Below are 72089 nucleotides of genomic sequence, written 5' to 3'. Positions count from 1 at the left end.
GAGTTAATAAAATGAAATCAGAGCTCTGGAATAAAAGGTATAACAGTTCTTTCATCCAGTCTCCACAGTATGACAAGTTTAAGTAAGTCCCTTCTACTATTCTTTTGCAGGTCACCCATTGTTAAGTGTGGCAACAGCCATCACTTCTATTAGAAGACTGGGTTCCAAATGCTAGCCATTCGTGTTTACTCTTGTATCTCTTTATGAATTCTGCTGATCATAGATAGAACTAAGAAAGCAAATCACACAACAATCTTGACTAGATTATTTTTTCAGCTAAGCTATTTCCTAGCTGCCAAGTCTGCCCTGTGCTATCTATTATATCCCAAAGGGAAAGGTTTCTCCTACAGTTACTGGGCTTCCCACATTACCTTTAGCCAAAAAGTAATACTAGTCTGTAAGTCTGAAGGGAACTAAAGGTTTCTAAAGAACGAATGAACATGAATATACAGTACACTGATAGAGCTTCTGATCAAGTAAAGCCCTTACAAACATTTCCATAGTGCTTCCTCATTGAGAGGAAAAACTAAAACTTCATCTTTCACCTACTCCTGACATCCACACAAATGGATTGCGGCTCTGCTGGCTGGAGCTAACAATAAGCAATTGTTCATCAAAGTCTTCTCAGCCAATACGGTTACAGGCATTACTTTAAAAATTACACCCTTGTTTTCTGAAAATAAAGCAGCTGTGTGTGTGTGTGTGTGTCTGTGTGCATGCATACACAAGTACATATATGAGTACCCAAATAGATGTGTGTGTGCTGTGTATGAGATCTATATCTATATATAAACATTACAAGCATTTACTCATGCAATGTACTATATTCCATCCAGTTGGCATTAAGACAGCACAAGGACCTGTGTACCAATTATGACTTGTGCACTGGGACCATGGGCAAAACAGCTTCCCAAAGGTGTTTACACGTTCCCCTGATCTCCAGGAGGACCCATGAGAAGTCACATTAACACAGAGCCAGTCAGCCACACAGCTGGTGTGGAGGGCTGTGGCCACTATCGCAGCACATAGACTGAAAGAGCTGCCACAGTGGGGCAGCCCTGTGCCTTGGCATTAGTTTGGAGGAGATGGATCTAACCTCCTAACTTGTCCCACATCCATCAAGGCAGCACCTTATTGCTCAGGCTTTATGTGGGTTGAGCAGATTTTGCCCTGGTTGAATATTCAGCAGTGAAGAGTGTAAGAACGACACTTTTTATGAGGAATACATAATTTACACAAGCTGCTGTGAAGGCTGAGTGGTGAGGGAGTTGTGAAAGGGCTGTGCTGCACACAGAAACAAGGAACAGACAGAAGCATGCATGGTGGCAATAGAGGTAAGTGATTTATTAATGATGACCTAGAGATGGGTGAACATTACCACTGAGTATAGTGAGACACAGATTTAGGGTGACCAGATGTCCCGATTTTATAGGGACAGTCCTGATATGTGGGGCTTTTTTTTATATGGGCTCCTATTACCCCTCAACCCCATCCCGATTTTTCACATTTGCTATCTGGTCACCCTACACAGATTAAACCCTCAAAGTACAAGTTGTGCCAAATTAAAGTTTCATGGTCTTAGCTAGGCTTTGGGACACATTATGATCCTAGCTTTCAGGCATTCATAACTACTGTCAGTGTTCCCAGAGAGCAGCACTTAATACATCTTGAGAGACAATCTATCATTAGACAATTGGAAGGCATCATATCTAGCCTCCAATTACCTAGCCCCCATATACCTGGATTTCTCTAAGTCTAGCTGAGTGTGAAGGTATTTGTCTCCCCTAAGTAGTGAAGAACATAAGAATAGCCAAACTGGGTCAGATCAATGGTTCATCTAGCCCAGTATCCTATCTTCTGACAGTGGCCAGTGCCAGATGCTTCAGAGGGAATGAACAAAACAGGGCAATTTATCAAGTGATCCATCCCCTGTTGTCCAGTCCCAGCTTCTGGGAGTCTGAGGCTTAGGGAAACCCAGAGCATAGTAATGTGTCCCTGGTCATCTTGGCTAACAGCCATTGATAGACCTATCTTCCAGGAATGGATCTAATTCTTTTTTGAACCCAGTTATAGTTTTGGCAACGAGTTCCACAAGTTGACTGTGCATTGAGTAAAGAAGTACTACTTATATTTGTTTTAAACCTGCTGCTATTAATTTCTTTGGGTGACCGCAGGTTCTTATGTTATGTGAATGGGTAAATAACACTTCCTTAGTCACTTTCTCCGCACCATTCATGATTTTATAGACCTCTATCAGATCCCCAACTTAGTCATCTCTTGTGTAAGCTGAGCAGTTCCAGTCTTTTTAAACTCTCCTCAGATGGAAGCTGTTCCATACCCCAATCATTTTTTGTTGCCCTTGTCTGTACTCTTTCCAAGTCTAATATTTTTTTTGAGATGGGGCAACCACAACTGCACTCAGTATTCAAGGTGTGGACGTACCATGGATTTAAATAGTGGCATTATATTTTCTGTCTTATCATCTATCCCTTAGCTAACGATTCCCAACATTCTGACCACCACTGCACATTGAGCAGATGTTTTCATAGAAGTATCCACATTGACCCCAAGATCTCTTTCTTGAGTGGTAACAGCTAATTTAGACCCCATCATTTTGTATGTATAGTTGGGATTATGTTTTCCAGTGTGCATTACTTTGCATTTCTTTTCCATAACTCACAAATTAAGTCCTTGTCTCATTCATTCATATGTGACATTCACCTTGAGAAGTCCACAAAGCAAGAGTTATTCTGCTGTAAACCTCACCCAGATGGAGCTGGGGTCTGTCGGTGAGCTCTTTCCTGTTACATAATGGCCAAGTCTATTTACACAGATATCAAAAATGTGTAGTTCTATTTTTAATTCAAACTCCCTGAATACTGAGTGAAACCCAAACTGGCTTTGAGGCTTTTGATTTCACTGGGGTTTTTCTTTTCTACCTAGCACAGGAAATGCACATGAACTTTCATGGTCAGATTGCTCTCCTACTTACTCAGACGTGTTTTACACTGACATTCTTTCCTAGCTGCCTTTACCTATTTACCTACATTATTCCTCTCCCTCTTTATCCTAGGAGTCCCTTCTGCTTTTTGAGGTCCACATGAAGATAACAGTCAAACACATGGCGATTCTGTCTCCTACATTTAAAATATGGTTAGTGAACTTCTTCTTTCCCTGATTATGTTTCTTTGGAATCTGAGAGGGGTGGGGGGTGCCCCTCTCTGCTAGGTTGCTCCAAACACTTACAAACTTTGGAGAGGCAGACGGTCACCAAGGAATCACTCCAGCACACAGGTGCATCACAGAGCCTTTCTTAGCATGTACAGAATCCCAGTGATCTTCCTTGCAAAGGGCAGTAATTGGGAGTAGGACACAAATAGAGTCATAGCACCTAAAGCCAGAAGGGGCCACCGGATCATGTAGTCTGACCTCCTGTGTACCACAGGGCACCAACACCCGCCATCAATTACAAACAGTCCCAATTATCCCGCCAGGCTTGGCTCTTTAGTCCCAGATTAAGGCACCTCCTTCCCTTGGGGGCAGTGGCTGATACTTACGTGCAGTACAAGATCACAGGCCACATGCTCAGGCTGATCCCTGGGCCTGTCTCCCAGCCCCAGCTCAGACTCTTGGCCTGCGAGGTCCCTGTAGCAGGAGCACATGCCCCATCCTGCAGCGTGTGCAGTAGTCCCTTCTCAAATCACATCTCCCATCTCCAATCAGAGGAGAGTTGGCAGCAGGAAGTAGGGGTGGGATTTCCTGCCAGCTCTCTAGCCAGCTTGGGCTCTGTGAGGGTGGAGAGGCCAGGTGGAGACGGTGGTCTCCCCAGCCTGCCCATCCCCAAGCAGTCAGGGTTCCGCCGCAGACCCAGCCTTCACAGCGTTGCTGCTGACCTGGGGAGTGGTGACTGTACAGAATCATTTCCTACAATCTTCAGGAGATATGCCAAAGAAATCAGACCACGCAAATGCACTCGATTTTATTATTTTAAGGTGGATATTTTATGAAATCTGTACACTGCCTCATCCCTTAGTGACTTGATTCATGCCATCACAACTTCTGTGTAAAGGTCTAAGTTCCCGAAAGTCAACGTGCTTAGTTGGATTCCTATGAAATTTGGTGTGCCAGAGGAGGGTGCAGGGCAGGGATAGTGAGCCAGTTTGGGGGTCATGTGAGCCAGGGGTTCTGGAGATATAAGCCCTGGAAAAAATTGCCATTTGTCAACAAATGTCTAGGTGGGGTTGTTTTTGTGCAGAGCTAGAGATCAAACTATTGATGAGCTGTGGGTCAAAATGGTCCCAGTCTGTCGGGTTTTACCCAAGATAGTGCACAACACACATTAACTGCTCATGTCTTCACTTGTGTAGCTGTGCAGTCTGGAAGGATTGCAGTGTGCATGTGCCAATAAAGGGAAAAAAGCATGAGAGGATTTCTCTGCAGCCATTTGATGCCTGGGTAGTTTGAAGGTATGTGTTGATGCCATTAACCTTGGTGGCCACCCCACCACTGATGATTCTAGTCTGAACCTCTGTACACCTGTGCAATAAAGATTTTAAAAATGCATGTTGCTTGCTACAAGTTGTCTCTGTTATGATGTAACATGTTTTTTATGTTATGGAGATGTTTCCTGTGAACACAGCGGAACAGTCAGCAGCCAGTCTAACCAACATTCTTGTTATGCCAGGTGGAGATGAGCCGGAGACAGAGAACTGGGGGAGGTGGAGGGAGACAGGGCCAGGGGTTGCTGCCAACCCCACAGTACAAGCTCTTCCCTTCCTTTTTCAGCCTTCACTCTCACCCACAGGAGTCCATCTAGCACTATTAAAGGAGAAAAGTGGGGATGGAGGAGAAAAAAGGTTTCCTGAATTTTCAAAATACTGTAAATTCCTTTACGTTGATTATTAGCTAAGGTACCCTGTAGATTCCCACAAACAAAGCTCTTATAGCAAGTGGCCTGGTTGGAAGATGGGCCATCAGTTCTGTGTGATCTTTCCAAGATGAAGGCAGGGTCTTATAAAGTATTTGAGTGGTCTGTGACTTTCACTTGAGTTCAAAGCTACCTACAGTACTTGCTTTCAGAAACATTGTTATCAACACACAAAAACTAGAGCGATCCATCAAAGCAAGGGGTTGTCTGAGAGATTTTTTATGTTTTTAATATCACACAATCTAATTTGAAACACCTAGGGCCTACTTTCCTGTCACTTACATGAGTCATACATTGATGTCACTACGATAGGCCTGATTCTGCTCCCAAACTAGTGCAAATCAGGAGTAAATTCACTAATATTAGTGCAGATGCACTAGAGTAAAATTAGGCCCAGTGAGTTACTCCTGATTTACACCAGGCTCTATTTTTGCTGCTTTACTTTTTGTCATTAAAAAAGTTCTGAAATATTTTGCCACTTTCTATTCCTTCAGCATTTTCTGAGGGAGCCAAAAGAGCTGAAATGATAGTAAAAAGGGGCTCTGTCCTTTAACAAGACTCAAACTTCATAAACTTTGTTATTCTTAGAAAACATTGAATCTAGAATCCACAAGTACATTTCGGTTTTCCAAAACTTGTTTACCCTTAAGTTATAGTTAAATGTACAACAGTGATTAAACCGAATAAAGTCATGGAAAGTGTCATTCTTACATGGCACTGTGTATTCACTGTGCATTGTTTAATGTATTTTTCCTAGATCAGTTCAAGATGGCAGTAATATATTTCATATCAGTGTGATAATCTTACAGACAAAGGTAATGGAGGGTTTGGTGGGGGAAGTAATGCAAAGTGATGAAGTAATCCCCCAGTTCTTAAAAACTGCAGAGGAGTGGTGTCTGACATTCTTATAAAACAATTCTACAGTTTACCACACTCAAAGTCTCAGTTTGACAAGATACAGATTATGCTGTTTTTCAGTGTAAATCCCAGAACTGTGTATGCACAAGGGGGAATACTAAAGAGTCATTTCCATAAACCACGGATTAGTATTTATTTATTGTTTAGATTGTGGCAGTGCTCACTATATGCTATGCAGTTTCCAGACACAGAGGAAAGAGAGAAAGGGTAAGTAACTTAAAAGCCTAAATACCATTTTTCAAAAGTGACTTAGGCTGCCTAGGTCTCACTGGGATTTAGGCTGCAAAGGGCCAGCTTTTCAAAGGTCTTTAGGTGCCAAAAGATCCAGCTGGGAACCTACTGGGATTTTTAGAAGTGCCTAAACATCTAACTCCTATTGCTTTTCCCATCTGCTTATGCATTTTTGAAAATCGCAGTAGACATCTATTTGCATCTTAAAGTATCTAAATACCTATGAAAAGCTGGCCCTAAGAGCCTAAGTTGCTTTTGGAAATGGCACTTAGGCTCCTAAATCACTTACACACTTTTGAAACTGTTACCCGGAGTCCCTGTCCCCAGGAATGTGCAATCTAACGTATTCAACACAAGCTCCATTTCTGCCCCATAATTTCTATATGGTTTTAAATGTAATCTCCATGCTCTGTCCAGATGTTACAGCTGAGAAGCCTGATATAATTACGGAATACTGCTCCCTTTATCGCACACGAGAAGTTCACTCATTCCTATAGTGAGTTGAATTTTTTTTTAAATGAAAAAAATCAGCATTAACTGTTGAATCAAAGCAGTAGAGTTTTTAGACTACCTCTCCATTCATATATACATAAGCCCAACTACACGTACAAGATGATGGCATCTAAATTCATTGTTACTACTCAAGAAAGAGTCATTGCGAATAGTTCTCTGAAAATGTCTGCTCAATATGCAGCAGTGGTGGGGAAAAAAGCTAACAGAATGTTAGGAACCATTAGGAGAGGGATAGATAATAAAACAGAAAATATTATAATGCTACTATATAAATCCATGGTAGGCTCACACCTTGAATACTGCGTGCAGTTCTGATCGCCCCATCTCAAAAAAAGATATATTAGACTTGGAAAAAGTAAAGAGAAGGGCAACAAAAATGACTAGAAGTATGGAATAGCTTCCATAGGAGGAGAGATTAAATAGACTGGGACTGACTGGCTTAGAAAAGAGACAACAAAGGGGGAATACCCAATAGACAGCTATAAAATCACGAATGGTGTGGAGACAGTGACTAAAGAAGTGTTGTTTACCGCTTCACATAACATAAGAACAAGGGGTCACCCAATGAAATTAATAGGTCTAAAACAAACATAACTTGTTGCCAGAAGTATAACTGGGTTAAAAAAAGAATTAGATAAGTTCCTCAAGGATATGTCCATCTATGACTATTAACCAAGATGATCAGGGATACAACCCCAGGCTCTGGGTGTCCCTAAGCCTCTGACCACCAGAAGCTGGGACTGGATAACAGGGGATGGATCACTCGATAAATTGTCCTGTTCTATTAATTCCCTCTGAAGTATCTGGCACTGGCCACTGTCAGGAGGCAGAATACTTGCCTAGATGGACCATTGGTGTGACACAGTATGGTCAGTCTTATGTTCTTATGCTTATGGAAATAGAAGCCAAAAGTAGCTGAGTCCTCATACTGAGTTCTTCAGATCATGTATGTCAATTTAATTGGCCCCTTATGATACCAATGAAGAGAAAAACCATTTCTAAGACATCTGATACAGTGGAGACCATTGAAAGCTGTTGCCCTGCACTAAGGGATTCTGCAGGAAATCAAAGGATTCCCCATTGAACTCCACCACTTACTACCATCCTGTTATAAAAGCCATAGCTGAGGGACTGAGAGCCAAGGAAATTTCCCTGCAATGCTCTCTCAAGCAGGAGGTCTGGGGGAACAAAAGAAGAAGGAGAGAAAATGGCTTTGAGTCCCTAAAGTGTGATATATTAAAAACTGTTAAAATTGTGATCTATCACTTTAAGTTCCATGGGGTTTTCCAGAACCTGCTTCCGTAGGGAAGTGTGTGATCAGAATCAGTTCTGGAGAGAGCCAGCCTAGAGAAAGGTGTGGTGAGTTGTGCCTCTGTTTTAGGGAGCAGCCTGCTTTGTCCTTCTCTGTTTTTGAGTTCTTGTGTGTTATTGTTCTGAATTCTAAGAATTAAAATAGTGTTATGCTGCAACCTTCCAGCAAGAGTATTTGAATGTTTTTGTCTGATTCTCTGTTTGCATGCCATGCAACATAGCAGAAAGAACCAGGGAACTTGTGGGCTAAGAAAGCTGCAGCCCCATGTGCGCCATCCTCTCTGTGACAATGACTGCTCCCCTATCCCCATGGCAGTTCTGAGTTAGGTTGCTGTAGGAGGAACACCCAAAGCACAGAGGGGTGGGGACATTGTGGGGCTGCTGCTTCCTTTCCCAGCAGAAAGGACCTGTGCTACTTGCTCTGCTTTATTTATCTCCCAACCCGCCTCTCTGAGCAGAGTGCAGGCACATGGTGGCGATTAATGCTGCTTGGAGCCCACTTGAATATCCTCTGGATCCTGCAAAATGTCCCCCTCGTGTGCCTTCCCAACTCAAACAGCCCTGGCCCCACTGACCTATGGCATGCTGTGAGCTGTGACTTTTCAGCTCCCCACAACCCTGCCCCTGTTCTTTGGTTTTGCTGAATTTACTGGGCTAGCAGAGAGATGTTGGTGAGAATAATTTTTTTCCCTATCGGGAATTTTTTTAAATCTAACATTGTTGCAGAACTTCTACAACTTACTAAGAAAAGAGCAAAGCTCCCCACATTCTCCCATTCTCAGAAAGGGCCTGTCCCTGCAAACAGTTATGCTGAGTCCAATGTTTCCTATTGTTCGTAATCCTCAATGGGACTCCTTGATGTTGCAAGCAATATGCTTGGTAGTAAGTGCTGGCAGGGCTGGACTCAAAACCTCAACTATCTGGTCTGGCAAGCACACAGTAAACACATTTGCATCTCTGCCTCTTCACTTGTTCCTGATCTCATCCTCAGTTGACAACCTGGTGGTTTAGCCCAGTGGATTTTGCGCTATGATATTCCACCAAGATGCCAGCAATCCTGACAACAAGGAAAATCTGTTGTTATAACTCTTGGTAAAGTCCCAGCTCACCTTCTTTCCTCCCACCCCTGCAGCTTCCTAAGCTCAACATTTGAAACCCTCTCTTAGGCTAGGTCTACACTACGGGGGGGTGTTGACCTAAGATACGCAACTTCAGCTACGTGAATAGCGTAGCTGAAGTTGCGTATTTTAGGTCGACTTACCTGGCTGTGAGGACGGCGGCGAGTTGACCGCTGCCGCGCCACCGTCGACTCCGCTTCCGCCTCTTGCCGCGGTGGATTTCCAGAGTCGATGGCAGAGCCATCGGGGATCGATTTTATCGCGTCTTCACTAGACACGATAAGTCGATCCCCAATAGATCGATTGCTACCCGCCGATCCGGCGGGTAGTGAAGACGTGCCCTTATTTTTCATTTGGCCTGGATGCTATTTTTGAATTTGCTTCTCTCCCTCTCTCTCTCTCTCTCTCTCTCTCTCTCTGCTGCTTGGATTTAGCACTATATTTATACCTTGAATTGTGATTCTTATAGGTCAGCAAGTAACCATCATAAGCAGAAGTATCCAAATTAAATACAGGCGTGTTTCAACAAGGGAACACAATCTGATTCCAAAGGTGAAAGATCAGCTTTATTAACTAAGCCACCCACCTCCCCAGGAATATTACATGAATTAAAACCAGACTTCCTGGTGTTAGAAATGCGATTCCTGTCAGCAGTATAAATTATGCTTGAAAAGATTTTACTTGCTTTTCTGCAAAATCTGAAATCGTTAAATTCTTCTAACCTTCTTATGCATTAAACAGTCACAGAAAGCTTTCTAATTAATGTGGACAATGTCCCGTCTTCTACATGTGGCCCTAATCAGTTTCAGTTGAACTGTCCCTTACGGACATACAGGGGATATTCAAGGATTTGCTGTATTTGATGATGAAAGTGAATACATCATTTTAAAAAAATGAGTGAGCCTCCTTTACATTTGCCCATAGCAATGGGAAGATACAGCCATCTCTGAAAATTACTGCTACTATAAAGATTTTATTTGGAAGAGTAAAAACATGAATTGCTGGTTCCTTTAAAGCTTAGAGGGGTCTTATATCCCAGATGGTTTACACTGCATTCATCCAATCATCATGTGCTGATAGTCAAAACCAACAGCAGACCTCTGTCATAAATAGCCGGCAGACAATGCAAGGCTGTAAAAGCTGATGGCTAATTTACAGAAAAAAAAGAGGAATAACCATATTTTACTTGACAGACCAAGTTTGAGGAATGACTTTGAGTAGGAAGGAAGAACTGGCCCCCTCCTGAAAGTGCTATAGTCTTGATTTTGTATAGAGGTAGCACTTTAGAAGAATTTTGTTGAGTGGGTTTGGACAGTATAGACCTCATCTGACTCCGGAGTAAATCAGAAGTAACTCCATATCACTCAGTGAAGTTAAACTTGTATAAATGAATCCCTAATTATGTTTTCTCTATTGCTAAACAGCCCCACATGAGCTTTTTACACTACAACCCTTAGTTGTGTACATCTAATTTGTACTTATAACAACAGGTATAACAGTAAAGATAAAGAAACTCCATGAATTAATGTTGCTAAGATATACAAAGGCTTGGCAGAATTCAATTTTTTTAATACTTTCAACAGAAATTATCAATGTTTATTTTTAAACACTTCTTTAGATATTTTTCCAATTTAAATTTTCAGATGCAGGAAATTATGGTGGGAGGTGTCAGGCAATGCAAAGGTTAAACAATAATTATTTACTGACAGTAGATGTTGAGATTCAACATTTTAAAACTTTATAACCATTAAAACACAAATTGTCATCACATGTCAAAACATACAAATATCCTTAAATCAAAGTATTTCCATTTGATGATCATCAATGGAAATACTTTTTCATCAGGTTGTGTGGGTATGGTGAAATTGACATTTACCAACATTTACCAATCAAACTCTAATCCTTCCAACCCTACATATATACACAACTGAAGGTTTGAATTGCTCTTGTATCATAAGTGGAGCCTATAAATTGGGTGGGTGCAGGGACAGTGTCTGGTGTCTGATAGTACTCTGCAATCTAAGGAGAACAGGCCAGTGCTTAATTTGTGCCAGGGCTTGCCAGGGCTGAGCCCTGGCACCTCTAGGCTTGGCAGTTCATAGCCCTGGCACCGCCAGGCTTGCTGTGTCAGTTATGAATGTAAAAAAATTGCTTGAGCCCCAACATGTCTTTCATTAAAATTAAGCACTGTCTGGGACAGTCTGAATTCCTTAAGTGTTCATTTCCGGTTACTCTAATATTAGGGGGGTTTAAAGATCTAGAATTAGACTCATAGACTCATAGACTCATAGACTTTAAGGTCAGAAGGGACCAATATGGTCATCTAGTCTGACCTCCCGCATGATGCAGGCCACAAAAGCCGACCCACCCACAACAGAATCTTCCAGCCTGCGACCCCTGCCCTATGCTGCGGAGGAAGGCGAAAAACCTCCAGGGCCTCTGCCAATCTACCCTGGAGGAAAATTCCTTCCCGACCCCAAATATGGCGATCAGCAGTACCCCGAGCATACAGGCAAGATTCTACAGCCGGACCCTCATTTTACCCACGATGGCACGTTAATGCCTAATTGACTAAAACCACGTTATCCCTTCAAACCATTCCCTCCATAAACTTATCAAGCCTAATCTTGAAGCCAGAAAGGTCTTTCGCCCCCACCGTTTCCCTTGGAAGGCTGTTCCAAAATTTCACCCCTCTGACGGTTAGAAACCTTCTTCTAATTTCAAGCCTAAACTTCCCCACTGCCAGTTTATATCCATTCGTTCTCGTGTCCACATTACTACTGAGCTGAAATAATTCCTCTCCCTCCTTGGTATTAATCCCTTTGATATATTTAAAGAGAGCAATCATATCCCCCCTCAGCCTTCTTTTGGTTAGGCTAAACAAACCGAGCTCCTCGAGTCTCCTTTCATAGGAAAGGTTTTCCATTCCTCGGATCATCCTAGTGGCCCTTCTCTGTACCCGTTCCAGTTTGAGTTCATCCTTTTTAAACATAGGAGACCAGAACTGCACACAGTACTCCAAATGAGGTCTCACCAGCGCCTTGTATAACGGAAGCAGCACCTCCCTGTCCCTACTAGAAATACCTCGCCTAACGCATCCCAAAATCGCATTAGCTTTTTTCACAGCCACGTCACATTGCCGACTCATAGTCATCCTGCGATCAACCAGGACTCCGAGGTCCTTCTCCTCCTCCGTCACTTCCAACCTATGCGTCCCTAACTTATAACTAAAATTCTTATTAGTCATCCCTAAATGCATCACCTTACACTTCTCACTATTAAATCTCATCCTATTATTTTTACTCCAATTTACAAGGTCATCCAAGTCTCCCTGCAGAATATCCCGATCCTTCTCCGAATTGGCAATACCTCCCAACTTTGTGTCATCCGCAAACTTTATCAGCCCACTCCTACATTCGGTTCCGAGGTCAGTAACGAATAGATTGAATAAAATCGGACCCAAAACCGAACCTTGAGGAACCCCACTGGTGACCTCCCTCCAACCCGACAGTTCACCTTTCAGTACTACCCGCTGCAGTCTCCCCTTTAACCAGTTCATTATCCACCTCTGGAATTTCATATCGATCCCCATCTTTTCCAATTTAACCAATAATTCCTCGTGCGGCACAGTATCAAACGCTTTACTAAAATCGAGGTAAATTAGATCCACCGCATTTCCTTTATCTAGAAGGTCTGTTACTTTCTCAAAGAAGGAGATCAAGTTGGTTTGGCACGATCTGCCTTTCGTAAACCCATGTTGTAATTTGTCCCAATTGCCATTCACCTCAAGGTCCTTAACTACTTTTTCCTTCAAAATTTTTTCCAAGACCTTGCATACTACAGAAGTTAAACTAACAGGTCTGTAGTTACCCGGGTCACTTTTTTTCCCCTTCTTAAAAATAGGAACCACATTAGCTATTTTCCAGTCCATCGGTACCACCCCCGAGTTTACAGATTTATTAAAAATTATCGCCAAGGGGCTTGCAATTTCTCGCGCCAGCTCCTTCAATATTCTAGGATGGAGATCATCCGGTCCGCCCGATTTAGTCCCATTTAGCTGGTCAAGTTTGGCTTCCACCTCTGATACTGTAATGTCAATCGCCCCTCCTTTATTCCCCTCTGTCCCGCTCCCTCTATTCCTAAGCCCTTCATTAGCCTTATTAAACACCGACGCAAAATATTCATTTAGATATTGTGCCATGCCTAGATTATCCTTAATCTCCACTCCATTTACATGCTTCAGCGGTCCCACTTCCTCTTTCTTTGTTTTCTTCCTATTTATATGGCTATAAAACCTCTTACTATTGGATTTAATTCCCCTCGCGAGGTCCAACTCTACACGGCTTTTGGCCTTTCTCACCGCATCCCTACATGCTCTGACCTCAATAAGGTAGGTTTCCTTGTCGATCTGCCCCCTTTTCCATTCTTTGTACGCTTTCTGTTTTTTCTTAATCGCCCCTTTGAGACGCCCGCTCATCCAGCTAGGTCTAATTCTCCTGCCTACTAACCATTTCCCCTTTCTTGGGATACAGGCCTCGGACAGCTCGTGCAACTTCAGCTTGAAATAATCCCAGGCCTCATCTGCCTTTAGCTCTCTAAGTATGTTAGCCCAATCCACTTCCCTAAGTAGTTGCCTTAATTTATTAAAGTTGGCCTTTTTGAAATCGTAAACCTTAGTCACAGTTTTATTTCTGTTAATCCTTCCATTTAGTTTAAACCGAATTAGCTCATGGTCACTCGAGCCAAGGTTGTCCCCTACTACCATTTCCTCAACTAGGTCCTCACTACTCACCAGCACCAAATCTAAAATGGCATCCCCCCTCGTTGGTTCAGCTACTACTTGCTGAAGGAATTCATCTGCTAGCACGTCTAGGAACATCTGAGCCCTATTATTGTTACTAGCATTTGTTCCCCAATCTATGTCTGGGAAGTTAAAGTCCCCCATGATCACACAGCTCTTATTAGTTTTTACTTCCTTAAAAACATTAAATAGTTCTCTGTCCGCATCCAGGCTAGATCCCGGCGGTCTATAGCACACCCCAAGCAGTATCTCAGGGGAGGCTCTAGTAGTTCTTTTACCCAGTGTAATCATTGCCCAGACAGACTCTGTCTTATCCATTCCATCACTTATTATTTCTTTACATTTTAGTTCATTATTCACATACAGTGCCACACCCCCACCTTTACCTTTTTTCCGGTCATTCCTAAACAGCACATACCCTTCGATACCTGTACTCCAGTCATGACTACAGTTCCACCATGTTTCAGTTATTCCTACGATATCAGGTTTTATTTCTTGGACCAGGAGCTCCAGTTCCTCCATTTTGTTACCTAGGCTTCTCGCATTGGTGTATAAACATCTTACCGTATGCTGTCTATCCTTTCTCCCATTAGTTATGCACTTTGGTACGGACCCCCTAGTGTCCATCCGCCCCCTCCTTCTAATGTCCAATTCCCTACCCCTATCTATATCTGTGCTTATCTCTTCGCCCTCATTTTCAGTGTTGGAATCTGGCGTGGAGATCAACTGGACATCTCCCAACCGTCTCCCCCAAGTTCCTAGTTTAAAGGCCTTTTGATGAGATGAGCCAGCCTCCCTCCCAGAAGTCTATTTCCTTCCCTACTCAGGTGAAGTCCATCCCGCGAGAACAGCTGTCTGTCCCCGAACGCCTCCCAGTGGCCATACATCCCAAAGCCCTCCTTATAGCACCACTCCCTCAGCCAGCTATTTATCCTCACAATTCTGTCTGCCCTTTGCTGTCCTTCTCTAGGAACAGGCAGAATCCCACTGAAGATAATCTGAGCCTCAACTTCCTTAAGCGTCTTCCCCAGCCTGGCATAATCTCCCTTGATTCTCTCTAGCGAGAACCTAGCCGTGTCATTCGTTCCTACGTGAAGGACGATCAAGGGGTTCTTACCTGCTCCCTTTAGGATCCTTTTCAACCGCAGGTCCACATCCCGTATCTTAGCGCCCGGCAGACAGCACACCCTTCTGTTTTCTGGGTCCGCCCTGGTCACAGGCCTGTCTAACCTCCTCAGTAAGGAGTCCCCAATCACATAAACCTGCCTTTGCCTAGGGGCAGCGCAACCTACCAATCTATCCCCTGTTCCCTGCGGCCGTAACTCCTGTCTGTCTCCATTTTCCCTTATAGTCCCCCTATTGCCATCCTGTATCCTCCCGGGGCCGAGTATTGATGCTGTCTCCATCAACTCCTCCCCCCTGTCTATTGGACTAGCTGCCCTTCTTTTCTTCCTCTGCCTCCCACCATCAGTTACCACCTGCTGCGTCCCCTCCTCGTTAGCCAAACACCCAAATCTGTTCCTGAGTTCTATTTCCCCCTCACTAGCCCTCCTTTTCCTTGGCCTGCTTCTCACGGTCACATGCTTCCACTGCTCTTGTTCTCCCCCCGACATTCCCCCCTCACAGACCATAGCCCCCGCTTCCACCTGCACCCCTGAGCATTCCCCTTCAGTTACCCCTTGCCTTTGCTCCATTAGCTGTTCAAACCCCCTTCTAAACTCTACCAGGGTCTCTACCTGCATCTCCAACCCCCGAACCTTTTCCTCTAACAGAGCAAGTAGGCGGCATTTCATACAAACATACCTCTGAGCAGTTGCACCTGCTAGGACTATATACATACCGCAGCTGCTACATGCTTTCATCTGCATTGTGTCCCCTGCTGCTTGGCTCATGGCTGCCATGGTCTCTGCCTGCAGCCTCTGATGGAACAAAGCACACCGACCACCGCGCCCTCCTGCCTCCCCTTCCAAACTCCCACTTAAACTCCCCTGTTTGCCGACCGCTGCTCGCTGCTAGCTGCTCGCTGCTTGGCTGGGAGGCCTCTTTTATAGGTCCCCTAATCAGCCAAGCTCCGCCCCCTAATCAGGGCTCGGGGCTCAGCACACTGCCCCTACAGGCCTCTACACATACAAGCACCACAAAGACAGACGCAAGTACAGATACCTTCTCCTCCAATGAGACTCACTCCCACTTAAACTCCCCTGTTAGCCGCCCTGTTTGCCGACCGCTGCTCGCTGCTTGGCTGGGAGGCCTCTTTTATAGGTCCCCTAATCAGCCAAGCTCCGCCCCCTAATCAGGGCTCGGGGCTCAGCACACTGCCCCTACAGGCCTCTACACATACAAGCACCACAAAGACAGACGCAAGGTACAGATACCTTCTCCTCCAATGAGACTCACTCCCACTTAAACTCCCCTGTTAGCCGCCCTGTTTGCCGACCGCTGCTCGCTGAATATGTAAATATTGCTGTGGGTGTAAACTGGGCTCCATAGAAACACACTTTCAACCTTAGCTCTTTATTTTAAAAGTGCTTGGTTTGCAAGCACATACTAAAGATGGACCCCAGCCATCCCCATCTGAACTTTCCCTACATTTTGGTGTTTTCAGATTCCATGTTCTAGTCTGGCACCACCTCTAGTGTGCATAATCACACCCTCCCCCCCCCACCCGCCCATATATATGGGCATAGGAATGTCTAACATGGCTGTATCCATGTCATTTGGGGTTATGTTTTCTGTACTGGATTTGAGCAGTGTAGACCAGGACACTGTATTCTCATTACTGGATATAAAAATGAGATTTCATGGGGCCGCACCAAAAAGACAATTTTCAAGGTCACAGTACAAACAAGAAATGCTGACATTACTAGATGTTTGGAGCACTATGTAAAATCTTTGTCAGTGCAAACAAAAGGAAACTGTTATGAAAAGTACAGCACTGCGTCCCAGCCAAAGCTCCAAGAGTTTGTTTATGGTATGGCTAATGGCTCCATCCCACCCACACAACTCATGCTGGCACCACTGGAGAAGAATATACTAGTTTTTTAATGAGAAATTCAGAGAGTTCTCTGATAAGAGAGCAATTATCTGAAGACAATATCATCATTTGTGGGAAGGCTTCCATCCTCCTTTATACCAGCGATACGAACATGTTTTACTCTAGCCTAACGTTCTCCTTTCATCTAGACTATAGCTGGCTTTCACAATTGTTTCATTTAAAATGCTGCCACAACAATACCTTTTATTTGATTTCCCAAGAACTATATTTTTTAAGTTTGTGTCGGGTCAGTAACTGGTGCCTGGAACATGCTTTTAGCCACATGCCATGAACTGGACCAAGTTAAAGGCTTGAATTACTGACAATGTTCCCCTCTTGCCATTGCCACAGAATGTACCCTATCAGAGTGTATCAGTACTTTGCACTGGGTACAAAATATAAGGACTGTATGAGTGTGGCTGTAGTAGCTGTGGGGTCTCCTTCACTCTCATAGTATTTCACTATCTTCTTTACTTCCCTTATTCGTTTGCAGAACATTTTGTACCTCGTTCTCCCAGGTCCAGAGGCAATACGATCATTATTAAGTCTGCAAGTTTGTCATGGAGATCACGGAAGTCACGGATTCTGTGACTTTCTGGGACCTCCGGGACTTCTGCAACAGCCGGTGTGACTGGCCCGGGGCCACCTGAGCAGCTCAGGCAGCCACACCGGCCACAGCTGGGGCAGTCTTGGGCCACCACACCCCTCTCCCGCAGCAGGAGTTTGGGTGTGGGAGGGGGCTCAGGGCTGGGGGTTGGGGTGCAGAGGGGGTGAGGGCAGCACTTACCTCAGAGGGCTCCCCAGAAGTGGCGACATATCTCTCCCTCAGCTCCTAGGCGGAGGCATGGCAAGGCGGCTCTGCGCACTGCTTCCAGCTGCAGACACCACCCCCCCACAGCTCCCACAGGCTGCGGTTCCCAGCCAATGGGAGCTGCAGAGCTGGCGCTCGGGGTGGAGGCAGCGTGCAGAGCCATCTGGCCACACCTCCACCTAGGAGCTGAGGGAGGGACATGTCACAACTTCCGGGGAGCCACACGGAATCAGGTAGGGAGCCTGCCAGTCACACCAAACCCCCCCCCATTACCAGCAGGGGTACCAGGCTGCTCTCCCCAGAGCATCTGCAGTGCCCCCTAGACTGCCCCCCCAAGCACCTGTGGCACCCCCGGGCTGCCACCCCCCAAGATTTAGTCAGGGGTATATAGTACAAGTCATGTGGATTTTTGTTTATTGCCCATGACCTGTCCATGACTTTTACTAAAAATACCCTTGACTAAAACGATGCCTTTATCATTATTCATGCAGCCACCCTGCTGTCTTAGTGCCTGATTACTGTGCTATGGTCCAAACTGGGGATCTGAGTTAGGATTCCCTCCTCATTTATGTGCCTCACTCTCAGCAGGGATATGGAAAATACTATAGAAAAATGCCCAGCCTTCGAGGTGACAGACTAACCTCCTGTGACCAGTGCAAGGAGTGGCACTGAAAAGCTCAGGAAGGCTCCACCTCCAGCCCTCTTCACACAGAGGAAGGGTTCCTATGACATGGGGCCTCCGCGGCTAGAGAAAGCAGAAGGATCTTTGGGTTCTGAGAAGATGTTACTAAAATCCTGCTCTCCAGTGGTGGAAATGCTCACCATCCAGAATTTTATTGCTGCCTCTTCGCCTTTTGTGTTTGACCTTAACCAGTAAACTCTTCAGAGCAGGAATAATCCTTATTTCTCTTTGGAAAGTGTTGGCGCACCAGAAACAACGGCCTGTGTTTGTTATCTGCTATGTCCTGCTCGTGTTGTGATGATGAACTCAGTATGTATCCTGTTGACTGAGGTTGATTTTAACAACTGTCGTTTCATTCTGTGAGATTGGTAGTCTCTTTAACTGTGTCCTTTAGGCCTCAGTCCTCCAAAGAGGACCAGGTGGGGAAACCTCTAAGTCCCACTGAAATCAATGGGTCTATTCTCATGTTTAAATTGAGCATGTGCTTAAATGCTTTGCCGGATCGAGGCCAGAGTGCATAGGACTGGGCCCACACCAAGTATAGTCCTGCTGCAATGGAAACTTTCAGTCTATTTATTATGGTGAGGTAGTGCCATTCTTTTCCTATTTCAAATTATACAGAGCATAATCTTTTAATGGTCCAGTCTCATTCTGTTCAATTTAATTGTAGCTTTTGCCAGCCTTCAGCATAGCAGGATGGGGCCGCACACAGCCCCCAAATAACCCTGTTTATATTTATTTGCTGCTTCTTAACAAAAATCCCCACTATCAGAGCTTAATCTCTTCCAACGCTAAACAAAAACAGATTTCCCTGTATTTCTTCTCTTTTCCCTGTTTCCTAGATGCAACTGCCAAGTTCCATGTCACTATTTACAACAGACTATCCCACTATAGTCATTACTGTCCTTTTAAAAATAATTACTAGGAGGGTTTTAGAAAAGCAGGGGGAGGAAAGGAGAGAGGACTGTTGCTGTTTTGCAAAAGGGCAGAGTTAACATGAAGAACAAAAACAATGATATCAGGGTGAACAGTAATGATTAAAAAGGCTTTCAAAGCCACAGAATCAAAAGGCATGTGTAGCTGGAAAGCCTCTAGCTCCTCAAAGGCCTGGGATCAGTCCAAGAGAATGGCAAACCAGTGAGAAGTTACATGAGTTTTGCCATCAGTCTTCATTGTAAAAGACAACGGGGAAGTTCCTATTCTAATGGCACTTTTAGCAGGGAGTCAGAATGTGGCCTGAACAAAGATGGTCAGACTCAGGAGCAGGCTGGCAAGGCACTTGACAAATATGTGTAAATTAAGCCTCACCAAAGCCATTGGAGGTAGGTTTGATCTCTCTTTTCCTGGTAGGGAAAGTTCAGCACAGAGAATGACTTAGCTAACACTGCTGTAATTCCATTGGCTTCTGATTTACATGAGAGTGCATAAGAGGAGAATCAGGCCCAACAAATTCAGGGCAGAACAGGGAACAGACCCACAACCGCCTTACTTGTGTTCCTGTTCTTTAGCCACACACCATGCATCCGCTGTTTCATACAGGAGATAGGCCTGATTCTGATGTGACATCAGACTCAGTCAATTGAGTAACCCCTGCTTGAGTTACACCAGCATCATGAGATGAGGATCAGGCCCACACTGTACAAATACACTCGAAAACCAACAGTTCCTGAGGAGTGGAAAGTTGATCACAATGTGGTGCCTATTTTTAAAAAAGGAGCCAAGGGAAACTGTGGGAATGAGAGACTGCTGAGCCTCCCTTCAGTTCCTGAGAAACTGACTGAGAGTCTCCCTGACTGAGAGAAAAGAATAGTACAGCACTGGGATATACATAGCCCAACAGGGTCAGACCGGCACACAGCTTCTGGGTGAGAAAATCACTTATGCCTTTCTAACCTGCTAGGCTTCTTTGAAGAAATTACTAGCACAGAGGGAGCTGCGTGACTGGAGAGACAGCGAGCAGGCACGTTGCTGCTGTTCTACACCTACCTGCTCCTGGCTGGGACATTTATAAGCTTCCCTGCTGTTACTAGTATATAAACTGACTATAAAGATTAAGGGTCAGATCCTCAGCTGGTGTAAACTGGTGTAGCTTCACATGCCAACCCATGCCAGCTGAGGCTCAAACCCTAAATCTTTTTATGGTCCATCTACCGCAGAGGCACAGGTTGATTGGAGCAACCTGGTGCTGGTGATGCTGTTCTGTTTGGGTTGTACCCTCTGCACTGTATCCGGAGAGTAATCCTAACAATGTATCCTGTCAAAGAGGGGCCTTTCACATTACAACCTGCTTTTAGAAAGGGAATATTTATACTACAGCTGGGTGGAACACGCAAAAAAGAGGATTTGCAATGAATTTGCTTCAGCCTTGTCGGCTCCCTTTTGGAGTTCACTTTTTGCAAGTCGTCGGACAAGCCAGCTGACTGGCCCAAATGTTTGTAGAAAGCAAATCACAAAATGAAATTCAGGGTCCAAATCAGAAAAGTTTCAATGCTCTTACACATCTCTATAGTTCTCATTATTTAATTATGCCAGAAATCAGTGCAGCTAAGTTCACAAGCACTAAACAAATGTTCATTATTGCACCCAAACCAATAAATCACGGTAAAAAGCTTTGTGTGCCCACCCAAAAAGCTCTAGGTCCAACTCTGCCAGGCATTTACTGTGTTTTCTTTACCATGATTTTAAATATTTTGGGTGAGATATGTTGTTCTAATAAGTGCATACTAGAACTCACAGCACAGGGGGAGGGGATTAACATAGCTTTAAGCCACCTTTGTACCCTCCTGATCTTGGATTCCTCCAGGGGCTGAAGGGGCCCCCTGGATAAGTTAGACAGTCCTAAGGGGTCTGTCTACATTACAGCAGCCTTCCCAGGCTGCTCTCTAGGCCACAGCACTGGCCAATGTCCCAACAGCATTGCATACTGTGGCACCCTCCCTGACATACCTCTCCTGGTCTCAGCCCCACCTTGACACATGGCTTGCAGGGGAGTCCTCGGAGGTCAGCCTTATTGTTGTCCCCAACAATACTTGAACCAGGGGGAAATCCTTCCCTGGATTGATACCGAGGTTTTTCAGGGCCCCTTTATACCACTCCAGACACTTTACCCAGTGTAAAGGGGCTGAAGTTGTATTGAGGAGCTTACCCCTTATTATTATGGGGATTTTGTTTTCACTTAAAGACCGCCCAGCCCAACTTCAGTTTGTAAGACGCTGTAATGAGACATAATTCTGTGTTTATGACAATAGTCTGTTGTCCTGGAAATAAATGCAATGTCACAAATTTAAAAGGATGGACTGTCAGTCTCTGTTGCCATTGTCTCTGAGGCTTCCAACAAGTTGTCCAATGAAACCAAAAGAGACAGACAAGACAAGGCAAAAACAGGTTAAAAAAAACCCTAAACTTCTTCATACAAGAGGTAAAGAAGCAAAAGAAGAGCACAAAATCAATTTGTTTCCCTTTAAGAATGGCATATGGTCACCTATATTATAACAGCAAAGGAGAAATGAAAATGGATGATCTAGCCATGCTATGAGGCTGGGACAATAAAATTGTAGTTTATTCACAACGGGTTAATTTGACTGAGAAAAGTTGTCTCTCTGAATAGCCCTCCTGATGGCCTTGTGAGAATAAGGGACAGACAGAGTGGAGCCTTGATGGGGTTTGACCAGTTTGAAGCACACGAGGTAAAGAACCCTTATTGCATAAAAAATACTAATTTGAAAGAAACCGTTTTACAGCCTGGCTGCAACCGCATCATATGTACTAAGCCGGAATTGAATGTATTACTGCAGCTATATAATTTTTAATAGTTACTTCCCAATTATCTATTTTGTTCCAGTTTCAAAGGCATTAATCTTTGTGTTTTACCCTTATCGTGCATCAGCTAAACAGTCACTCAGTGAAAACATAGAGAAGACAACAAAAGGATTTTTCACTCTGATCTTCCTGATGTGTGCTTGGTGGTGATACACAATCTCACAAGACGCTAGCAATGACATGGAGGCCTGCCCAAAGCAATAGATACCAGCCCAACATAGAAGAATCAGAAAGCTGACATCCGGGAGATGTCTACCCTGCAATCGGAGGTGTGATTGCCACTTAGGTAGGCAGACCCGTGCTAACTAATCTAGCCTGTGAAGTGGCATGATCTTCAGCCCACCCAGAACCATGGGACTATACGCATGTGCCAGGGTCCGTGCTGGTCTTCACTGCTATTTTCAGCCTCACTAGCTAGACTAAAGCTAGTGTGGGCATGCCTACAAGAGCTGCAATCACACCTCCGACGCAGTGTAGACATATCCTGAGTGACTGTAACAGGAATGAACTTCAAACAATTCTCAGCATGTGCTGTGCTATAATATCTCTACACAAGGGTCAGACCTTTCGGATTATTATTTGTATAGCAGTAGTGCCTAGGAGCCCAGTGGTGGACCAGGACCCCACTGTGCTTGGCGGTGCACCAACACCTAACACAAAGTCCCTGCCCCCAAAGAGCTTACGATAGAAGTATGCTTGGGTATTTTCATCAAGCACAGAATTGCAGGCAGGGCCGGCTCCAGGAACCAGCGTAGCAAGCAGGTGCCTGGGGCGGCCAATGAAGAGGCGGCACGTCCGGCTGTTCAGTGGCAATTCGGCGGTGGGGCCGTCACTCCCTCTCGGAGCGAAGGACTTGCCTCCGAATTGCCGCCGATCGCGATAGCGGCTTTTTTTTTTTTTTTTTTTTTTTTTTTTTTTGTGCTTGGGGTGGCAAAAACACTAGAGACAGCCCTGATTGCAGGACTCCTCTATGTCAACAAAAATGCCCATCAAAACAAACATGGCTCGTTTGGGGGTTTATGCCCAAATACCATACATGTATCTGGCTGTTAATAGAGTGAAACTACAGAAAAATCTAGTCAGACAAATAATTAGCTATTTTTTTGATTAAAAAAGAAAGCCTTGTGCCTTGCAGCAAAAATCCATGCCCTGACTCTCTAACTAATTGCAGTATGTAAATGAGGAGTTTAACAGGAGACCCATGTTGGAGCAGGCACTGGTTGGGACTGGACATTTTCAGCAACAACAGTGACATTTAATTGCATCAACTTAGAATGATTTAGCTGTTGGCAGTTCAAGGGAGCTGATCTCACCACAAGGAGCCGATCCAAAAGCTCAGTTCTAGAAGTGAATTTGGCATTCTGTTCTACATAGGTTCTAATAACGTGCTCATCCCCATAATAGCCAAGGGCCTTGCAGTTGTGCATTAAGCAACATGACTACATATCTGTCACATGTTGCTGTTCTCTCATCCTCACCCTGGAGGAAAAAGCACGTGCAATGGAGTGCTCTTGTTTTGGTCGGGTATGTTATTGTTGGAAGTTCCACTGTGCCAGAGGAGTGGAGTTGTTGACCATGGTCTTCATCCCAGAGCTTAAGTTTAGCTTCCTTGGTGAAATAATGCACTCCCATTGCTCCCACTGCCTCAGTGTGTGTATATACCATTTACTGACTATGTTCTTACAGGAATGTTGTCCTTGATCTCAAATAGGAGCATGAAAGAGCCCTAAAAGATTGTGTGTGTTTTTGTAAACTTGGAGCATTAAGGCAAGACATATTACACCACAGTTTTTCAACAAGTTCAGGGTTGTTGTATGATGTTATTCTATGGTACAACTGCTCATGCAGGTCCTCTCTCTTCTGATTACTTAAACATAGAGAACTTCTAAGTGTTATTTTAAAATATGTCCAGTAAGAAGGTATTAATTCACATATTTCTATTCAAGGCATTCTATTCTACATAGGTGAGCAGGAAAACACCAAACTTACCTAGTTTCAAGAACAATGGAGACCATATCATTATCCCAGCTTTTTCATACCCCCCCATAGTTAACTATTTTTTATTTTCATCTCAAGTATTTGCCAAAAATGCAGAGCAAGTTGTACAAATGGATCACTTTTGTATACAAACACATGTACACAAACACACACACACATATAATGTGAAGTCACACAGCTTTACCAGTTACTCATGGATACCTTTTGCCCACCTAAGGGAGACATAATGTTGTTCCATTGCTTTCAAGAGAACTAACCCTAAAAGGTAGCACTTCCTTCCAGGAGTGAACAATACAGCTGGCAAAAAATTCTCTCTCTAAAATGTTTTTTACAGAAAATTGGGGTTTTGACAAAACTAATTTTTTTTCATGGAAGTGTCCGCTTTCCACAGAAAAATTCAACCATTTATTGAAAAAACAGAAAAGTTTTCAGAGTTTCAGCCAAAAACTGACAAATGTCAATTTAAAAATGCCACTGTGGTTGTAGCAGTAGGTGTAGTTTAAGTGCTACATTCGCCCAATCTCCTGTATGGGTTGGGTTCCCCAGAAGGACTACATCTCCCATGATTCACTGCAGCCATGGACTCCCATGGTGCCTTGCATTGGTTAGCGTTAGGGAAGACCATACTGCAGCATGGGAGATGTAGTCCAGGCAGGGGGCCTGGCCCACAGAAGAGAATGAGGGCATGAGGCATTTGAACTACACAACTCCTGTTATGCACCATTGTGGCACTTCAGAATCAACATTTTTCAGTTTTCAGCTGAAATTTTTTAGCTTTTTATTAAAAAAATGTGGTTTTGATTTTTTTGTGGTAAATTTTAATGAAAGCAATTTTATTTCCATTTTTGTCAAAACTTTCCATGAGAAAAATAAAATGTCAACCAGCTCTAATGCCCAATACATTCACAGCAACCAATCAGTATTAAATGACATTATGACATTACTAATATAGGGGGAGCTGTGTTCTAGCAGACTGAAGAAGAGGCTGGGAATTAGGAGACCAGGTTCTAATATTAGCTCTGTCACTGACTTACTAAGGCCCTGGGAAAGTCACTCAACTACTTTATGCCTCAGCTATTCTGTCTGTAAAGTGGAGACAATGATGTTTACTCTCCTTGGTTAAAGTGCTTTGAGAGACTTAGATGAAAAGTGCTCAGATACTCTTGTGAGGAGGGCTATAGAACTAGACAGATTAGACAGAAGTGCAAAGATTACATTAGGTTAGATGAAACAGAAGTATTACTGTTGTACTACTTTCAAGGGCAGGGCTTCCTGAAGTGATGTCATTAGATAGGACAGTGGATCAGAGGCAAGTACAACAAAGGCCAGTAAAATATTAGGAGTGACAAAAAATTCAGTAACTGTTTGAATGCCTGTGGACTGACAAAGGTAGAAGATTGCTGGTTTGCCTATGGTAGCAAAATGCCAGATCCAGCCCCGGGCAAAACAGAACCTTGTTTGCCCTAAGTGTCTGCAGTTCACCCTGTCCAAAGTAGAAATATTCATAACAAGTCATTCTTAGTTTATTATACCATCAATTTATTTGAACCAGGAAGTTTTTAATGTCAACCCAATTTAATAAAGGGTATTTTGCAGCATATATTGTTGCAACATAGAGGTGAATAGTGGAACACATTTTTTCCAGACCATTTAACATTCTCCAGGGAGATATGATTTCCTTTCAAACTGAACTACATTTCAATTCATAGGACATTTTTATTATCCATTTTGGACTAAGTAATTGATGCTTTTGGGAGCAGCTCCTTCAGTGTCTCAACAACAATTAGCCAGTGAAATATTGTAACGCAAAGTGATAATCTGATGAGATATAGGCAAGTTTTCCTCTAGTTACTTAAAATAAAATCTCTTTGCTTTTACCCAATTATTTGGGTCTACTGAAACATGGTATCAATATATTTAAATCAGTAACAATCCAGTGCCTATATCAGACAGGAAATACAGCAATATATATGTGTGCAAATGGAACGAGTCAACAACAATATTTATTTCCTAGGTAGGTATACATTGAGCACTATGCAAAGCAGAAGTGGAAAATGTTATGCCCATGGCATACGCACAGAGAAGTTAGCTAAAACCATTAAAATACTCTTGCTGGAAGGTTGAAACATAACACTACTTTAATGCTTAGAATTCAGAATAACATACAAGAACCCCCCAAAAAAGAAAGAGAAAGCAGGCTGCTCCCTAAAACAGAGAGGCACAACTCACCCCATCTTATTCTAGGCTGGCTGCCTGAAAATTGACTCTGATCACACTGTGCACATTTCCCTACAAAGCCCCCTAGCCTTCAAGCAGGATCAAGAAACTTCAGAGAATTTAAAGTGAAAGATCACAATTTTAACAAAGTTTTCAATATCCCCCAGAAAATGTTGTAGGCACTAAGCAGGCCCCTTTGACAACTGAGTCACATTGATTTACATGAGACTCCAGAGGGAACAATCATTCTATACAATCCGACCACCCTCAACTCTCTCTGAAGCCCAAGGATGCCAGATGATAATGCTCAGAACCTTGGAGGTTTGGGCCAGCATAGTAAGGCTGAAATATTTGTTTAATACAATGCTGATACCGTAGTGATTGATGTTGTGGGGTTGGCTGTTACGGATTGTGTTGCATGCGCTAGTGAGGAAACAGGAGGCTGGTTCACCAGTATGCCTCACCAGATAAACCAGGGCTGCTTTGCAGTACTGGAGTAGCACAAAACAACAGCAACATACCAGAGAATTGGGCCCAGAATGTTCTGTGTACACTATACATTCCAGATTTGATTTAGATCCTTTCAGTATCCTGTTTTGAAAAAAGAATCTACTGTGCTATACTTAAATAGTGTAGGAAAGTTTGCCATTAATGACTAGTTAGGTCGTTGATCAATGCTTCTTATTTTTATCCTGTTTTGTCAGATAAAGATTGTTAGCACATGAACCTCCGGGCAGGAGTAATGCAGTCAGTGGCACTTTTGAGAGATTAAACTGCCTTCTTACTGAGAAATATCAGCAAAAATAATTTTAAAACTTTTGAACAGTAAAATGCATGCAATCTGGTTTGATTAATAGATTGTAAAGCCAGAAGGGACTACTGGGATCATGTGATCTCCTGTAGTATAACACAGGCTAAGAACTGCCCTGAATTAATTCCTCTTTAAACTAGAGCATATCTTTTAGAAAACCTCCAATCTTGAGTTAAAAATTGCCACTGATGGAAAATCTACAACCCTTGGTAAGTAGTTCCAATTATCAATTACTCTCACAGTTAAAAAATTTCCCTTTATTTCCAGTCTGAAATTGACTAGCTTCAATTTCCAGCCATTGGATCTTGTTATACCTTTGTCTGCTAGACTGAAGAAAACATTATCAAATATTTGTTCCCATGTAGGTACTTACTGTGATCAAGTGAACTCTTAACCTTCTCTTTGTTAATTGGGTATGTAGATTACTAAATAGATTGAGCACCATGTGTCTTTCACTATAAAGCATGTTTTCCAATTCTTTAATCATTCTCATAACTCTTCTTTGAATGCTCTCCAATTTAGCAACTTCCTTCTTGAATTGTGGACACAATATTCCAGTAGTAGTCGCATTAGTGCCAAATGAGTAATATAAGTTCTCTACCCATGTTTATATTTCCAAGGATTGTACAGACGTTCCCTGACTTACGCAAGGCATTCCGTTCCATAACACTTTGCGTAAGTCGGGAACATATCTCCGACAATTACGGAAAAAAAAAAAAGAGTTTACGGAACTTTTTCCGTAAATCCAGATTTCTGTAAGTCGGGTTTGCGTAACCCGGGGAGTGTCTGTATTAGCCCTTTTGGTCACAGTACTCGAATGGGAGGTCATGTTCAATTGCTTATCCACCATGGCCCCCGAGTCCTTTTCAGAGTCACTGCTTCCCAGAATAGAGTCCCTCATCCTGTAAGCATGGGTTATGTTTTTTTGTTCCTAGATGTATGACTGTACATTTGGTCATGTTAAAACACATATTGTTTGCTTGCACCAACTTACTAACCAACCCAGATCTCTCTGTATCAATGACCTATCTTCTTCATTATTCACCACTCTCCTAATCTTTGCATCATCTGCAGACTTTACTAGTGATGATTTTATGTTTTCTTACAAAAATGTTAAATAGTGTAAGGCAAGAACGGGGACCCCACTAGAAACACACCTGTTTGATGATGACTCCCCATTTACAGTTGAATTCTGAGACCTATCAGTTAGCCAGTTTTTAATCTATGTAATGTGTTCCATGCTAATTTTGCATCATTCCAATTTTTTAATCAAAATGTTGTGTGGTACCAAGTCAAATGCCTTACAGAAGTGCAACTATATTACATCAACACTATTACTTTTATCAACCAAATTTATAATTTTATAAAAAAGATACCAAGTTAGTCGACAGGATCTGTTTTACATTAGATTGACATTAATTATATTATCCTCCTTTAATTCATTATTAATCAAGTGCCATATCACCTTTTCCATTATTTTGCCTGGGATCAATGTCAACCTGATAGGTCTAATAATTATCCAGATTATCCCATTTACCTTTTTTTAAATAATGGCATAACATCAGCTTTCTTCCAATCTTCGGGACCTTCCCCAGCGTTCAAAGAGTTCTTGAAAGTCAACACTAATAGTTTATTATAAAGAAGAAGGTATGAATTCTTCATTATTGCGAATTAGACTGAATTGCCAATATTCTTATGATATGACACGACTGTTACAGACTGAAATCTTATTAGCAGCCAAGCATACAGTAGCTTCTCAGTGCTGTATTCAAAAGACGAGGGGGGAAAAATAACCAGGCAACAATTCACAAGCAAATGATGGCCTTTTAATTAAAACAGTATGATCATGGTTTCAGAAGCATTGAATACTCTGTATTATGTGCTTTATTTGAACACAAATGATTTTTAAAACCATTATCACGTGAAAGTACCCTCCTGCATCACCCAATCAAAAAAGAAGGGTGTAATAGGTGTTAGGAAAAATTTTGCTTTCATTTCTCCCATTTTGAATGCAGTATACAAACCACAAATATTGTGTAGCAAGTTCTTGGCATGGTAGTATATGTTAATGCTTCATTTTCTATATGAAAATCATACACCACATTTTATGCTGTAGCCTGAGCCAATGTTTCCTTCTTATGAAACATCCATGGTTTCTGGTAGGAGTTCTATTACAAAAGATTAATTGTTTCCACTGGTTTATATGCCATTAATGATCAGGCAAATTGCAATATTAACTCTAATAGAAGCAATACTTCTTTTATTAGCTGTTGTCAGTGATGATGATGATGAAACTTTTCAATTTGAAGAGACTCCAAAGAATTATAATTAACTTCAAAAATGTAAGAAAAAAATCAACTTGATTTCTGTGTGTCCTCACTTTCCATGCTGGCTGGGCTAATGGCAAACAGTTCTTAGGATTCCCAAATTTTCACTGGCAAAGTCAGAGAAAGAAACCATTGTCCTTATGTTGCCTTCCATTGTATGGCATGGAGGGGAGCAAATACTACAGCAGAGGTTCAGAGACTGGGGTCTGCAGGGCACTTGTTAGTTGTCCACAGAATGCTGGCTGGTCATGTGGGGCTGGGTTTGCCTCCACGTTTTCATTATTTTAGCCACTGAAACAGACATACTGAACAGTTAAGAACTGTTTAAATATAGTTACTGAAATCAGCTGCAGAGGCTTTCCAGGAGCGAAGATGATCCCTACCCCAAACGCTTACGATCTAAGCATACTCGTAGGCATCACATATTTCAACAAATATTAACAAAATATGTGGGAAAATCATATTGGGGTCCAAATACAATACATAGCCATCCTGCTTCCTGCTACATCTCACAGGCTCCTCCCAAACTCCAACAACAACAATTCACAACAATTCAAAAAGTAATGTGGGCTTTATGTTCCAAATATTCCAAGTATGCAAAGCAAAAGACAACATCCATGTATCGTAAGTGTACAAGGGCCCTACAGGATGTCAAAGAGAGTTTACTGAAGAAAAACAATTTTATATCCTTTGCTCTTTGGCACTTCCATATCCTCTGGGTTTATTTTTATAAGTAACTGAGGGGTCAGATTAGCTGGGAAGGGTCAAAATAGAAATTCTTATTTCCACAGTTTCTCTTTACATTTCCCTTCCATCAGTCTACACAAACCCAAGTGGAGTTCATTGTTCTAATGAAAAGAAAATGGAATGGCTTTTCCATTTCAGTTCTCTCCTTTGGAGATTTTAACTGGGCAGCTAAATAAGTTCAGCATCAGCCCCTCCTATCCCCATATTTTTGTTCACAATTTTTAATGGGAAAATTAAAGAAAAGATGAAAGAAACACCCCACCTGCTAAAGAGTGGTGACCAGAAGGAGTGTGAGAATCACAGAACAATCAGCCATTTCTCAAGCCAGTGAAGTGCTGCTCATGGACTTGGAGATTCATGAAGATGGAAGATGAATAGAAACAAGAAAAGTGGAGTAGAATGTGGGATCAGCTCTTTAACTCACGAATACCTTTGGGAAAAGCCAGGGAGAATAGGTCCTGTGTGTGAATTTGACAGCTTCTTGTTGACATCTTCTCTTTACTCATGAGACCATGGGTTCTCACATACAAAAAGTTAAAAGTACATTATTCCTGCAAAGTTCAGCATTCAGAAGTTAGGAAATGCCATAATTAAGGCTCCCTTTGCAATCTTAGTTCATCCCCCTTGCCCATGTGTATTATGGTGCAGTATTTAATTACACAATCACATACTGTTTTTCCCTCCGACTGTGATGTATTGAAAAGTGTGTTAAAATTACAAGCTACTGCTCTAAATGTAAAGACACTACCTGTCCCTGCATGCAGGCTAGAAAGTTTCCTAGGGAAGTTTGTAATCTGAGTCTTTCAATGTCAGTCTGCAAAGAGCCAGCATTCAGCAGGTGTGTGGAGTTATGCCTCTCTGCCTTGGGAAGCAGCCTGCTTTGTCGCTGTCTGTTCTTGGTTCTTTTGTGTTAGGGTTCTGGATGCTGGGAAATAAAGTAGTGTTACACCGCAGCCTTCCAGATAGAATATTTTATGTTTGTATCTAACTTCTCCATGTGTATGCTGTGAACATAGCACCAACCCCTGCCTCATTCAGTGCCCTGGATGGACAGCGCTCACTGAATGATCAGCCATTCAATATTTAGTTTTCGCCTCATTGTTCAATGTGTGACCCTAGGCCCTATTTCCTGCACACTATTCCAACCCTGCTCTGGAGATGGCATTATTCATTTCCTCGTGGCCTTTTCTATGGCAGTCATCACTATAGTAGCCAGGAGCTTCACAAACATTCGTGAATTTATTTTCACAGCACCCCTGTGAGATGTGGGAATATTATCTCCATTCTACAGACTGAGGCACTGACAAGTTCTGAGTGCTCCATTTCAGACACTGAGGACCTGATTTTTCAGAGTACTTAGCACTGCATAGCACTTCATATGTTCAAAGCAGAGATTGCTTTCAGTTGCAGCTCTGAGTGCTCAGCACTTCTGCAAATCAGATCCCAAGGTTTCAAGTCAGGCACCCAGAAAATAAGGCTCACAGAATTAGTGACCATCTGTGAAAAATTTGGTTTAAGTGACTTGACTAGCATCACATAGGAACGCTGTGGCAGAGTTCTAAAATCCAGTTCTTTAGGGCAACATTCAACTGCCTTAACCATGAGACAGTCCTTTCTGTAATCCCCGGCCTCATTCACTATGTACCTTCCACTTCTTCAACAAATGAAGCAAGGGATCTGCAAACAACAGCCTCCTTTACTACACAACAAGCGGCGGATTATGTATGGGCCAACGGGGCCCATGTCAATTGGGGTCCCCCCCGCAGGCCAAAACTCCGGCCCAGCTGCCCTGCTCCTCCTCTTCCCCCTGTGGCCCTGCTCCCTGGCCAACCTGCACGCTGGAGCTGTGGTAGGGTGAGCATATCCCCTCCCACATGTGGAGCTAGCCCCCCCAAGCCCTTCTCCTTCCTCCCTCCCTCCTGCACAGATCTGCCCTTCAGAGCCCCTCTCCTTCCCCCATCCCCCCTGCACAGAGCTGCCCCTGAGCCCCTCTCCGTCCTCCCTCCCTCCTGCATAGATCTGCCCCCGAGCCCCTCTCCTTCCCTCTCCCTCCTGCACAGAGCTGCCCCCGAGCCCCTCTCCTTCCCCCTCCCTCCTGCACAGAGCTGCCCCCGAGCCCCTCTCCTTCCTCCCTCCCTCCTGCACAGAGCTGCCCCCGAGCCCCTCTCCTTCCTCCCTCCCTCCTGCACAGAGCTGCCCCCGAGCCCCTCTCCTTCCCCCCTCCCTCCTGCACAGAGCTGCCCCTTGGAGCCCCACTCCTTCCCCCCTCCCTCCTGCACAGAGCTGCCCCCGAGCCCCTCTCCTTCCCCCCTCCTCCTGCACAGATCTGCCCTTCAGAGCCCCACTCCTTCCCCCCTCCCTCCTGCACAGATCTGCCCCCGAGCCCCTCTCCTTCCCCGCTCCCTCCTGCTCAGAGCTGCCCCCGAGCCCCTCTCCTTCCCCCCTCCCTCCTGCACAGAGCTGCCCCCGAGCCCCTCTCCTTCCTCCCTCCCTCCTGCACAGAGCTGCCCCCGAGCCCCTCTCCTTCCCCCCTCCCTCCTGCACAGAGCTGCCCCTTGGAGCCCCACTCCTTCCCCCCTCCCTCCTGCACAGAGCTGCCCCCGAGCCCCTCTCCTTCCCCCCTCCCTCCTGCACAGATCTGCCCTTCAGAGCCCCACTCCTTCCCCCCTCCCTCCTGCACAGATCTGCCCCCGAGCCCCTCTCCTTCCCCGCTCCCTCCTGCTCAGAGCTGCCCCTTGGAGCCCCACTCCTTCCCCCCTCCCTCCTGCACAGAGCTGCCCCCGAGCCCCTCTCCTTCCCCCCTCCCTCCTGCACAGATCTGCCCTTCAGAGCCCCACTCCTTCCCCCCTCCCTCCTGCACAGATCTGCCCCCGAGCCCCACTCCTTCCCCCCTCCCTCCTGCACAGATCTGCCCCCGAGCCCCTCTCCTTCCCCCCTCCCTCCTGCACAGAGCTGCCCCCGAGCCCCTCTCCTTCCCCCCTCCCTCCTGCACAGAGCTGTCCCCGAACCCCTCTCTTTCCCCCCCCCACCTCCTGCGTGGAACTGCCCCCTCCCGAGTCCCTCTTCCCCCTCATTTTACACATGGTTATAGTGAAACACACAGAGGTTACGTGGATTGCCTACAGTCAAGCACAAAGTGAATCAAGAATCGCTGCTAGTTAGAGAACCAAGAGTCCTGACTCCCAGTCTCCAACGCTTACGAATAGACAATACTGTTTTAATAGAAAACCTCATGTCTCAGCTATTTCAAAATTCAGCACTTAGGCAGAGTTCTCTGGCATAATGCTGTAGTATGTGAACTGACAGCTGCAGCTGTCCTCACTCACTCACCTGAAACTACAGGCTCCCAAACTACTGTCACAGGTATCAGTGGGGTTATTCATTCAAAACCAAACAATTTATTGACAAGGTGACAACTTTAGGATAGCCACATTTTTAGTGCATTGAGCCATTTATTTTCATTCATATTTATTTCTATGCTGCCTATTTATATTAGTGTTTTAGATTGTTTGACATGTAAAGAGCCAAGGCTCCTGCCCTGAGCAGCTTATAATGTAGTGTTTTTTCAAAAAATATGTAGCTTATATTTAGTGTTTTTAAACTTCAAGCTGCTTTATAAAAGCTAAATAATTAATCCTCACTCCCTGCTGGGAGGTAAGTAAGTAAAAATAAGTTTATAATGTGGAAACTCAGACAATGCAAAGTTATGCAATAAGCAAAGATCACCTAGCAAGGAAGAGAACTCATTTTTCTGGCTCCACAGCCTGTGCTCAGACACCTGGACTACATTAGCGTCTCAAACCACTTAAAAAGGGAAATTTACGTATCGTATCTAAGTTACACAGGAATAATTGAAGTATTTTAAATCATTACGTGTTTTTCTTTATTAAACCGGTTGCACTAAGACAGGCAGTTCTAACTCATTTAAAACAATAAAGGCAGTAAAATAAAGTGCAGCAACTGTACACGGTTCCTTTGTTGGCCTCAATAAATAGCTGATTTTCCCCCATAGCTGTTTCTTTTTAAAAGACTTTTCCAGCCAGCCCAGTACATTATATATAAGCTCTCTAGGCTTTTCTCTGCTCCTCTCTCACCCTCACTCTTTCCCTATGTGAATGGGCCTTTTGGACAGCCAAAACTTCCCCTTTGCTCCCTGTATCTGTAAATTGACCTTCCCTTCTAGTCCCGCCCCCCTCCCCCCCCCAGCCTCTCCTCCCTCTCCACCCTGAGCCCCTTTTTGCCAAAACTGGGCTTTTGTCCCAATTGCTCTTGCCAACTGATGATGGGCAAATGCCCAGTTTTGCTAAAAAAAAATGGGACATCTGGGGCAGGGTGTAAAAAGGGGACTGTCCTGGCCAAAATGGGACATATGGTCACCCTAGATTGTAGTAAGAGCCGCCCAGGGTGCCTAAGAGCAGCCCCCAGCCCGTGTCCCTGCCCCCCAGGGTGCGTCATCCAGGACAGGTGGAGGGTCCGGGGCTCCCCACTGCAGCCCAGGTTCCCTGAGCAGCTCTTACCTCGGCCCGGCTTCCGGTCTGGCCAGGAGGCAGGGCCATGGGGGGAAGGGGAGGGGGAGGGCCTCATGGTGCGGGTGGGGGGGCATATGTTCTTTGTGCCCAGGGTCCCAATAAATTTTAATCCGCCTTCTGTATACAAACATGATACATCCCCAGAGCAGGGCCAGTCTTGTGCACTGAAGCAGGGGTCAAGTAGAAAAAATAGCATGCGATCATGTAATTGAAGATTGTATCATAATGAATATGCTCAAAGGGGCTGAGCTTTGGGTGCATAGGCAGCCCTAATTCTGGCATTTCCTAACTTTTGAGTTCTTAACTTTTCAATATTAATAATGTTGTATCATTGCCGATGTTTTAAAAAAACCAAATTGAAAAAAACAGAAATTCCCTCATATAGCGTCATATTGACACCTTCATTGTTCAGAAGCAGAGTTGGAACCTTTAGATCCACCACATAGCCCTCTGCCACTTGAGCTAACTGAGAAACTGATAGCAGTAGTAGGTTGTCACCCTCTATGTAGATTAGCCCAAGAAGGGGCTGGGACACTTTGCCAGTGGGGTTCACAGATATTTGCTGACAGCAGGTAGGGCTGGGACCCTATTCCCCTTAAAGGGCCAATCACCCTATGACATTCCCCTCACCCTATTGTTTCCCAATGTCAGCCTCCTTGCCCAGCCAGTCTCCAGCCCCTTGCTTCCCATTCCCAGTTTCCCCACCACCAGGCTCCTTGTTCCAATCTACGCTCCTTACCCCACCCCTCCCCAGGCTGGAGCATGCCCATTGTGGATGGAATCTTTGGGGAATTTAGCTACAGATCTAGCAAGTCTCTGCTGAGCATGTGTGAACTGTGATTTTTTTCAAAGGCTAATAGCTTGGCCAAATTCAGATGGATTTTCACAGGACAGCAAAAGGCACATTCCTGACACAAAGGCCACCCCCTGCCAAATTTCAAGCCCCTTCTTCAAAGCAGAGGGGCACTAGAGCATCTCAAAGAAAAGATTGTTGTTCTACCATGTTAAAAAAATTGGCATATTTTTTTCCCTAGCCTTATTCTCAGAATCGGCTGAACCATTTTGGCTGAAATTTCCCTCCCCCCAAAATATCAGCCTCAGGCAGACACCCAGCATGGAAAATGTCAGCCCGCATGGTTAAAGTTTGGCAAAATTATAAGCAACTAAAAATAGTCTTAAAATCAGAAGTGTGTGTCAGGCAACCTTAAGAGGAGGCAGTACTACCAATCCCACCTATAATCCAATCCAAAACCCTGTTTTGCAAACATTTACTCCCAACTATGGTGCCTGCTGCAGTTTCTGATCCATGACAGTACTTTGCCCCACACCTCATGACTACTTAGTCTCCTTAACAGCCTCGCAAGGGACTTTGAGAAAGGCTTTTTGAATGTTCAAATACATAAATTCTGTCAGTTGGTTCTCCTTGACCCACTATTTTATTGACACATTCAAATAATTCTAATCGATTACTGAAGCATGATTAATTTACCATTTAACTGTAATGTTCTTATTCTGTAGAGGAGTTATATTTACTGAACTAATCTTAACTGTAAGTTGACAATGTTTTCCATATTGGTACTTGCTAGGTGCACATATACTACGGTAATGAAGGCATTATAACCACCTAGACAGATTAATAATATAGCACCAAAGAGAAACACAAGTCACTTAATATTAATACCAATATCAAAAGCTGTCTAGAGCAGCAGACTACATAATGTCACTCTGCCATAAAGAATTTAGAGAGATCAATGAGATCCTATGTATGAAGTGCCCAGGCTGTTTTTAAACTTAAAACAGTTTAAAACACTAAAAAATATGAAATTGTCACTATAATTCCATTTAATTTTTTTTTAATCAATATTATTCCTTTCCTCCTTAGGTAAAGAAACTGGACCTATGCCCTTAACCTGGGGCAGTGAATTTATGTTGCCAGACCTTGGTAGAAATCATTACAGAGCATCTAACCAAAGTAGAACTAGAGGGATACAAGCTAAAATGACAATCTAATATTGGAGAGAATTGATCAGCCTCCTTTCCCTCTCTCTCTCTCTCTCTCTCTCTCTGGAGCCTGCTCAAAGCTCATTTATTGGCAAGATTGATGGCAGGGTAGAGACTGAGGGGCGAGCACAGGCTCACTCCACAATGCACTTAAATGATTAGGGAATATTGGACACCTTGGCTGGAGTCAGCTGTTTGTCCTTCAGTCTCTGAGTTGCACAGAGCTGCCTGCCAGCTGTACATCAGTGCAGCTAAGCAGGCCCTAGGATGAGCCATTTAGTATTGATGATAGTGCAGTAGTCCTGAGCTGATCAATAGCATCGTTCCTTCTCTGCCTGGGCTAAGAGCTAATGAGACTAGTTGGTGCATATGTGATGACTAGAATTTAATTATATATCAGATTGATTTTCAATTAGAACTCCAGGGAGCGGTTTGCCAGCATTTCAAACTGGTGTGCAAGGCTCTATCTCCTGTTCAACCCCTTTTCTCCCCCGTTTCCTGCCTCACATGAAAAAGCTTGCAGACTCTCTTCATCGGAAAGTGTTAATATTTAGAGGATCAGCAACTATCTGAGAATGAGGGGATGAAGGAGGAAATTAGGGGGGAACAAAGATCTAATTATTATTATTATTGTGCTGAAATGTTTTTCTAGTGAGTTTAATGAATGTATTCCCGTTCTCAGTTAGGAGAGGCAGACTATCCCGTATATTCAAGCTCTATCTGGGTCCAGGCATAGGGCTAAAGGATGGCTCGTGTTACTCCTATCTTTAAAAATGGGAGAATGTACGAACAAAGAAACTGTAACCCAGGTAGTCTAAATTGAGCTCCAGATAAAACTGTGGAAACTAACAAACAGAACCGTCACCAAGAAAGTGGGAACTAGAAGGGTTTTTATGAAAGTTAGTTGTTGCTAGTCCAACTTAATTCCTTTTTTGTGGAGTGGTCTTAAGGCTGTTGACATAGGGGATACATATGATGTCCTTCTAGATTTTAATAGGGCTTTTGACAAAGTGCAACCAGAGAGTGAACTGTAGATAAATAGCACAAAGCAAGATGATTAAATGAGTATAATATGTTAATGGGTCTCAGTGAAGAGAAGACATTAGTTAGGGTTTGGTATTGTGACTACACTGGATGCTTTTCAGCGCTGTGCCTATGGGGAGGCAAAATTCTCTGACAAACCCAAACCAGAAACATTATTAATTTAAATGATGTACAACAGAAAATCTTCAGAAAAAATTAAACTCAGGGTGTCAGATGAATTTTAAAGACCCTAAAGTGATGTGTTTTGAACCTATAAAATAAGGCAACTGGAACTCAGCGGGTGACAAGCAGAAATGTTCTAGAAACAAGGGGGATTTGTGATTCCGTAAGATGGGAATGGGCTGATCAACTGCAGCAAAGAAGGCAAATGGAATGTGTATTATGATGGCCCCAGGCATCCTCCAGCACACTGGTCCTGTTTTCTGCAACAAGGCTACCAATTTCTGTGAAAGATCCTTTATTTATTTACCAAATAGTGCTTATAACAAAAGTACCTACTTCAGGCACACAGCAGTAAGTACTGACGTTATACAAGGATGGTAACTAGTAGGCAGTTCTGCCCTTTGTACAAACTAACACGGTAAGCGACAAAACAATTACAAAGGGAAGGAAAATAACAGCATAAATGTTCAGTCAAAAGCCTAACTGAAGAAAAACCTTGCTGCATAAGCTGAAGCTCACATTTGCACTCATGCTTTCTGCAGTGACATAAGACAAACTAAAAACAAAGATGCAACTAATCAATTCATCTGGCATTCTAGGGCTTGACAAGTTCTGTCTCAAGTGTTATGACCTTGTGACAGCTGAGTTTATATCCTAGCTCATAAATTTGCAAAGAAACAGCCACGAGTTCAGATGGAAACACACCTAGCTTGAACATTTTCCCCATTCCCAAAAGTGAACCTTGATGATTCAAAAACGTTCTGAAGAGACATGCACACATTGCATGGCACCTTTTCAGCTGTACTTGTACTTTAGCTTGTGTATCTGTAGGAAGTGTCATTCAAAACATTTACGCTACCCTCCAATTTCCTTGAATGTATTTATTTTTTAAAAAACAGTAGGGTCCAAGCTAGCAAACATAGAACTTACACTGGTGAGCAGTCCTGCACTGAAACCACTGGGACTGCTCACAGTAGTAAGCGCTACAGCTGGTAGTAAATGTCTGCCAGAATCAGGCCTTTAGTGGTGAGGGCTGAGTAACATTAGCAACACCCTGCAGCTGAGCATGAGACACGTGAATAGTACGAACATCTTGTCTGTCTGTGGACTTCCAAACACTAGCAAGTTCAGGTACACAAAGTTCCACCAATCAATAAAGTCCATCTTTAGAGTAGACATTTGTGGTTGTAATAGATACTGTACCTTTTATGTGAAGGTGAGAAAAATCCACAATAGAAAGGACTCCAATGAACTGAAGTCAGATGGACTGTCACCATCAGCATTTCACTCGGCTCTGTTATCTGTTGTGCCTCCCTTTCTTAGTTTTCCTTTGAATGCTCAATTTTTGGCTTCGACATGTGGACGCTGGAACAAAGATGGAAATGGGTAATGTATTACAGGGGGAAGTCACTTGAATTCTCTCTGGAACTAATGAGACAAAAGGAAACTATAAATAAATTAGCTTTACTATGAGATTAAGAGCACTTCACAATTAAAGTTTAGTTCTTCTCATGAGGATTAGACCCATCATTTCAGTTGGTGTCACCTGACACTTAGCACTTCAGGGTGTGAAAAGCGCACAACATAATGAGCACAACATTAGGGAATGAAAGGAGTGCAGTAGCAGCCCTCTCCCAAGGGGAGCCACCTCTCATTCAGCAGCAGAGTGCTCATCGGAATATTTTCTCAGGCAATCCTAAACCAAGGTTTAAGAAAAAGGATTGTCACAGAGAAACAAGCCTCTGAAAGAAGAGGCAACAGGATGTTTTTGTCCTTCACTCAATAGAGGACAAGGCTGACGTGGATGTGACGGGTTGGATCACAGAAACCCCCTTGGGAGCTGCCACCCAATGTGCAAAGACTACCCCTGCTTCTGTTTTCCCTGCCAGCTCAGGATTCCAGCACCCTGTCTTGCTGAGCCAGACACTCCAGTCTGCTCTAACAAAGACTCAGGGTCTGAATCACTTGTCCCAAAGCTGCAAGTTTACCTGAAAACCAGCTCACAGGAGTGTGCTTGTCTTTAGCACTCAGATGCCCAACTCCCAATGGGGTCTAAACCCAGATAAATCCGTTTTACCCTGCATAAAGCTTATGCAAGGCAAACTCATAAATTGTTCGCCCTCTATAACACTGATAGAGAGATGTGCACAGCTGTTTGCTCCCCCAGGTATTAATACATACTCTGAGTAAATTACTAAATAAAAAGTGATTTTATTAAATACAGACAGTAGGATTTAAGTGGTTCAAAGTAGTAACAGACAGAACAAAGTAAGTCACAAGCAAAATAAAATAAAATGCGCAAATCTATGCCTAATCAAACTAAATACAGATAATCTCACCCTCAGAGATGCTTCAGTAAGTTTTTCTCAGACTGGACACCTTCCAGGCCTGGGCACAATTCTTTCCCCTGGTACAGCTTTTGTTCCAGCTTAGGTGTTATCTAGGGGATTCTCCATGATGGCTCCTCTCACTCTCTGTTCTCTTCCACCCCTTTATATATCTTTTGCATAAGGCGGGAACCCTTTGTCCCTCTGGGTTTTCACCCACCCCCACTGGAAAAGCACCAGGTTAAAGATGGATTCCAGTTCAGGTGACATGATCACATGTCACTGCAAGACTTCATTACTCACTTGCCAGCACACACATATACAGGGAGACTCACAGGTAAACAGCCATCTGCAGACAATGGGAGTCATCAAGATTCCAAACCATCATTAATGGCCCACACTTTACATAATTACAATAGGCCCTCAGAGTTACATTTTATATTTCTAGTTTTAGATACAAGAGTGGTACATTTCTACAAATAGGATGATCACACTCAGTAGATTATGAGCTTTGTAATGATACCTTACAAGAGACCTTTTGCACAAAGCATATCCCATTTGCATTATAGTCGCTTATTATCAAATTTTTTATAAAACTATCCCAGTTACATTATATTCACTTATTATCATGTTTTTATAAAACCATGTAGACTGCACAACGTCACACCCTCCTCCTGAACTTACTGCCAGAGACTTGGACACTGACCATGGCGGAGGCAGTATACCTAAAATTCGTTTTTGGGCTCCCCTATGGGGCAGACACTCCTGTGTCCCCCAAAAGGGAAAGAGACCCTGACCCAGCTGTAGGCTCACAGCTACCAGCTATGAGGGACCTTTCGCTGGCCAGCAAAATCCCCCCCCTTTCACTCAGGTTGGGTTTGCTTCCAGCTAGAGTCCTTGGGGTTTGTTCCCACCGCAGCAGTCACCAGGACCCCAACTTCCAGCTCCAGGATACATGTCTCTGTGCACCTCTTCCACTCCATTACAGCCAGGTCATGCTTCTGGGTCTTAATTGCTTTGTCTCTTAAGTCCAGGTTGGTGGGCAGCCTTTTCTTTTTCCAGGTCAGCCTTTTCCCAGGCAAATTGTACATCAGTTTCCATTTGTCTTCCCTTGAGACCACCACTCGATGAGCTGGGATACCACAGAGAACACCCTCCTGCCAGAACAGGCACCCCTCCACTCCTGTCTTGCTAAATTAGACACTCCAGTCAGCTTCAGCACAGACAGAGGTTGGGCCACACCCATCTGCAGTTCACTGAAACTGAGATCACTCAGCTCAGGGGCTTCTTAGTTAACAGAGACATTCCCAGCACCCATTGTTCAGTCTTTCTGGGCAATTTGAAACTTGTGTAGTTTTAGCTTCTTTTGATCTTCATTCTTACTTATTTTGCTTCCTTTTCTGTCCCTACTTCCCTTTCCCGAAATAAGCAAACAGAAAATAACAAACCAGTAACTACCTTGTCTGTTCTCCAGCCACCACACTTAAAACTCACTTAAAATCACTACCAGTATCTCAAAGCAATCAGCTGTGCACAGATCTTGCTCGACTACGCCACTGTGACGGGTTGGATCACAGAAACCCCCTTGGGAGCTGCCACCCAATGTGCAAAGACTACCCCTGCTTCTGTTTTCCCTGCCAGCTCAGGATTCCAGCACCCTGTCTTGCTGAGCCAGACACTCCAGTCTGCTCTAACAAAGACTCAGGGTCTGAATCACTTGTCCCAAAGCTGCAAGTTTACCTGAAAACCAGCTCACAGGAGTGTGCTTGTCTTTAGCACTCAGATGCCCAACTCCCAATGGGGTCTAAACCCAGATAAATCCGTTTTACCCTGCATAAAGCTTATGCAAGGCAAACTCATAAATTGTTCGCCCTCTATAACACTGATAGAGAGATGTGCACAGCTGTTTGCTCCCCCAGGTATTAATACATACTCTGAGTAAATTACTAAATAAAAAGTGATTTTATTAAATACAGACAGTAGGATTTAAGTGGTTCAAAGTAGTAACAGACAGAACAAAGTAAGTCACAAGCAAAATAAAATAAAATGCGCAAATCTATGCCTAATCAAACTAAATACAGATAATCTCACCCTCAGAGATGCTTCAGTAAGTTTTTCTCAGACTGGACACCTTCCAGGCCTGGGCACAATTCTTTCCCCTGGTACAGCTTTTGTTCCAGCTTAGGTGTTATCTAGGGGATTCTCCATGATGGCTCCTCTCACTCTCTGTTCTCTTCCACCCCTTTATATATCTTTTGCATAAGGCGGGAACCCTTTGTCCCTCTGGGTTTTCACCCACCCCCACTGGAAAAGCACCAGGTTAAAGATGGATTCCAGTTCAGGTGACATGATCACATGTCACTGCAAGACTTCATTACTCACTTGCCAGCACACACATATACAGGGAGACTCACAGGTAAACAGCCATCTGCAGACAATGGGAGTCATCAAGATTCCAAACCATCATTAATGGCCCACACTTTACATAATTACAATAGGCCCTCAGAGTTACATTTTATATTTCTAGTTTTAGATACAAGAGTGGTACATTTCTACAAATAGGATGATCACACTCAGTAGATTATGAGCTTTGTAATGATACCTTACAAGAGACCTTTTGCACAAAGCATATCCCATTTGCATTATAGTCGCTTATTATCAATTTTTTTATAAAACTATCCCAGTTACATTATATTCACTTATTATCATGTTTTTATAAAACCATGTAGACTGCACAACGTCACAGTGGAACCTCACCTGTGCTCTACTTAGGGCAAAAAATGAGCCGTAAAATGAGAACTGAGTTTTATCTTGAGAAAGCAAGAAGAACTAGGGGCAGGTCAAACCCAGACATGTTTGGATTCAAATTCTCATGCAGCTCTGGAATAGCTAAACTAGGATTCTCCCCTCTGCCCATACTCTGGAGATGAGCTACCAGAGCACAAAAGTCCTATCCAGCCATCTTATCCATGCATCCACCCTTCTCTTGCAACTTGTGCTCTGGAGATGGAGAGCTTTTCTTGGCCAGTTCTTTCACCTTGTGGCCCAGTGGCTCAGTTGTGCATCTCCTGAACCACGCTTTCAGCATTTGGGTTCAGGTCAGTAGAAAGCAGTGTAGCTAGGTTTGATAAGGCTTAAATACACCTCTAAAACAGTCATTCGCGCTCATGTAAGCTCCTGCAGGAACAACCTGACAAGTGCAACTTCTCAGAGCTCCTGTGAGCAGATAAGACCCATTTTTAACATAGGCAGATAGGACAAATTTGCCTATAGAAAACTGATATTTATCATCTGATTCATCTTCCTCCTATGCTTCCCCTGGCTAACGTGAAAACTGGACCAAATCCCTATGTTCAGTGAGTTGTTTGTGTTGTTTCAGTACTGACACATCAGTCCACACTTAGCATAAAGCCACTCTCTTATCATCTTAAGTGTCAAGGGGGAGTGATGTGTCTAGTATGCTGACACCAGAATACTGGCTCCAGGAAGCAGGAACATTTCACTCCTATTGCCTATAACCTTCCCTGACTTCCTATTCATCTCTGATGCCAAAATGCTCTTCTTGGTTTTCCAAAGTCTCCATGGACTTGCCTCATCTTACTTCTGAGCTCTGATGCACCAGTTCCCTTCCTGCTCAGTCCAACCCTGTCTCTGTGTCTGTTCCCCGCAGCTCTCCATGATTACAGTCCATACTTTGACTAGTCCTGTCACATTTAACTGAGCTTTCTCTCTTTGGACTTTATCTTAAAATCTTTCCTCCTGACTTTAGCCTAACTTGAATTTCCACTCACTTCTGCAACCTTCCATTTCCTCCAAAATTTCCTCTTCTGCATCTGCTCTGCAAAAACACTGATTTACAAGGCATCTGGAGGTCTTCAGATATGGTCCTCTTTTCTTTGACTCCCCTCTATCTCTGCCTATCGTTTCTCCCTCTCTGCCTGTATGACAGTCCTTTTGCCCAAAGCATTTCCTCTCTATTCCACTACTCACTGTCAGGTTTTCCTTGTGATACTTTACAGGGAGCACACTATGTAAAATTTTTATTGTACCATATCCTAGGGAACCAGCCATTTTTAGTGTTATCAATAGTATTACTAGAATTAATGTGATTATAAGGAAGCTTGATGTGAGGCAAGAGCCAAGCTACAGATTTATTTACATCAAAGAAAGAGACAGCAAGTCTTGTAACGCGGGGAGAGAATGTATGACAGCATCTTGAAAGGCATATACCAATTATATCAGGCTAAAACAAAATCCTGAAATAATAATAGGTCTTTATAAACCCAACTAAGTTTTCACCTCATCTGTCTCATATGCTAGTGAAACTTTGCCATCTTTTATATTCAGATAGCAGAGCAATTATTCCCAGAATAGCTCATATCTAAATGTGATTGCATAGACACCTCTGCACATCCCAGAAGGTAGAATCAGTACCTGCTAAGCAACATGATGAGTATCATCAAGAAAAATGAATAGATGGTATAAAATAGGCAACATTGAAAATTATTCCTGCAAAGAAATAGGACATGTTGTACAATACCACACATGCAGAAACATGTAGATTTCATGATGTGGCCATCTCCATGATATTAAGAGTGTGAGTTAACTAGGGTCAGAAAATCAACTCACAATTCTAAAGCATGACTGACATAGCTGAACAGGATTCTGTCTTGGGGATGAGCTAGGATATGGCGCACCCACTGTATCTGAAAACTATCATTACAACTAGCTATAAACCAATAATCTGGGACAAGAGATCAGATGCCACCCAATAAGGCAATATTACTGCTCAAAGCAGGAAGAGGAACAGAGAAGCTACTAACCCATGCAATACTTCCATTTCACACCCTTGTCTGCAACAAAGTCCAGCTCCGCTCAGCCTCCCCAACCACCCCGCACCGTGGGGATTAGTAGGTTAGGTGGGGATCTAACACACTAATGGATTTACCACTATGCACAGTCCTGCTACTGTTCCTTGCAGAGTTGAAGAGCCTGAATTAGCCACTTTGGAGTAAGTGCCCCTAGGGCTGTCTCAGATTGCTCCATTTCTTCCCCACAAAAATACCCTGTGCCAACCTTATCTACTGGAGCCTAGTGTTCAGTGCAGGATTTTGGATGTATATGACACAGTCTGAGGAATTTGGAACTAGCGGAGACTCTGAGTGCGAGATCTGAATCAAAGAGCTGTCTTGTGATGCATAGACACGCTGCTGAATGGAGCGGCCCTTACAATAGCAGGAACTCTCAGAAGGCAGGGGCTTTTGTGGTGGTGGCTATGCAGAGAGGGATGAGTGCAGCCCTACATCTGTGTGAAGTTGGGAAGTTATTAATCTCTGTGCATAGCACCAGGCCTCTATATATGAAGTTTTGAATTTGCTTCCAGGACTCTAATTTTAAGCACCCTGTTCACTGATAGCTGCATCTCATTAACTCCCAGGTTAGGATAAATGCTGAGTATCGAGTGTTGCCAACATCTCACAATTATATCACGAGTCTCATGGTATTTTATGCTTTTATTAAAGCCCCAGATCCTGGAGTCAAGTGATTACTAGAGTTGAATGGTAATGGGGTTATCCATTCTGGGAAAAATTCCAAGTTTCTGATGTTGTTGCTGCTGTTCATGTTATTCTGTAGCAGTACAACTCAGCCAGAACCGGCAGCCCGGAGAGCTGACCAGGTGGGGAACTGGCCTTCCAGCTCCCCAGGGAGCCAACTAGGTGGGAAACTGGTCACCTGGCTTCCTGGGAGTCCATAGGAACCAGGACTATGGACTGGGGGCTTGCCTGGGGTGCTACCCCAGAGTCTGGGCCCTAGTAGCCCAAGCTGCTGAGTAGCCATGGGTCTGGGAGCGTGGGAGCCAGAACCCCCAGAGCTTCCAGGCTCCCCACTCCCCATCAGTCCACTGGGGGGCTCCAAAGGACCTGGGCAGGCGAACAGGCAGGAAAACAGGCTGGACATTTTCCAAGCAGCTCTAGTAATTATGAGAATCTCAGCTTTCATTTATAAAAAATAAGTTTCTAGCCATCATGGATGGAGAGAAAAAGCTTGAAAACAGGAATTGAAGTGCGCCCAGAAGGCAAATGAAAAGTGTTTCTAGTTTTAAAAAGCTTGTGATTTTTATGCCAATTTCAAGATTTTTTATTTTATTTTATTCTTTTGGGTGGGTGAGTCATGATTTCTGAATTCTTGAGGTTGGCAATACTGGAAGTAGCAGTGGGCCGTGGACCATACTTGAGGAACCTCTGGCTTTAAGGAATTCATCGTCTTCCTGCCTCACTTTAAGTTATAAATCAAACCTGTTTAGAGCCATCTTTTCAAAGAACCATCTACCCGATACCCATAACTTAAATTTAAAAGTCAACAGTGAGATTAAAATCATACTGTTGTATTATGGCCCTTCAAGTTGTATTAGAGATAGCAAATACCACTAACATTTTCTGCAGAGATTCACATCAATAAAATATTGTATTCACCTTGCTTGCCTTTGTATCCCTTATTTGTTCGCTTTGCACTAATATTTTAGCTAACATGATTCCTGGCAGGACTGCTCATGGAAACAGGGAATTTTGTTTTAAGAGAATATTGGAAATTATTGTGAAAAATTCTGATGTTGAGTATTTTCACCAGAACAAGATGCTAATAGTATGTTCATGCACTCAGCAGACAGAAACATACAGCTCCCATTTTGAAATTCAGATGCTCATAATGTCCTGCTCACAAGCAATCTGCATACAAGCCATTAGTCATAGAAATTATTTGTCAATAATTTGGAATAATTGAATACACCTGAGAAAGTCACAAGATGCTTTGCACGCAATTCAACAAGAATGAAACTCAGCCCTGTGCAGTGTGTTAGCAAAAGGCCTAAGCACCACTGAAATCCCAGCTAACTCCATCTGGAATTAAGCGGCGCATGCTCCTTGTGTTTGTTCTCTGAATGTCACCCCAACAAAGAGATGAACTGGGAGGAGTGGTAGATACGCTGGAGGGTAGGGATAGGATACAGAGAGACCTAGACAAATTAGAGGATTGGGCCAAAAGAAACCTGATGAGGTTCAACAAGGACAAGTGCAGAGTCCTGAACTTAGGACGGAAGAATCCCATGCACTGTTACAGACTAGGGACCGAATGGCTAGGAAGCAGTTCTGCAGAAAAGGACCTAGGGGTTACAGTGGACGAGAAACTGGATATGAGTCAACAGTGTGCCCTTGTTGCCAAGAAGGCTAACGGCATTTTGGGCTGTATAAGTAGGGGAATTGCCAGCAGATCGAGGGACGTGATCATTCCCCTCTATTCGACATTGGTGAGGCCTCATCTGGAGTACTGTGTCCAGTTTTGGGCCCCACACTACAAGAAGGATGTGGAAAAATTGGAAAGAGTCCAGCGGAGGGCAACAAAAATGATTAGGGGGCTGGAACACATGACTTATGAGGAGAGGCTGAGGGAACTGGGATTGTTTAGTCTGCAGAAGAGAAGAATGAGGGGGGATTTGATAGCTGCTTTCAACTACCTGAAAGGGGGTCCAAAGAGGATGGATCTAGACTGTTCTCAGTGGTACCTGATGACAGAACAAGGAGTAATGGTCTCAAGTTGCAGTTGGGGAGGTTTAGGTTGGATATTAGGAAAAACTTTTTCACTAGGAGGGTAGTGAAGCACTGGAATGGGTTACCTAGGGAGGTGGTGGAATCTCCTTCCTTAGAGGTTTTTAAGGTCAGGCTTGACAAAGCCCTGGCTGGTATGATTTAGTTTGGAATTGGTCCTGCTTTGAGCAGGGGGTTGGACTAGATGACCTCCTGAGATCCCTTCCAACCTTGATATTCTATGATTCTATGAAATTGGTCACACAAATTACCAACCACTCACAAACACGCACACACAGGATATATACATTAAAATACTCTTAATCGTCCTCTTTTCAGACATGTGTTGGCTTGAAAACAATGCATGAACCAAATGCTTTATATTTATTTAATTGATTTACTGAGTATATTTATACAAGAAAAGTTCCTTGGGCTTCGGTAGCACAATTTTCAAAGAGGCCCTGTGATCTAAATCCCATCTGTGAATCCCCCTGCAGAAGTAATATTTGGGGAGTGTTAGGACAGGCAGATGTTCTGAAAGAGGGGGAACATTGTGCCTGTTTGAAAGCAACGTGAGATGTGAACGTAAGAATTCTTTTGGTGCAGAGCCTTGTATCGAACATAAGACATCTTGGATTGACAAACATTGAGCATCCCTGGAGAACAGTGACATCTGAAAGTAGGAAGGCAAATAGCTAACAAGATCAATTTCCAGCGTGGAGCAAAGATTATAAATTCTAAGTGGGAGAAAGGGAGAGGCTGAGGGAAAGCTCCACCAGAAAGAAGTTCTGCTTTTTGACACCATAATAATAGTACTTGGCACTTAACATGTTCAAAAGCTATTACAAATGTTAATTAATCCTCCACACCTCTGGGGACTTTGTTCTTGCCTTTTATATCTTGACCCCTTTTCTGGAAAAATCCTGACTCTGCCCTCACTGAGTACATGCTGGGTTATACATATGGTTGCCGAGTCTCCAGGAATTAAAGATTAATCGTTTACACAGGTTACACAGCTCCAAAGTCTGCATGCTTTTCCACCAGCCCTTCATTTGAATTGCAAATCTTTGCCTGCCTATTCTATGTGGAAAGTGATGTAGTGAGGTGTCTCTGGGACTGACAAGCATGAGCATTTGTTTATAGTTCTTTTGTTACTCCTGAAATGCTAACCTGTGGGCGTTTCCCAGACTCACATAGGTTTGAGTTACAACCGCATAGCAAAATTTCAAAACTCCAAGCACTATGCTGATACACACATTATAATAATCCCTTGTGGGGATTGGGAGCTAATCAGAGACCCATAAAATGTTCTGCTTCTCTCAGCTCCAGACTCAAAAGCTCCAAAAGCAAAACTAAGCCTAGTCCCTGAGTCAGGCTGTCCTCCTCCACCAAGGGACTGAGCAAGCCTGGCTCATATTTGACTAGGGTGACCCGATGTCCCGATTTTATAGGGACAGTCCTGATATTTGGGGTTTTTTTTCATATGGGCTCCTGTCATAACTAAAGGGAAGGATAACAGCTCTCCTGTGTACAGTACTATAAAATCCCTCCTGGCCAGAGACTCCAAAATCCTTTTACCTGTAAAGGGTTAAGAAGCTCGGGTAACCTGGCTGACACCTGACCCAAAGGACCAATAAGGGGACAAGATACTTTCAAATCTTGGGGGGGGGGGGGAAGGCTTTTGTTTGTGCTCTTTGTTTTGGGGGTTGTTCGCTCTTGGGACTGAGAGGGACCAGACATCAATCCAGGTTCTCCACATCTTTCTAAACAAGTCTCTCATATTTCAAACTTGTAAGTAAACAGCCAGGCAAGGCGTGTTAGTTTTCCTTTGTTTTCTCAACTTGTAAATGTACCTTTTACTAGAGTGTTTATCTCTGTTTGCTGTACTTTGAACCTGAGTCTAGAGGGGAATCCTCTGAGCTCTTTAAGTTTGATTACCCTGTAAAGTTATTTTCCATCCTGATTTTACAGAGATGATTTTTACCTTTTTCTTTAATTAAAAGCCTTCTTTTTAAGAACCTGATTGATTTTTCCTTGTTTTTAGATCCAAGGGGTTTGGATCTGTATTCACCAGGGAATTGGTGAATGTCTCTCAAGGCTACCCAGGGAAGGGAATTAGCTTTGGGATGGTGGCAGCGGACCAGATCTAAGCTGGTAGTTAAGCTTAGAAGTTTTCATGCAGGCCCCCACATTTGTACCCTAAAGTTCAAAGTGGGGAATCAGCCTTGACAGCTCCTATTACCCTCCACCCCCTGTCCCGATTTTTCACACTTGCTTTCTGGTCATCCTATATTTGACACAACAAACTGCCTATATAAATCACCCCGTCACCACATCAGAACCTTCATCTCTACTGGCTGTTATAGAAGTTTCTAGTCTACTCTGTCACTGCACCAAATTCTAGGCAGGCTGGGAAATGATGTATGGAGGCTCTGAAACCATAGTTGCTGTAGCCCATAGAGCAGCTCCCCTAGAAGCTCAGTCCAGCATTCCAGGAGCTGACAAACTCCACATGCAGTTACAAAGAAAAAGAATGTATTTTTTCCCCAGGAGGAGTTTATAAATGTGGTATAAGGGCACAAGAATACTTTGAGACACAAGCTTACGTTTCAGCAGAGATTTTTTTTCATACAATTAATTAAAATAAAAAGTTTGCAAGTAATTTACTGGCTTGAAACACAAAACAAGCTAAAGAAAAGTCTCTATTGTAACAAGAAAGACAGACAGTCAACAATGTCTAGGTTCACATCAGAGTCAAGTAAGTGTATGTTCTGGTCATGAATTTCAATAGTTTGAGGTTTGGGCTTTTTTAAATCTCTAAGGGCTTGTCTACACTACCACACGGGGTAGTGTAGCTGAAGTCGACGTACTTAGATCTACTTACCGCGGTGTCTTCACTGCGCTATGTCGACAGCTGATGCTCTCCCATCGACTCCGCTTGCGCCCCTCGTTCTGGTAGAGTACCAGAGTCGACAGGAGAGCGCTCAGTGGTCGATTTATCGCGTCAATGGACCCCCGCTGGATCGATCGCTGCCCGCTGATCCGGCGGATAGTGTAGACAAGCCCTAAGAAAATACAAAAAATATGTTTCTTAAAAAATATTTTCAGGAAGTGAATACAATATGGACATACTATTCAGATTATCAGAGAGAGATGGAGAACCTTTCTGGTTTTGATAAAAAGGCCCTGCTATATTTTTTTCTGTATCAAAACTTTCAGGATCATAAACTAAACGAACGAACGAACGAACGAACGAACGAACGAACGAAAGAAAGAAAGAAAGAAAGAAAGAAATCTGAAATTCATGCTGCAGTGTCAATAATGCCAACAATGATTAATGTGCTAACTGATGTGGCATTTGTACACTGCCCATGCTGGAAGCTCGATTCAGCATCATTCTACAGCGTCCAATGGATTGTTTTGAGGTGAGAAGAGTAGAACTGTTTCAGATGAACAGGTTAGACAAACACTCATCAGAGATGGTCTAGTTATACTTAATCCTGCCTCAGCGCAGTAGGGATGGATGAAATGTTCTGCTGAGGTCCTTTCCAGCCCTACATTTCTATGATTCTATTACCCTCCTTTAATTCTTTATTAATAGAATCCTGTATCAGCCATTTCATTATTTTGCCTGGGATCAATGTCAGGATGACCTGAGTCATCCTGTTTACACTTTTAAAATATTGGCACATTAGCTCGCTTCCACTCTTCTGGAACTTTTCCTCAGCTTCAAGACCTATTAAAAATCAACATCAACAATTGAGAGAGAACCTCAGCCAGCTCTTTTAAAACTTTTTGATGCAAGTTATCTGACCCTGCTGATTTAAAAATTTCTAACTTCAGTAACTAGTGTTTAAAATCCTCCTGAGTTACTGTTGGAATGAAAAGTATTTTATCATTGTATGATATGTCTATATGATCTAGCTTTTTCCCCAAAATCAGAACAGAACTATTTATGGAATACATCTGCATTTGCTGCATTATTATTGACAATTCTGCCATTTCCATCTAGAAATGGACCAATACCATTGCTAGGATTTTTTAAATACTTTAAAGAAGTATTATAGTTTAACGTAAATGCTTTGAAAAAAACTCCTTCTGAAGACAAGCCCCGAGTGGAACTAACACTCAGCAGGACCGGCTCCAGGGTTTTTGCCGCCCCAAGCGGCGGGGGAAAAAAAAGAAAAAAGCCACGATCGCAATTGAGATCGGCGGCACTCCGGCGGCAGCTCCACCGCGCCGCTTTCTTCTTCAGCGGGAATTTGGTGGCAGGAGCTTCCCTCCGAGAGGGACCCGCCGCCAAATTGCCGCCAAAAAGCCTGACGTGCCGCCCCTTCCCCTTGGCCGCCCCAAGCACCTGCTTGCTGGGCTGGTGCCTGGAGCCAGCCCTGACACTCAGGACTCTCGGCACTGGGTAAGTCTGTGCATGAAATGCCTCACTGAATTTTCCTGCCTTGCTGGTTCCAGCCTGCATATTTCTCCAAATGGGATGGGACAATCCTGCCTCTGGCTACCGTGTATATAGTTCTATTGGTTGTACACCGTTCCCTTCCCTATTTACTTTATGAAATAAAAATAAATAAATCAGTAAAAAAATAAAAAATATTCTGTCTATTTTAGATATGCCTCTGTTTCTATATACAGAGATACAATCACCAAGGAACACATTCCAAACCAGATCCTCTGCTACGGCTGGGGATTGCAGGGTGCAGGTGGGCGTCAGAGAGTACCAAGGTAGTGTAAAGGTTCCCCATTGTCCTGATGCTGGAGCTGCCATGTGCATGGCCAGTCCCCAGGAGGCCGATGAGCAAGAGGGTTCTTCTGACTTACACTGTCTGCTAACAGTGCCAAAGGGCTAAAACAGAACACAGGGATTGGCATTGAGAAGAGTCATCCCAGTCAAGTCCCCCTTTCTTGTGGCCACATCCTCTACACAGGCAGCAGGAGAGGGTCTGGTATAAGGCCCCTAGTTCAACTGTGCACCCTTGCACTGAGGTGATTCTCCTGGGGCAGGACAGAACAAAGATGGAATTTGCTGGCAGCATGGCTATGCTGCATCCCAGGATGTAGCCCTTTGTGTGCCTGTGAAATATAAGAATTTGACCTACCATTAAAAAAAGGAAAATGTATTTCTGCCACGCTGTGGTTAGCCCATAGCGCACACACAATGACTCTTAAGCCTGCACAGTTTGCAGGTAGCATTCCTATAAGGACTGAACTTGCCTAGAGGCCAGCATGCAGACATCTACTGCAATCATGTATCATCTTTACTGTTGGAAATACCCCTCCTCATTATGCAGTCTCTACAGGAACTTGACAGGGCCCAGGCTTATTCCTAAAGAGATAAAAGTTAAAAGGTCACACGTCTGGGTCAAAGGCTAAAAGGCAGATAAAACATCCTGCCTTCAGAAGCAAAATCCAAGGTAAATCAAACCAGCTCCCAAGAAATCAAGTCAGGCTGAGCTCCAGCGACAGGACGCAAATGCCCTTATTTTAGAAATTCCTGGTTTCTTTTTTTGTTTCCCCTTCAATGTTTTATTTTATTTTTTTCCAACACTGGTTAAACAAAACAAAGCTAAGCACAAATAGATAAAAACAAAAGGCCATGAAACTCTGACTGCCTTCCGATGTCTGAAAAAAACCTGTATTTAAATCTGGAAAGATAAAATTCTTTATAAAAAATATTACTGTAACCAACTAGGGAGACAATTGTTCTACCAGCTGGTAATTTTGAGGGGACTTCAAATAACAATGGAGGTAACGCCACTGGCTCACTTGCACCTAGAGGGCCAAAGGCTGAGAAAAGCACCTCCTGCTGAATTTGGACCACATATTTTTACACACAAGATATTGAATAGATCGTATTAGACTCAGTCTCCCAGATAGAATTTCTGCAAATAGAGTGGCAGAGAGATATACACAAACACAGGGCTCAGTCTCATGGCAGATAGTACCATAAGGAGCATGCCTACCTAGAGTTTGCAAACCCACACCCACATGAGCAGTCCCATTGAGTAAAGACTTCTTGGTATGCTCAAGGGTTTGCAGGATCATCCTTCATTTTGCTCATTTTTCTCCAGTATGATGCTATGAACAACGCGGAAATAATAGTGCATGGTATACCAGGTGCATGCCTACTTGTGTTTGTGTCTAGTTCCTAAGGTTTAAAAAAAATTAAGAACCACTCTATCTTCAGTTTCATGCATATAGACTCAGCTCCTTTTCCCAATGACAACCATGAGTGTTTTGCTATTTCAGTTGCTTCTTCGCTAGTACTGCCTCTGTACGCAGTTGAACCTTAACGCCTCAAGCTTTTCAGCACATTACTGAGATTAGGAACCAGCCAATTCTGAACTGAATATTATTGAACAGGCATGTGGGAAAGAGTGAAAAGACCCAAATAACTCAAATAGGAATAAATAGAATTAAAAAAAACCCAGAAATTCTTCAGGGATGCCACAGGGGGTCAGCTTGTTTCCATGCGTTGCTCTGCTGGAGAGCACCTAGAAGGGCAGTAAAAAAGGCTTCCTTAAAGGTGAAGTATAAATGACATTTACACTTTTAATTTACTTCTGCAAACCCACATGTGCTGACTGCTCCCTCTCATTAGACTGATGGTGGCATTCACCCAAATAATTAAGACTGACTTCTAACACCACGTTGGCCAGTTCTGCTCACTGATTACATCTTTATGTAATCTGGTGTAATCATGTAGACTGGTTGCCAGCACCATAAGACTAGCATCAGAGATAGAATGGAAACAAACAAAATCTATCTACAGTATTTATATGGGCCCATTACAACAGTACCTGAAAATGCCTCACACTCTTTAAGGAGACAAGGTGGGTGAGGTATATCCTGGGAGTGGGACAAACTTGGCTACAACACCACAGCACATCACACTCTTTAGTGCATGTATCTTCACAACACCCCTAGGAGGTACACATGTACTACTAGCCCCATTTTACAGAGGGGGAATTGGGGCACACAGAGACTAAGATCTGGATGCACAAAAGGAGCTAGGCATTGTGATACTGAGCATCACAGCACCTAACCTAGAAAATCACTGGGCTTCACAAAGCCTGAGTTAGGAACCCAGGCTCCCTGTACAATGAATGGGGAAATATAGGCGCCTTCTAAAGAGATCCACAAAAGCCACAATGCTAGGCAGGGAGCCACCTAAGCTAACCAATGGGGTGTGGGCTAAGTCCCGTCCACTCACAATGATAGGCACCTACCTAAGTCAAGGCTGCAGGGAAGAGCTTATTTTAGAGAGTAATCTTCAGCTGTGAACCCTTTCCTGGAGTCAGGTACCTGTGCTGTTTTCACACAAAGCCAAGGAAGATTGGGGAGGAGGAGGATCTCCCTCAGAACTTTTAGCCCAGTGGATAGGGAACTGCCCTGGGATGTGGGCAAAGGGATTTAAACAGGGATCTACCACCTATCAAGTGTGCGCTCTAACCACTGAGATATGGGATATTCTGATGTGGGGCTCCCTCAGTCTCTCCTGCTGAGGGAGGGTGGTTAGAGAGAGAGAGAGAGAGAGAGAGAGAGAGAATGACTATCGCCTGGTAGTTCGAGCACTCACCCAGGAGGTGGGAGACCCAGAATCCAGTCCCTTTTCTCCAATGACTCTTTTCTTTAATTATTTGTCCACAGCTTCACAGGGAGACACTGGGGGAGGCCCTTCCCCACCTCCGAATATCTCATAGCCCAGTGGTTACAGCACTTATCTGAGAGGTGCAGATCCCTTCTGCCCCTCAGGTGGAGAGGGGACTTGGGCCTGGTCTACACTACGACTTTAATTCGGATTTAGCTGCTTTAATTCGAATTAACGCTTGACCCGTCCACACAACGAAGCCATTTAATTCGAATTAAAGAGCCCTTTAATTCGATTTCTGTACTCCTCCTCGACGAGAGGAGTAGCGTCAAAATCGGTATTGTTAATCCGAATTAAGGTTAGTGTGGCCGCAATTCGATGTTATTGGCAATTCAATGTTATTGGCTACCCACAATGCAACGCTCTGGAAATCGATGCTACTACGGTAGCTTGGACGCACACCACCGAATTAATGGTGCCTAGTGTGGCCGAATACATTCGAATTTATAAAATCGGTTTCCTAAATTCGAATTATATAAATTCGGATTAATCCCGTAGTGTAGACATACCCTTGAACTGGGGATCTCCCACTGAGTACCCTAATCACTGGGGTAAAAGTTATGAGGGAGGTTCTCCTCCTCCTTCCCCTTCCCCGCTGTTTTGAGTGAACTCTTATGGGGCTTGATCCAATAGGCGTGGGGCAGAGGATTCCTACTGGATCAGGCCCCATGTGTTACTCAGGCAGCCAACGCCTCTCTTACTCTGGTTTGTGGATCGTTCTGGGGCTTAGACAGGAGATAGGTGCCTGGACACCTAGAGCATGTGTACCCAGAGGAACAAACATAGGCACCTAGGGTACTTCCAGTGCAAAAACCTAGGCACTGAGCGAGTTTAGGTATCTACAGGTTCAGCAGGAGTTTTATGCACTGCAGTGGAACGAAAACTAGGACTTAGGCATCCCCTTTTGTGCCTCCAGGCCTAAGTGACTTGCCCAAGGTCACACAGGAAGTCTGTGGCAGAGCAGGGAAGCAAATCCTGGACTCCCAAGTCCCAGGCTACCAAACTACCCACTGGGCCATTCTTTTTCCTAGCAAAAGGAAGAGAAAAACATCTCAAGAGTTTTACAGAATAATAAGAGCAACGTATGTTTGTTAAAACACAAAACTTGCTACAAAATTAATTGTTCAGTATTTTAACAGAAAAATAAGTTTTCTTTTCCAAATGTTTCCCTCACAAAGAGAGAAGCACCAGCCAGTCTGGGATGTTAAAAGAACATCTAACGTATAGCTCTTCAAAAATAAGACTATATTTTGGCTCATGGTAAATGTCGATTAGAAGCAAAACCAACATAATGAATAAAGTTTTTAATCTAGCAGCAGATATTGTGAAATCATTACTATTACAGAACAGGCCCTCTGAGATTCATTTTTGGCTTAAAGTTTATCACTGAGCACATTTTAAGACCTTTGAAGTTAGTCTGAAGTTAAATCAATATCCAGTTTGACTTGATTACAAGCCTTTATTTAAAATTTCCAAGGGATGCAGCCCAGTTTTCAAATGCCAGGAGTTCTTGGGCTAGTTTTAACTAAAGATTCTTCATTCTGAATTTTGGAATATTGGAATAATCTGGGAAAGCTCCAGAAATGATTCTGCTAGGAGTTGAGCAAACAGTTGCATAAACCCCCCTTCTAATCTCGGATGTTGACCTAGCTATTCATTCCTTGTTTGCTGTGGTGAGTTCTGTAAATCTAGTTTCCATGGCAGCCATAATCCATGAATAGAACTGGCTCCATCGGTGGTCAGTTACAACATGCTTTGTCCTTTCTGTGTCCTGTAACTGACTGAATTAAGAGACAGAAAACAAGCGCCTTCAGTAAACATGACCTAATGAGGGCCCCGGCTTTCAGCTAATGGGGGCCTAATGGCTTGAAAGAGAATGTAGCTAAACGGCAATATGCTGGGACAGTCGCATCTGCTGAAGTGTCATTTTCCACAGAGGTCTCACAAAGGTTTGTAGTCGTTTATTTCCATTATTTTATTTACACTAAATTTCCATTCACTTCCTGGTTTTTTAGAGATACATGTATAATTGCGTGAATATGGTATAGTGCAAAGGGAGGGATTGAAAGCATTGGTTAATCTAAGTATAGTGTGTTCAAGTGCTATTCAGGGTCTCCCCACAATTCTGCAACTCCCCTCTGTTATTGGAAGTTCTAAGCCTCTACAGAATAGAAACCACCAATTGTATGAAATTGTGCTATGGATCCTTGAGAGACTCCTTGATTCTTGAAAGATATCTTCAAGGGACTCGGATGAGAACCCCACATTTATGTTCATTTGTTAACCAAACAACAGCTGAACCCACTTCTCCAGAGGTTAAAAGAGCAGCATGTTAACTCATTGTTAATAAACTAGCCCCAGGTTTCTAAAATCTATTAGCAAAAGGTTTCTGCTGATGATTTTCAAACAAAATTAAACTCTACGAAGAGAGAGAGATGTTCCACTAATTACAAGCAACTTCTTTCATTTCATGCTGAACGATCACATCAAATCATTTCAGTATTAAAATGATTGCTTTATTTGTACTCTCTCATGGCATTTCACAACCATTTAAGAGGATGAAGGCCAAACATTTCCAAAAGCATTTCAAGTCATTAAAACCCTTAGGAAAAAAGTGGCACTATATAAAATTCAATATGTGAAGTGCTTTAAAGTAGACATGTGGAGGGTACTTCGAGTATAAAAACTGGACGCTAAAATACTTCTTTAAAATACCACCTTTTCTCAGTACATCCAAGTCTATTTCCTTCTGATTTGAGGTTTTAAAGTCTTGCTGACCTTTTTCTTTTTCTTATATTAGATAAGTTAGATACAATATACAGAAAAAGCATGCCGTACAGTGTATGAACATTTTGTGGAAACCCCACAAAGTCATTTCTTTTGCCGTTCAGAATAGGACTGATCCTGCGTTGGTGTTATTTCAATTTTTATTTCAAGTGCAGATCTAACAGAAATCTGGATTGTCTTCATAATAAAGTGTCATCCAAAATGGAGATCTGATTAATAACTCCAAGACCTGCAAATAAAATTTTCAGTCTACAAATGGACAAATCCTACAGTTCTTACTTTGGTAAAACTCTCACTGACTTTATGTAATATACATTTTACCCACAATTAGCAGATACAGTAGTTATATTTATAGGAATTCCTCTAAAATGGAAAACACAGGCAGATTAATGGAATCTAAAAGAAAGAAAAGGGAAGTAACTTAAATAAAAAAAATGGATATATCCTATCTCCTAGAACTAGAAGGGACCTTGAAAGGTCATTGAGTCCAGCCCCCTGCCTTCACTAGCAGGACCAAGTACTGATTTTGCCCCAGACCCCACCCCTAAGTGGCCCCCTCAAGGATTGAACTCCCAACCCTGGGTTTAGCAGGCCAATACTCAAACCACTGAGCTATCCCTTCCCCCCCACTTTGGGTATAGCATGCTTCCACTCCATAAACCCCTGACTGGTTAACTAAAGGAACCTCTGGCCCAAAGCCCGGTCGATTACTTTAATTTTAACCAAGAGGGCCGCGATACTAAACACTCTACAAAAATGTTTCCAAACATTGCCATTGAAAAAAAAAAGTCTTTTACCCTGCCTCCTCAGACACAGCTCTAGTCCTGGACAAATTACATTATATATGGAGTAACATATAAACATAAAAGACATACCCTCCAGTGAAAAACTTGCACAACTTTCCAGAATGAGTAGAATTAATCATAAGGAATAATTACAGTTCTAAACAAGAATATTTATGACATTACATAAACCCCATTAAAACAAACTGAATGGCAATAATTTTTAGAAAGGGGAAAGGAGGAAGTGAGGCGGGGGAAAGAAAGCCAATCAAAGTTTATAGTCAAAAAGATAAAAGTCCCTGTGTGTCAGTCATCTTGGAAATCATTACTTCAACCAGCATTTGGGCCTTGTTTACCTCCCTTCCCAAAAACAGGGAGAAAAAGAATATTACTTATAAAGCTGGTGAACATTTTTTTTTTTTGTTTGAAAGATTTTTTTTTTATTAAAAAGTGAGTTCTTTGTTGTGTTCAGAGCAAGACATAGTGATGGTACCCATCAATTACATTCAGGTCATCCTACCTCCTTTGTGTCCAATCTGTACCCTCGGAGTTTCTAGTGTACCTCTAGTAACAATAGACCTCAGTCCCACCCCTTGTCCAGACAGTAATGATATGGCCACGCCAGTTTTACCAGCCTACAGCACTGAGGGGCAGCATTTTCTAAAGAGGCCTCACAAAAGTACCTTGTACCAAAATAAATCAGTCTGTTTGGATGATGACCCACAGGGTTCTAACTTGCTATTTTGGGGTAAAAAAAAATACATTGTTACACTTCGGGTGACCAGACGTCCCGATAAAATCGGGACTGTCCTGATATTTAGTTGTTTGTCCCGCGTCCCGACCGATGTATGGTCGGGACGCCATTTGTTGCGATATTTTGCACTCCACCTTTTTTTTTTTGCTTCAAACCCCCCCCCCCCCTCCCCATGTGTCCCAATATTTTGTTCTTGTCATCTGGTCACCCTAGTTACACTTGTGGGATGTCCCATTGCATCTATCTGGCCAGCAATCTGAGTAGGAGAATGATGGACCATATCTCCTAGCAGATCCTGATATTACTTTGATCATCACTGAACTTTAATTATTTAAGCTGACCCTCTAGACTCAAAGCATTTCCTAACAGATAATCAAAGTGGGATAAGCTGCCCACTTGAAGCCAAGAATCAGAAGCCAGCAAAGAGGGAGAAAATCCCCTTTAAACATCCCCTCTTTACAGAAGAGGCTGCTGAATGATGTAGGCCAGTAGTTTTTTGAGCAAACCACTGGCCAGAAGGTAGATATGGGACATTCATAAGCCAAAAAGAGAGATGAAGACTCTATAAGGGTAAGGTAGGACCTAATGGTAGGAAGAAGTCTTTTGCTTAGTTTTGTGATGTGGAAGACAGTGAAATACAGTGTGGAGTAATGTGAGCTGCTAAGCAATGAGGATGGATATGGGGGACATCAAGTACTTTCATTCAGGGACAAGAAAATGAGATCTAACTTCTTAGAACTGGAATACTAATGCTTAATAGGTGAACTTTGCAGCATGTGACTATGTAACAATACTGTGCTCCTGCCTGGCTATGGAAAGGATGAGAGCTATGAAGTCCAAAGCCAGATTTTCAGTTACATGCACACCAATTCTGTGTGTAACTAACTGATGTGTGCAAACACTAGATAACGTGCCGGCAAATCAGACACAATTACTGGGATCCATCACAGTATCCAATAAAAAAAAGGCTTACTTCCATGCTACAGAAGCCAGAAGAAAACCCAAAACAATTTTCCACTCTGCCACACAGACTCAGTCAACCAGAAGATTGTAAAAGTACACGGGACATCATAAACAGCTTGGGTTTAGTTGAAAGCGTGTGCAACAAGCACCCATGAAATCCTACACAATCTGCACCAGAATTCCTCTTCTGCAACACTGAAATGCTTCACTTTACAGATTAGTTAATTCTTCAATAAACTTCTGTTTAGAAAACCTTTTACCCTCTAGCCAGGCACATTCCACCCTTCTTTATGCACCCTGGAAACTAGAGAAAGTTGGGCCTCATGACCAAATATGGGCAGTCACATGGGAAACTGTTGCACCTTCCTTTTTCATTTTCACCATACACCTAGTGGCAGGCGGCTGGGCACAGTTCTGGATACTTTTCTGCTGCACTGATTTACTCATCTAGGTGTCAGGTAGAGCTTTGCTCTACTAACTTAAGTAGTCAGGCAGTATTTCCTGAACCAGAATGATGGTTTAAGCGAGGTCCTTCCACTGACCTTCCCGTGACACCGTGCTCATGAATAACCAGGTCTGTTGCTGCCCCTCATGCTTAATTTTCTCTGAGGAAATCTTCTGTTAAGGGGCAACAGTTTTCCATTTCAGTGTGCAGCACTACCCAGCTGCTTGTTATTTCACTTGGCTGAGCCTGACAAGCTAATGGTATGTTTGATTTGCACTATAAGTTCCTGCTATAGACATCATTACTTTTATTACAGACGTGGTTCTTGTTAGAGCCTCGGCTGTCCATACAAGAAGAAAAATGCACATTTATTTCAGTCAACTTAATGTTTAACTCATTATTTGCAAGTACAGCTCTGGCATGGAGCACAGACTCGGCTTCATTTCTTTTTATTGTATTTCGCTGTCATTTGGGTGGCATGCAGGGAAATCATTCTTGCGCCTCTGGGTAGTTGCTTAGGTACTCATTTCTTTTACCTCATTCCTGATAGCTGGGACTCTCATTGCAAGATGCAGTATAATACGGCACAGCTAAACTTAACTAGATTGTTGATAAATAAAATGGATTGATATAGAAGAAGTAATGGCACCATATTTATCTGAACCGAGTTCAGGATGGACTTTTCCTGATGGTTTGCTTGCTCAGCAGTGATAAAGATATTGGATTCCAGACCTGAGCACATACTTTTCTGCTCTCTTCTTGCATTGTCAAAAACAGCGTCATATTTAAAACCAATATACGGGGGGGGGGAAGGAAATGATTTTTAAAAGACCGAAAGATAATGTAGTCCTCCTAGTTGTTAAAATAGAAGATGGCCATTTAAATGGCTTGCTGGGTGACCTTGGGCAACTCACTTCACTGCTCTGTGTCACAGTTTCCCCATCTGTAAAATGAGGATATGATACTGACCTCCTTTGTGAAGTGCTTTGAGATCTATGGGTGAAAAGCACTACATCAGAGCTAGGAATTATTACTATTTTTATTTGTATTGCAAAATTTGATTGAGCCACAACATCTGAGTGTACTCTTGAGTTCTATTCCTGGCTCTATATTCGATTCATCTTATGAACTTGGGCAAATCATTTGCCCCCAAATTTTCAACCGTGCTTACTGATTTAGGGTGCCCAATTTGACATACCTGCAATGTCTCACTTTGGACACCCCCAAATAGAAGTGCCCAAAATCAGGGATCACTTATGTTGGCCTTAACCTGCCTCTGTCTCAGTTTCTTCATCTGTAAAATGGGGATAACATTTACCCACAGTAACACGCAGGGGCTTTGGGACTTACTATGTAAAAAGTGCTTGGATAAAATGCAGCATAGAAAAGCAAAAAATGAATAGGTAAACGTTGCTTAGTTTTCCTTTCAGATGGCTGTTGAACTGCTGGGGTGCAAGACATTAATTCTCAATGTTAGCAAAAGACTGTTGATTTCTCATGCAGAATTTTCTTTAATAAGCATTTTAAGGCCATTGATCTCTTGATCCTGAATACAGCCAGTGTAGGGAGCGTTTCTGCCAGACTGGGTGCTTTGAAGTTCTAAAACTCATAAAGCTGGCCATTGCTGGTTGTGGGCTTGTTTTATTTCCATATCTCTCGTCTCACTTTAGGACTAGACAGAAGATGACATTATTAATAGGCGGTTCACAAGCACCTAATAGTTTAGGGGCAGCCTTTATATTTCTTCTTTCAAGCAGAGATGAAAGATTGTTAAAAACTCTCTTTTTTTTCCTCAGGGAATTACAGCTCACAAAAGTTCTTGTAACTCTTCACAGCAGCTATTTTACTACTGGAGGAGGATATTTACTGGGTCAGTTTCTTCCTGCAGCAGGCCTCGGCTTTAATAAACGGTGTCTGTGAGCTACTTTATGCTCTTTATACTTTATTTTGATCTAGCTGTGTGTTTAAAGAGCTGAGGAGAGTGTGTTTTGATGAACTACTTGCACCAGAACTCTGCTTTAGGCCAAAATGTAGACAGGGGTTGTTTTTCTGGTACACTGAAATTTGAAAAAGGGGCAACTTGCCAAGGGAGTCTGTTAGCTTCTGCTCACTCTGCATTCACATCTGTCTTCACTAAGTTGTTACTGGACCCTCTGGTATATTGCACAGAGCAAGCTCAGGAGAAATTTATAGAAGTCAGAGTTTCTAGCAAGGAGGGGTGGAGAGCCAACAACCTACAGAACTAGTAGCAGTTTGTTCAGTCAGATTAAGACAGCATCTTGTTCTAGACATTTTTTTCACATATTTGTCAGCACTAATGCAAAGTTGCTAACAGACAAAGATGAAAAAAGAGACCCTGCCAAGAGGAACTTCAAAATGAATTCCACCATGAAATCCCACATCCCATTCAAGATGTGCCATAATACATAGCACAGCTTTTTCTTCTTCTTCCAAACAAAAATTCAGAAACTATTTTAGTACCTGATTAAACTCAAACCACTCTTTTTTCTGTGAGGCCAATTAGCATGAAGCCCCCGTTGAGGTGTGCAATTCTTGCAGTGCGGAGCAGTTTTAACACACAGAAAAATCAGCATTGCTGTGCATCTCCACGATGTGATTTCATGGTGCTCAATCATAATCTTAGGGCCCACAAGTGAATCATTTTGCACACATATGTAGTCCCATTAATCTTAATGGGTGAAATTCATCCCTCTACATAGGGCTTGCAGAAGATCTATGCATTAAGTCCTACATAAACCCCATTTGGAGAGCTTGCCTGTGACTTAAATGGTGCTCAGATCTTGTGCTAGCCCTCAGTCGAGAGGTGAGTTTTACACATTGAGACTATGTGTTTGAATAAAGTTATTCGTACATGTAAGTGATTGCAAGATCAAGGCCCGGCAGGGACCATATCTTCTTCTGTGGTATGTACAGCACTCACAATATCAGTGCTCAGCGAATAACTCCCCTTTGGAGGTGCCATTTTAAAATTTATATCTTCACACCCTAGGCGCAGATCCAGCTTTCCACAAATGGGACAAATTTCCAATTCCTTCTTTGTGTGCTATCTATGCTTGTATGCCCACTATAGAACCGGCAGTGCCCATGTTTATGGGTTTATTAACTGTGACCAGACTCAGGCTAAGTAAGTAAACAGATTAATATGTATTATACGGCATTTGTTCAAAGTTCAGAACTTGTACGCACATGTGAAAGTGGTATTTATCCAATGTTCCTACCATGGGAGCTGATTAAAAACAGGATCATACAAGGTAAGCAGGGCTGTAAAAGACAGCATTAAAACTTTTTTTTTTCTGAAGTATCCTGAATAATTGTTACCGGATTTAATGGCTCAGCAACCCATAACTCTCACATAATCTTGAAGGGTTTGGTGGTTTTATGTTGCAACTTGTATTTTATGCTGCAAGAAATGTAAGTGCTTAAAAATTGTTTCTATATTGTATCCAAGACCAAGTATGGCAAGGAGAAGTCCTACTACGCTGTCTATATAGTAAACAAATGAACAGCAAAGAGGTAGTGGCAAGTTAATAATCACATTCTCATGAAGGAGTGTTCTCAAAACTAAGACTCTGATAGTCACTGAAAATATGACACCAGACATTAATTTTGTGGCTTGTAACCTTGGAACCTTTAGGTATTTTCTATCTAAACATAGGGGACAGCACACTGAGCCACCATTTTATAACAGCAATATAAAGTTCCAGGTGTTTGTTAATACCATCAGACCTGCCAGTGTTTAGTACTACTGTAAGGCCTGTCAGTTTACCGCAGTCAAAGTGATGTCAAACAAATTATATTGGCAGAGCTCTGTGGGGATCAAGAACAAGGACCCACCGTCACTGTGGGTCCCATTTTAAAAAGAGCTGAGAGCCCGATTTCAGAGAACTCAGTATAGCTGGCCAGAAAATGGAAATCCCTTCCTAAAAAAAATTCCACTGTTTTTACAAAAACATGAACATTGTCACAGAAAGGGTTTGGGGGGAACCCAAATGGAATGTTTCAGCTGCGACCAGCAGGCTCTTATCAATGTCACTTTCTCTGCTCAGTCTGAAAGTGACATTGACAAGAACATTGAAGGTGGGCTGCCAAAGGCTGAGCACTCAGGCTCTCTGCCTCTCCTGCCCCCCATCGCACAGCTGTCTTTCCAGCTCTCTAACTGACCCACAGGCCTGATGCCTCTCTAGTAGCCAGGCTGGGGGATGAGAGAGAGGTGGGGAAGCTGAGCTATAATTCTATAGGATGCTCCAAAAAGGCCAATACAAAAGTTATTACTTTCCATTAAATTCGCTACTCCTTTCCCATAAGGGCAGAGTTTTAATTAAAATGAATATATTTGTTATTTTAAAGGCACATGTCTTCTGTTAATAATATCTTAAACAGTGGTTGGTACTTTTCAGAACTAATTTCACCTTTAAAGTTCTGCATTATTCCTCTGAGCATGCTCAATGGAGCAGTTAATGGTCCTTTTCTTGAATCCCTTCCTTTTACATAAAGAATCCATGATAGTAGCCACATTGCAAGGGCATGACTTGCACAAACATGTAATCAGGGGCGGCTCTAGGCACCAGCAAAGCAAGCACGTGCTTGGGGCAGCCCATTTGCAGGGGCGGCAGGGATCCAGCATGGGAGCTGAGAGCCAACAGGGGGCCCTGAGAGCTGTAGTTCCTTGGTTAGCTCCCTGCCTATAGAGCCAGCCCTGGAGCAGGGAAAGAACTACATTTCCCAGCATTCCCTTGGCCACTACCAACAGGAAAGAGGGGGCGGGATTGAGGTAGTTGAGACCTCATGCTGCAGTGAATGGAGAGCTGCACTGGGAAGGGCAGGGATACCATATTTTAACATTCAAAAAATAGGACACTCCACGGGGTGGGAGGGTAGCCCCACCCTGCCCCCATCCACTCCCTCCGACTGCCCCCCACAGAAACCCCAACCCATCCAACCCCTCCTGCTCCCTGTCCCCTGATCACCCCCTCCCGGGACCCCTGCCCCTAACTGCCCCCCAGGATCCCACCCCCTATCTAAGCCTCCCTTCTCCTTGTCCCCAACTGCCCCCTCCTGAGACCCCCCCCAACTTCCCCCCTAGGACCCTCCCCCCACCTGTCCCCTGACAAACCCCCAGGACTCCCATGCCTATCCAACCGCTGCCTGTCCCCTGACTGCCCCCCCAACCCCTGACCCATCTAACCCCCCTTTCTCCCTGCCTGCCCCCCCCCAACCTCCACCCCATCCAACCCCCCAGCCCCCTTACCGTCCCACTCCGACCAGCGTGTCTGGCTCCACGCAGAGCCAGACACACTGCTGCATACATGCTGCCGTGCTCCCCCCACAGAGCCACAGCCCCCTCCCGCCCAGCACCTGCCTTCCAGATTTGAACACCTCAAAATTCAGAAGTGCTCAAGCTCAGTTTGGGCAGCTGTTACTTCATTTCTCCCAAATCAAATATACTGACCCACTGTAACTTGCTGTAGAAAAAGTAGGATAAAATTGAGCAAGAAATGCTTCCCAGTGGTTATTAGGACTGGAATAGCTATTTTCAACAGCCATTGCCTTTTTTGTTTGTTTGTTTGTTTGTTTGTTTAAAAGGAAGACAGTGATATTGCATTGGCAAATTTCCCATAGAAAGAAAGAGAGGAACAAAAGAATAATAAAGGCACCTCAACTTTTCCTCATTTATGTAGGACAGTCTTATAATATGCATCCAGATATCCTCTAGTCACACAAGCTGAAAATTGTTCCACTTTACTGCAGTTCTGTAACCATATGGGAACCAATCCTGTCTGTGTTCTGTGCACATCTAAAATTCCTGCTGAATGACCTGCCGTGGGAGCGAGTTACCAGTGACCCAGGGCTGCGGCGGAAGGAGGGTGCAGGTGGGGAGGGGGAAGAGAGCCCAGGGCTGGGGCGGCAGGAGGTGTGTGTGGGGGGCAATGGTGGGGGGGAATGAGGGAGCCCAGAGTTGGGGTGGCAGGGGGTGTGGGTGGGGGGGAAGAGCCCAGGGCTGGGGCAGCAGGGGGGTCCAGCGAGGAGCCCAGGGCTGGGACAGGGGGCATCCAAAATTTTTTTTGCTTGGGGCGGCAAAAAACCTAGAGCCGGCCCTGCATGTAATGCTAAGTTGCTTTGTTTGTTTTCTTGCAAGACCCCCAAGCTTTTTGATAACAGTGCTGTTCCTCACCTCTGACTGATAGCACGCACAGTATTCAAGTGCTGCGCCTTGGCTGAGTAGCAATTGTTGCTCACACTGAGCTGTGAAAGCGAGAATTTGTGATGTGCTGGAAGTTTGGCCAAGGCTAAACACCCTAACTGTAGAAAATTGCTTATGAGAGTAGTCACTGAGATACCATGATGATGAGCATGTGACAAACAAGTGTGCCCCTCCAGCGACACAGTGCTTGCTATCAACTCACGGAAGCACTGGTTCAATACGGATTCAGAGAGAAGAGCAGCACCTACTGACCACTTCCTTTAAGCAGCTGGGCTTTCCTTGGAGATCTCCCATCCACTAGTCCCAAACCTCCTTAGACAGAGACCTGACACAAACACAGCCCAAGGTGGAATGGCTGAATTGCCATCTGGAAATACCAAGCAGCATTTTGCAATAACTCCATAAATGCCCAGTGACACCACTGTAGTTGTTTGGCTGACATTTACAATTAAAACTATGGCAGGGTTTCCCAAGGTAAATATTAATAATTTAGAAAAGGAAATACTAACAAACACTAAATACACTCCAGCCCATCTGTTTAAATAGCTATCGTTTTTAGTGGGGTCACACAATCCAGCTTTTTTTAGAATTAAAAAAAAGAAAAGAAAGAAAAAAAAGGGCTAAGCAGCTATACTGATGTCAAACCTCCTCAAACACAATTTTATGTTTTTCTTTGACTTACCCTATAAATATTTTTACTACAACATTCAATGTTTATGAGATCACTAAGACTTGTAAAAAGGTGAGTAACTGGAAACCAAAGGCTAATACCTACCACAGGGACGCAGGGATTTTTCTTTCTTTATTTATTTTAAAACAACCCAGTTTATTCTGTTAACATTAGCCAATTGTATTTTACCAGTGATCTATTTACGAAACTGGGTATATCTTTTTCCTTTTAATTTCACAACAAATGGCAACCAGAAATTGCGTCCAAGCTATTTGTTGGTGCTGTTTTGGAGCACTGTTCTCAAGTTAGAATACTGTGGCTTTTGCCCTGCAGCCAAACTTCTACAGATTAAACGCTATGGAGCCCAAGTATGACTCAGGAGCTACAAATCACAGTATTATTGAATCACAGGAATTAGTGGAGCTGGGTAAATTATTTGTTGTGAATAGACCTGACAAGTTTAGTCCTTTTTCTTGTTTGTGACTCCCTTGAAAATAGACTTTATCTTTACTAATTTATTCGCCCTTCGTATTGTTTGTGCAATCGTTTAAACATACAGACTTCAGCCTGGGAGTTGTTAGGGACATAAGAACGGCCATACTGGGTCAGAGCAATGGTCTATCTAGCCCAGGATCCTTCTTCCAACAGTGGCCAATGCCAAATGCTTCAGAGGGAATGAACAGAACAGGCAATCATCAAGTGATCCATCCACTCCCAGCTTCTGGCAAACAGAGGCTAGCGACACTCAGACCGTGCGGTTGCATCCCTGACCATCTTGGCTAATAACCACTGATGGACCTATCCTCCATGTTCATTTCAACCTGATCCACACAACAAAGTGTCACAATGTCTGAACACGGTGGTTAACAGTCATGTCACCAGAGATGAGGCTAAACATAATATGACCAAATCACCACTAAATAGTGTTCAGCCTCATGTCCGCTATCACTAGGGTGACCAGATGTCCTGTTGTTAAAGGGACAGTCCCGTTTTTTGGAACTTTTTCTTATATAGGCACTTATTACCCCCCATCCTCTGTCCTGTTTTTTCACAGTTGCTATCTGGTCACCCTAGCTATCACAGATGTTAACCACTGCATGCCTTTGGTTAATTTGCTGTTCACTATGCTTGATGAGAAATTGGTCACTTAAGACACATGGGATTTTTCTGCTCTATGATCAGATAAACTTTTTAATGAGTGATGAAAAGCTATTTCCCCAAAGATTGTACAAACAAAAAGCTTTCTTTCTGCACATACATTCATGACTAACAAATAAGAGGTAACTTTGGTGCAACTGACCAGCTATCCAGATTATTCACAAACATTGGTTTTAACATATGCAGCTGCTTCTGGAAAAGAGCTATTAGGTCAAGTCCACCAGTGCAAGATTGTTCTCTGCAGTGTATTTTCTAGTACCTTTTCCAGACTAGCTGTAAATGCTTAAAGTCATGGGAATTCCATCACTCCCTTCTAATCTTAGGAGACTGCTCACAGTCCAATAGCTCTCAGTGGCCCTGATACAAAGGCCGATGAAGTCAGCGGGAGTCTTTTCACTGATTTCAGTTAGCTTGGGATCAAGTCCACTGTCTGGGAGATTATCCCCATATTCAGCTCAGATTTTCTTTCTTAATTTCATCTCATTAGGCCTAGGTAACTCAGAACACTCTCGAGAACCCCTCTCCATCTTTGCTATTTACACCTTTGAAATATTGTAGAGAGAGCTCTATCTCTTAGCCCAACATTCTATGTTTATCATCTTTTAATTAGCCTCCTAAATCAATACCTCTAGATCGGGGTAGGCAACCTATGGCACGTGTGCCGAAAACAGCACGCAAGCTGATTTTCAGTGGCACTCACACTGCCCGGGTCCTGGCCACCGGTCTGGGGGGTTCTGCATTTTAATTTAATTTTAAATGAAGCTTCTTAAACATTTTAAAAAACTTATTTACTTTACATACAACAATTGTTTAGTTATATATTATAGACTTATAGAAAGAGACCTTCTAAAAATGTTAAAATGTATGACTGGCACGCAAAACCTTAAATTAGAGTGAATAAATGAAGACTCGGCCAGGGCCGGCTCCAGGCACCAGCTTAACAAGCAGGTGCTTGGGGCAGCCAAGGGAGAGGGGCGGCACCTGCGGCAATTCGGGGGCGGCAGGTCCCTCACTCCCTCTAGGAGCGAAGGACCTGCCGCTGAACTGCCGCCGCCGATCGCGGCTTTTTTTTTTTTTTTTTTTTTCCCCAACTGCTGCCGCCGATCGCGATCGCGGCTTTTTTTTGTTTTTGTTTTTGCTTGGGGCGGCAGAAATGCTGGAGCCGGCCCTGGACTCGGCACACCACTTCTGAAAGGTTGCCGACCCCTGCTCTAGATCCTTAATGAGCTTTGTTGCTGGTCTCCAAACTCTCTGCAGTTTTAGATATTAAAGTGCTCAGAAATGAATGCAATTCATTATTTTTAAAATATGCCCTTTACCATCTCTCAGGGCACAAAATGCCTCTCCACATTAACTACCCAAGAGCAGAGGTTTGGGGGAGAGACCCATTTAGACGCCTTGCCACCCAGTGGTATCCACAGCCATAATTAAGCACCCAGGCCCAAATCCATTGAATTCTCCAGAAGTTAGGAATCTAAATGCCTGGGTGGCTCTGGGCCCCAGGATACCTATACAATGTGTGGTGAGAGTTGGGTGCCTAAGAACGGAATCCGCAAAAGCCAGAACACTGAGCAGGGAGCTGCCTAAACTAGCCAATAGCAAATGCCAAGGGGGGAGGGTGGCCTAAGCCCCACCCCTCTCAGGGAGCTGAGGGCCTGTCTCTGCTTGGGATTCTCCACTGCGAACCTTTTCCTAGAGTTATGTGCCCATGTCGTGGCAGGGGGGTTGCAAGAAACGCAGGAGCAGGCAGCCAATTCCCTTATAACTTTTAGCCCCGTGGTTAGGGCACACACCCAGATGATGGGAGACCCCAGTTCAATTCCCTTCTCTGTCTGATGTGTAGAAGGGATTTGAACTTGGGTCTCTCCCCCAACCTGAGCATCCTGCCCTAGCCACTGGACGACAAAATCACTCTCACCGTGTCTCTCTGACCCAACGCATATGTAATTATTTATACACTGCTTCAGCAGGAGAGCGATTTATCCCAGTCCAGTTAGGGCATTCGCCTGAGAAGGGGTGGGGAACAGAGCACACATCACTGCTCTACATCAGCCAAAAAGGGAATTGAACTACAGTCTCCCACCTCCCAGGTGAGTACCCTAGCCACTGGGCTAAAGATCATAAAGGAGGTTTGCTAATCGTCCCCCTGGCCACTTAGGGTATGTCTACACTGCAGTTAAAACCCCACGGCTGGCCCATGCCAGCTGACTTGGGCTCCAGCTAATGGGCTCTTTAATTGTGGTGGAGACATGGAGGCTCAGGCTGAAGCCTGGGCTTTAGGTCCCTGCAAGGTGGGATGGTTCCAGAGCTCAGGCTGCAGCCTGAGCCCGAATGTCTACACTGCAATTAAACAGCCCCGAGTCCGAGTCGGCTGGCACAGGCCGGCTGTGGGTGTCTAACTGCAGTGTAGTCAGACCCTTGGGGTGGGTTTAGGTGTGCCGGAGAACCCCTACCAGAGCAGGCCCCACAGGTGGGGGGGGGGGGGGAAGGGCGGGAAGACTAGCTTGAAAATCCCACTGGGGCTTAGGTGTGAGCTAGGTGCCCAGGCACCTAGACTGGAGCCTGGGGGACTTAATGGTGGAAACTCAGTCACCGCGGGATTGTAGGCAACACCAGGCTTTGGTAGCAGCTGAGCAGGGGTTTGGAGGATTTCAGTGGAACCCACACATTGGACTGAGGCACCTAAAGTGGCAGACGGGTGCCTACATTCTTTTGTGAATCGGGACCTGGGGCTCTGGC

Source organism: Emys orbicularis, chromosome 2 (assembly GCF_028017835.1).
Source record: "Emys orbicularis isolate rEmyOrb1 chromosome 2, rEmyOrb1.hap1, whole genome shotgun sequence".
NCBI lineage: Eukaryota > Metazoa > Chordata > Testudines > Emydidae > Emys > Emys orbicularis.
The sequence above is the reverse complement of the archived record's forward strand: the minus strand, read 5'-3'. Positions refer to the sequence as shown.